At 39.2% G+C, this 72089-nt stretch overlaps 2 protein-coding genes across 2 annotated transcripts; one reads left to right on the top strand and one right to left on the bottom strand.

The window, feature by feature from the left end:
• The first annotated feature begins 15916 nt into the window (after positions 1-15916).
• On the top strand, positions 15917-39541 carry ANKRD22 (ankyrin repeat domain 22). The gene is made up of 6 exons (XM_065919999.1): positions 15917-16121; positions 27272-27463; positions 29451-29558; positions 33810-33887; positions 36630-36728; positions 36992-39541. The coding sequence occupies exons 1-6, from the start codon at positions 16101-16103 to the stop codon at positions 37067-37069; spliced, it is 576 nt and encodes a 191-aa protein (XP_065776071.1). The 5' UTR covers positions 15917-16100; the 3' UTR covers positions 37070-39541.
• A 163-nt stretch (positions 39542-39704) lies between these two features.
• Positions 39705-62241, bottom strand: LIPM (lipase family member M). The gene is made up of 9 exons (XM_065919998.1): positions 62095-62241; positions 53804-53921; positions 48450-48648; positions 47356-47465; positions 45966-46102; positions 45694-45840; positions 44062-44133; positions 42585-42656; positions 39705-40004 (listed from the first exon to the last, which is right to left on the bottom strand). The coding sequence occupies exons 1-9, from the start codon at positions 62239-62241 to the stop codon at positions 39735-39737; spliced, it is 1272 nt and encodes a 423-aa protein (XP_065776070.1). The 3' UTR covers positions 39705-39734.
• Positions 62242-72089: the final 9848 nt, after the last annotated feature.

Raw genomic sequence — 72089 nt, 5'->3', positions numbered from 1 at the left:
TGCCACTGTGCAGCTGTGTGACCTTTGGGCCAGTGAATTAACTTCTCTGAATGTTAGTTTGCTGCCGCTACTGCTGCTAAGTCGCTTCAGTCGTGTCCGACTCTGTGCGACCCCATAGACGGCAGTCCACCAGGCTCCGCTGTCCCTGGGATTCTCCAGGCAAGAACACTGGAGTGGGTGTTAGTTTACTTGTCTATAAAATGGGGATAATAATTTACTTCAAAGGGAGTTTATAACTATGCACTGAGTTGTTATAGTAACTGCTTAGCACAGTGATCAGCACCCTGTGGGCACTCAAAAACTAGTCACCATTACAGTTAGTGGTGAAAAACGAGTCCCCGGTTGGCAGGTCAGTCAGATGGGCAGAGTCAGGTGAAGAGACTTTTCTGAGCCATCCTGCAAGTTCTTTAGCCACAAAATGGGATCAAACCAGTCAATCCTAAAGGAAATCAACCCTGAATATTCATTGGAAGGACTGATGCTGAAGTGGAAGCTCCAATACTTTGGCCACCTGTTGCGAAGAGCCACCTCATTGGAAAAAGACCCTGATGCTGAGAAAAATTGAGGGCAGGAGGAGAAGGGGATGATAGAGGATGAGATGGTTGGATGGTATCATTGACTCAATGGACATGAGTTTGAGCAAACTCCAAGGAGATAGTAGGGACAGAGAAGCCTGGCGTGTGGCAGTCCATGGAGGTCACAAAGAGATATAACTAAGAAACTGAACAACAACAACAAAAGTGTGTGTGTGGGGTAGGGGGAGGGCGCAGGGGGTGCAGAGTCTGTCTATGTACTTATAGGCTATTTAGTATGCAAATAGCCAAGCTTACTTTTCTGGAAAGTGATGTGTTCTACTTGGAAGCATTTGGATACTCTTTCAGCCTTGACAAAAGTGAAAGTGAAAGTGAAATTGTTTAGTTGTGTTAGACTCTTTGTGATCCCTTGGACTGTAGCCTAGCAGGCTCCTCTGTCCACGGAATTTTCCAGGCGAGAGTACTGGAGCGGGTTGCCACTTCCTTCTCCAAGGTATCTTTCTGACCCAAGGATTGAACCCATTTCTCCCGCACTGCAGACAGATGCTTTACTGTCTGAGTCACCACGGAAGCCCTATATCAGAGCCAAAAAGATACACTTGCAATGCAGGCTAGACTAAGGAGACAAATGCATCTGTCAGCAGATACTTCAATAAGATCTGATTTAACTTGATTAAAATCGGTATTGACTTAGCCTAAGGAAGCTATAGCAATAGAAATAACTTACTCTAGCATCATGTCAGTGCCTAGAGAATGACTTGAATTCTGAGAAGCTCTTGGGTGATGGGGGATGGATTCATAAGTGATTTTAAGCTTCTTAATTTTTTGCAGTTTTTCTCATTGTATGATTTTTCTATTTTTTCAATATTTCTGCAAAGAACACCTATTACTTTTATAATAATAAAACTTTTAAAAGTTGTAGAAGAAATACATGTCTTTCACTAAACACTCCTGTATGAAAAGCCAGTTTGAAAGGGCATCTGGCCACTGTGTTCAAGATGGTTTGGAAGGACTTCCCTGGGGGTCCAGTGGTTAGGACTTGGTGATTTCACTGATGGGGCCAGGTTCAATCCCTGGTTGGGGAATTAAGATCCTGCATGCTGTGTGAAGTGGCCAAAAAAAGGCATTTAAAATTAAGTAGTAAAGGAGAAGATGACTCCTAAGGTTCTTCTCACTCTATCAGTCCATTATTCTTTAAGAGTTTTATACGATATTTAACTAACTTGAAATGTTGTTCAGTTGCTCAATCGTGTCCGACTCTGTGACCCCACAGACTGCAGCATGTCAGGCTCCCCGGTCCTTCACTGTCTCCCTGAGTTTGCTCAAATTCATGTCCCTTGAGTCGATGATGCCATCCAGTCATCTCATCTTCTATTGTCCCCTTCTCTTATCCTCAACCATTCCCAGCATTGGGATCTTTTCCAATGAGTTGGCTCTTCGCATCAAGTGGCCAAAGCATTGGAGTTTCAGCTTCAGCATCAGTCCTTCCAATGAATATACAGGGTTGGTTTCCTTTAGGATTGACTGGTTTGACCTCCTTGCTGTTCAAGGGACCCTCAAGAGTGTTCTCCACCACCACAGTTCGAAAGCAGCAAATGGTGCCCAGCCTTCTTTGTGGTTCAGCTTTCACATCCATACATGACTACTAGAAAAACCATAGCTTGAAATGTAGAGTTGGAGTTTAATCAAAGTAGCTACTCTTAGAGGGAAGAAGATGCAATATACGTAATCTACCTTAGAAAACTGTTATAAAAGTATTTTTCACTATCAAGATAACGTCAAAACTTTGAATGACATTTTTAGATAAGAAAATCAATATCAAATTGTGAACTGTTTGAGAAGTTATCCCTTAAGCATAAGTTTTTTTTTTTTTTTTTTTTTTAATTCTAAGCAATGATAGTATATGCTAATGGAGAAATAGTAAAACTAAGGCTATTATTCAACAATCAATGAACAAAAATTACATCTTGTAAGAACCATGAAACACAATCCTAGGGAGTGTTGTTGTGGAGTAAGATAACAACAAATGAAAAAATTCACCAGTGGTCCTCATGAAGCTGAATTTCTTTGTATTCTAGAGTAAGACAAAATCTCTAGGGTTCTTGAAACCTGGAGGCCAGAGATCCAACACCTTCAGAAACTGTATTATCTGGGAATTTTACCTCAGGTTCCAGGACACAGAAGAGACCTTATACCTGCTTTGGGGGATGAGTTACCCAACATCTGAGAGACTAAATGAACCAACCAAAATAAAGAACTAGAAATGGTGATACATAGGCACTTTGTCACCACTTCTTTAAGATATCAGGAAGGATTTATAGACATATCAGTGAGGATTTAATATCTCATAAAGGACTGATAGAAGAAATCAAGCAGAAAATATTGGATGGAGTTCATTAACTCTGGATGGGTCCAAGAATCAGATTTGGAGACATTCCAACCAGGGCCAGTGCTGAGAATAACGCTGCAAGACTGATCTGGTGAGTGCACCGCTGGTGCTATTGTTCAGCTGAGTCACTGCAATTAGTGCCTCCAAACTCATCAACACTAGTCACTGAACCATGTGTTAAGAGACATTCTTCATTGGTGTCTTGCATTTCTGCATATCTTGCAATCAGGGTCACTGATTGCCTTCATTTCAGTCTATTTCTCATTGACATTTGCTCAGCAGAAGCCTTAGAAGATAGAGATAGTATTTCCCTCCAGAGCAAAGAATAGACATGCTTACGGCTCATGATAAAAGATCCAGGCTTGCTCCCTGTAACACAGTCCCTGTGTGTTCAGGTATCTATCTGGTTCATCCACATTGTTCCCATGAAAATTAGGATCAAGGGCAACCAACTAGTGCATATGCTCATATTCATCCAACTTGATATGCCATGATTAATAGAGTTCTTTATCTTTGATCCAACCATTTTGTGTCTTCTCGGAGGAGCATCAATCCAACTGTGTCACGTGAACCTATTAGCTTCAAGCAGAGCAAAACCTTACACCCATCAGATTTTGCACATTGCTGCTAGAATGACTCCCACTGATACTGAAGAAAACCCAAGGCTTTCACTAGAATGGAAATGGAAGTCTCAACCTTTTTTCTCTTTTGAACTTCCAATTCTAAGTTCTAATGACAGTTGCTTCTAATTGTCAAGTACCCATGTCTAAGGTGAAAGGAGTCTGGGAAATCCAATATTTGTTTTTATATGGTTTTGAAAGTGAGAAAGACTCCAAACATAGCTTGTTTAGAAGCACAGGCAATAGTACAGACAAATATTCACTACATTCTATATTTCTCAAATTGATACATAGGAATTCTAAGGACTCCATCAAAGGTTAGATCTAAAGAAAGAGGTCTATAATATTCCTCAGGGAAAAGCCTTAATTTCCCTGGCTCCTGAAGTGAAATGAAAGTCACTCAGTCATGTCTGATTCTTTGAGATCTCATGGACTATTCAGTCCATGGGATTCGCTAGGCCAGAATACTGGAGTGGGTAGTCTTTCCCTTCTCCAGGGGATCTTCCCAACCCAGGGATTAAACCCAGGTCTCCCATATTGCAGGTGGATTCTTTACCAGCTGAACCACAAGGGTAGCTCCCATGGCTCCCAACCAACAACAGAGATGTTTATGCCATTTGGCAAAAAAAGCACCAGATGGTACTCTAAGCAGTAAATACATTTCTCTGTGTGTATGTGTGTTTGCTCAGTCATGTCTAACTCTTTGTGACCCCATGGACTGTAGCCTGCCTGGCTCCTCTGTCCATTGGATTTCCCAGGCAAGAATACTGGAGTGGGTTGCCATTTTCTACTCCCGGGGATCTTCCCAACCCAGGGATCAAATCTGAGTCTCCTGCATTGCAGGTGGATTCTTTATCCCTGTGCCACCTGGGAAGTCCTAACAATTTTTCTACTTTCTTCTAACTGCACTGGATGATTTGGAGGGGTGGTTTTGTGTTTGTTCATTTGTTTGTTTCATGGCTTGTGGATAGAAAGGCAAGTCAAAGCACACCAGAATCCTTCCAAGAGAAGAAGAGAGATAAGGCCAAATTCTAGTGTTTCTTTTCATATATCTCAAATAAGATGGTTTCCTATAGAGTCATGGATGATTCAGAGTTAGGATGAGGAAAGTTACAGGTGTCCGAAGCCTGCCAGAACTGCTATCATCACTGGGGTTAACAAGGTGAGGGGCAAGGCTGAAGATGGGATGACTCCCCAAGAGAATGGTGAGCTGGTAAGCATGGGAAAGCAGCGCCAGGGGAGAGGGTCCTAGGAAATCATGTTTGTTACGCCTGCTGGCAGTGGGCTCAGCCCATGGTGAGTGATAAATAAATGAGAGCTCTTATCTTTGATATCAAGGAATGGCTAGGTAGTCACTAAAAATGATATTAGAGACTATTTTATAACATGGAAGGATGTTACTATGTACTGTTGAAGGGCAAACATAGGATGCAAAATAATCATGCAAAAAAAAAAATCTCTTTTTTTTTCCAAATAGCTAAATAGTGTATACATATTCATAGGAAGAAGATTGAAGGGTATATACCCAAAAAACACTTTATTATAAATTGGAACACACAAAATCCCATAACAACTTGAGACTGCATTTCAGAGGCTCATAGGACCATTTCATAGGACCTCATAAGGGAGTAGACATAAATCATCTTTTTTTTTTTTTTCAAACCCTGAAAAGCACCAGGAATAAAATAAACTTGTAGGTCACAGTGTAAAGTAGGCTACAGTCTTTATCCTGGGTTAGAGTAATAAACTCACACTCTGAAGTGTATAGTTTGTCTCATACTGTGAAACTGGGTTTATAGCAAAATTGAAAGAGACATACAATTTACATCATCCAGCAGATTCTTGAGTCAGTGGAGAAATAATGGAAAATTTGCAGAAGTAGGTAGCTGTATCTTGAGAGAGCCATCAGTGTAACAAGATTTGTCAGTAATATATTTACTTCCTAAGTTTTACTTTCTGTTTTCACTGAGAAAAATAAACTCTCTTGTTTCTCGTTAAAGGGACTCTTGAGAGTCCCTTGGACTGCAAGTAGATCAAACCAGTTAGTTTGGAAATCAGCCTTGAATTGGAAGGACTGATGCTGACGCTGAAGCTCCAATATTTTGGCCACCAGATGTGAAGAGCCAACTCATTGGAAAAGACCCTGATGCTGGGAAAGATTGAAGGCAGGAGGAGAAGGGGATGACAGAGGATGAGATGGTTGGATGGCATCATTGATTCGATGGACATGAGTTTGAGCAAGCTCCGGGAGACGGTGAAGGACAGTAAACCCTGGTGTGCTGCAGTCCATGGGGTTGCAAAGAGTCAGACTTGACTGAGCGACTGAACAGCAACAAAAATAAACTTGCTTATCTCTTAATAAATTTGAAAAAATTAGGAAACAAAAATGTCACCATTGCAAAGACTATGGGGTCACAAGCATGGTATTTACTCTTGTGTTTCCATTAAAGCATGTTATAATTAATTCTGCAAATACATGGTGAAGAATGACACAGAAGTAGAATACACCATGAAATTAATCACTGCATAAGAGCTAAACCGTAAGTTATCTATTTTAAATTCCCACTTGCAATGCTCAGATTTTTAAAAAATTTTCAGGGCTGGCTGACCCCATTTCCTTCTCTATTATCATAAATTTCTCTATTTCCTGGAAAATTCAAAAGTGATTTCAAATCTGGCAAGATTTTTAAAGTCTTGGATTAAAGATCCAGTGTTAGTATAAAACAAGAAGTATAATTGCAATTTGACTTCTGAATCCTGGACTTAATTTTAAGTGAATATTACAAAATAAGAGAGAAATACAGAAAGAGATGCCAGGGCTCGAATGCATGAAAATGAGAAACACATTCTGATTAGCAAAAGTCCTTATTTGATTAGATAGCAGTTCTTAACATTAAAAGGTGCTCAAATGAAAAATAAATGTCCTTGTATTATTTAAAGAAGAAATAACTATACAACCAAGGAATTTGTACAGGTTGTAGACAAGAAAAAAAGACTGTAACAAGGTATCTAAACCCTCTCATTTCTTACGTTAAAAATTATTGATTGATATGCTAATAATTCTCAAAATCTTTATCTCTACAACAGCTTACTCCAAAGTTCTAAAACCATGTAGCAAACTTACATGAGTTACACCTGTGTCCCATATTCACAATTTTGCAAAAACTGGAGCAGATCAACTCTCCCTAACCCTTCCCTCGTCTTACTCCTAGAGTTTTGAATTGCAGTGAAAGGTACCAAAATCTACTATATTTTCTAAATGGGAAACCTGCATGTCATCCTTGACATGCTATTTCCTGTGTATCTTATATCAGACTAAGAATTCATGCTATATTTAGTGTCTAAACATCTCTAGATTATTATATTAGTCAGGGGACTCCAGTGGGACAACCACACTAGTTACTTCAAAAGAGAGATTTAATATAAGGAATCAGTTAAGTAGGTTTTGGAGGGTTGGAAAAGGAAGGAGGGAACCCTAAGCTAACTGAGAGAGTTCAGGGGCAGCCACTACCTCTTGGATTGGAGGAACAGAGGACACAGGTTGGGATAATCAGAATTCAGGAACTTTCAGGAAGGACTCTGAATTTCTTGGGACCCAGGCATGAAGAGGGGCCATTGGTTGTTGCTAGTCCTACAGGAGCTCAGCAGAGGAGCTGCGTCAAGTTGAGAGAGAGAGCTGGTTCTGGTACCACTGAAGGGTGTGATTAGGTTGGTTCAGGGAGTGTGGAAGGAAGCTGGACCAATGGCTATTCCTAGAATGAAAGGCTATCCTGGGCTTACGCTGGTAGGACCAGCAAACATGGAGGAATGAGTGAATCTCTTTCTCCCTCATTAGCCGTGGAGTCTCCCTTGAGAGTTCCCTATTGGGAGAACCCAACACGAAGTCAACAGAGAGAAAAGAAATGGTAGTTTACAGGGTTCTGATGTCAGCATCACAGGCTAAAACAGAAAGAACTGTGTTTGGTGCCAGGAGATAGTAGCCATCAAATGACAAAAATAAAACAGTTCAATATGATGTCCTTTGTTTAAGGGAAGGCAATCTGTGGATTGGAGGAGGAGAGTGGTTCAGAAGCAGTGGAGTACTCTGCCTGAGGGATGTTTGGGCAGGAGTGAGTTTTGTAGGTTGTTAGGAGCAGTGACACAGAAATAGGGCATTTCTTCATAAGGCTGACAGGTCATTTACGGAATAAGGAAAATGTTTTGACATTTGGCTTAAACTGATTACTCTGGGGTTGCCCATCTGATCTTATTTGTTTAATCATTTATTTGGCTGCACTGAGTCTTAGCTGCAACACACAGGTTCTTTTTAGTTGCGGAATGCCAACTCTTAATTGTGACATATGGGTTCTAGTTCCCTGACCAAGGATTGAACTCAGGATCCTTGCATTAGGAGCACTGAGTCTTAGCCACTGGACCACCAGAGAAGTCCCTTTGACCTTATTTAGAACAAAGATATGAAAACAGATTCTTGATATTTGAGGACTGGCTGGCTGGAAATACTGTGTTTTTGGTCAATCAGAGCATTTATAAGGACACAGAAGTTAAGTAAGTTTTGGCCAACAGATGATCATGACATTCCTTTACTCAAGTGCCCCCTATGGGAGCCCTTAGACAATGTGACGAGTCAAGATCTCAGAGGAAAACTCTGAGGTTGGGTGGGCCACACTCCCTAGGTATCTCTGCTGAACTCTCATGAGGGTCAAGTCTTTGGGTTAGACCTTGTAGGAACCTCTTTTTTCTCACAGACAGTAAGGTGCTGGGCAGCTGGAGTTGACTCTATCCACAGCCAGAGGAAAAGGGGGCAACAGAGGGTGAGGTGGTTGGATGGCATCACTGACTCAGTGGACATGTGTGTGAGCAAACTCTGGGAGATAATGAAGGACAGCAAAGTCTGGCATCCTGCAGTCCATGAGGTCACAAAGAGTTGGACACAACTGAGAGACTGAACAACAGCCATATGCAATGGACACTTTTAATTTTAAGCCTGCCAGGGTCTGACTCAAACATTATTTCTTGATAGAAGACGTTCATGTGTGAAAGTTGTTTCATAGAACTTCTTTTTTTTGTTTCTGTCATTATGGCTCAGTTTTCCAGAGCGTAAACTCTAAACAGGTTTAAAAATTATGTTTCTCATATTTCAGTGGGCTTCCGTGGTGGCTCAGCTGGTAAAGAATCCACCTGCAATGTGGGAGACCTGGGTTCGATTCCTGGGTGGGGAGATCCCCCTGAGAAGGGAAAGGCTACCCACTCTGGTATTCTGGCCTGGAGAATTCCATGGGCTGTATAGTCCATGGGGTCTCAAAGACACAACTGAGCGACTTTCACTTTAAGACCTCATTATGACAGTGTTTCACCGTGAGGGACCACAGAACATGCTCCCCCTAACTATGCTTCTTTGGCAAATGAATTATTTTATTGAACTAAAGTCCATTGAGAACCAGCAGAGGCAGGGAAAGAATTAAAGGCAAGATATAAAGTTTCTTTTTGTGAAGAAAATTTGTATCTATAAAGGAAAGGGTGGAACCGCAGCTCCCTGCCTTGGAAGCTGGCAGTCTTAAACACTGGACTGCCAGATAAGTCCCTGTTCTCTTATTAATCTATCTTTTCTTAAGGGCCCCTCGGAATTCTTTGGTGGCCCAGTGATTAAGCCTTCACTAGTGTTAGGACTTAGTGCTTTCACTGCAGAGGGCATGGATTCAATCCTTAGGGAAGCAACTAAGACTCCATAAGCTGCGAGGCACAGCCAAAGGAAAATCAGAGAAGCAGACAAACTTTGCAGTTGTTAAGAGCCCCCAGCAAGAACCTAGAAGGGTAGAAGGAAAAAAAAATTTTTTTCTCCTCAACAATGATACTCCATTCTCACACCACAACTGATCCAGTCCTCTATCTTCACCTTTAATTCTCCTGTTGGCCTAGAAGAGGGTTTCTCTACCTCAACACTATTTGGGGAGGAAAATTCTTGGCTGGGAGAGACTGTCCTATACCAGGATGCTTAGCAGCATCCCTAGAGTCTACCTTCTCGAGACAAGTCATATGCCCCACACCCCCGGTTGTGGCAACCAAAAGTGTCTCCAGATAATGCCAGATGCCTCATTTTGAGTTAAACAGCCATTTCAGTTAAATGACATGATTATTTAGTATAAGCATGTTCCATGCAACATTTTAGAAATTGATCTAAAATTTACATTTAACTGAACATCCTGTATTTTTATGTGCTAGGTCTGGCTGTCTTACCTGGGGAAGAAAATCATCCCTGATCGAGAGTCTCTGGTCCAGAGATTAATGAATCAGCTGCTTTTTTATTACTTTGCTTTTAGTGTCCGCATCACTGACTCAGTGGATATGAATTTGAGCAAACTCTGGGAGACAGAGGAGAACAGAGGAGCCTGGTGTGCTGCAGTCCGTGGGGGAGCAAAGTCGGACGCCACTTAGCCACTGAACAATACAACAACACCTACATTCAAACATTTCATCTTTCACGATTATAATAAGTATCGTGCCTTTAGAAACAGACTGTAGGGCAGGAAAAAGGATTTTCCCTCTACCCTTCTAGATTCTATGGCTGAGAATCCCCCTGTAATAAAGGCAGATTGACAAGAGAAAATTGAGCAGAAGGTTACTAGCAGGTATACCTCATGTACACCTAGGAGACAACCAGGAAAACTCTTGGAAATGGCCAAGTCACCACCTTAAAACCATCTTCAGGCAGAAGAAGATGTTGGGGGAGTGGTGGTTATGGGAGGTGATCAAGAAAGCACAGAAAACAAGGGTAAAAGTGTTAGGCAGATTTAAGTCATTCCTTTCTCAGTGGATAAATTTCTAGAGATTTAGAGTCACCCTTGTCTTTCTGGTGGGGTTTCCCAGGTAGCTCAGTGGTAAAGAATCTGCCTGTGATACAGGAGACACAGTTTGATCCCTGGGTCAGGAATAGCCCCTGGAGAAGGAAATGGCTACCCATTCCAGTATTCTTGCCTGGAGAATTCCATGGAGAGGAGCCTGGTGGGCTACAGTCCATGGGGTCGCAGAGTCAGACAGACTTAGCAACGGAGCAGGCACATGCACAGTTTCTTCCTGGTACAGTGAAGGAGACACTTCTACAAATGGAGACTTTCATTATAAATGTACATCTCCCTTGCAAAAGAGTAAATTCTACTGCTTTCAGAGATTCTCCTGTGAATGTGCAGTTTGAATAATAATCAATTGAAAATATGTCAAAAAGGCCTATTTGAGGATGACATATTCTGCTACCATTTATCAGGAAGGAAAAAAAAATTCTCTGCCTTCTAGGTTCTCCTGGCTGGCCTAAAACTTTAATGTCAACAAACAGATTAACAGGAAAAGATCAGATTTAATTTTGTACACACTGGAACCGCACATACATGAGAAGTTCAGAGAAAGAAAAGTAAATGAGGTATATATGCCATCCCGAGCTAAGGAATGGAATAGAGGCCTGGGGCTTCAAAGAACAGGAAATTCATTTGCAAGATAATAAGAGGACATGTTTGGTAATTAAATATTTGCCTTGCAGTATTAAATGGGTCACTTAGATAAAATTTATCTCCAGTAGCAAGGCTTTTTTGGGAAAAACTCCGAACTTAAGTTCTTCTGGGTGGTTAGTTCAGTTCAGTTCAGTTCAGTTGCATCCGACTCTTTGCAACCCCATGGACTGCAGCATGCCAGACTTCCCTGTCCATCACCAACTCCCAGAGTTTACTCAAGCTTATGTCCATAGAGTCGGTGATACCATCCAACCGTCTCATCCTCTGTCATCCTCTTCTCCTCCCACCTTCAATCTTTCCCAGCATCAGGGTCTTTTCAAATGAGTCAGTTCTTCACACCAGGTGGCCAAAGAATTGGAGTTTCAGCTTCAACATCAGTCCTTCCAATGAATATTCAGGACTGATTTCCTTTAGGATGGACTGATTGGATCTCTTTGCTGTCCAAGGGACTCTCAAGAGTCTTCTCCAACACCACAGTTCAAAAGCATCAATTTTTCAGCACTCAGTTTTCTTTAGAGTCCAACTCTCACATCCATACATGACTAATGGAAAAACCATAGCCTTGACTAGACGGACCTTTGTTGGGAAAGTAATGTCTCTGCTTTTTAATATGCTGTCTAGGTTGGTCATAACTTTTCTTCCAAGGAGCCAGTGTCTTTTAATTTTATGGCTGCAGTGATTTTGGAGCCCCCAAAAATAAAGTGTCTCACTGTTTTCACTGTTTCCCCATCTATTTGCCATGAAGTGATGGGACTGGATGCCATGATCTTAGTTTTCTGAAAGTTGAGTTTTAAGTCAACTTTTTCACTCTCCTCTTTCACTTTCATCTAGAGGCTCTTTAGTTCTTCTTCACTTTCTGCCATAAGGGTGGTGTCCTCTGCATATCTGAGGTTATTGATATTTCTCCCGGCAATCTTGATTCCCAACTTGTGCTGCATCCAGTTCAGCATTTCTCATGATGTACTCTGCATAGAAGTTAAATAAGCAGGGTGACAATATACAGTCTTGACATACTTCTTTCCCAATTTGGAACCAGTTTGTTGTTCCATGTCCAGTTCTGTTGCTTCTTGATCTGCATGCATATTTCTCAGGAGGCAGGTCAGGTGGTTTGGTATACCCATCTCTTGAATTTTCCACAGTTTGTTGAGATTCACACAGTCAAAGGCTTTCTAATAGTCAATAAAACAGAAGTAGATGTTTTTCTGGAACTCTCTTGCTTTTTCAATGATCCAATAGATGCTGGCAATTTGATCTTTTGTTTCTCTGCCTTTTCTAAATCCAGCTTGAACATCTGGAAGTTCACAGTTCACGTACTCTTGATGCCTGGCTTGGAGAACTTTGGGCATTACTTTGCTAGCATGTGAGATGAGTGCAATTGTGCAATAGTTTGAGCATTTTTGTCATTCCCTTTCTTTGGGATTGGAATGAAAACTGACCTTTTCCAGTTCTGTGGCCACTGCTGAGTTTTCCAAATTTGCTGGCATATTGAGTGCAGCACTTTCAGAGCATCATATTTGAGGAGTTGAAATAACTCAAGTGGAATTCCATTACCACCTCTAGCTTTATTCATAGTGATGCTTCCTAAGGCCCACTTGACTTCGCATTCCAGGATGTCTGGCTCTAGATGAGTGATCACACCATCATATTCTTTCCACCTCCTCTTAACATCTTCTGCTTTTGTTAGGTCCATACCATTTCTGTCCTTTATTGTGCCCATCTTTGCATGAAAAATTCCCTTGGTATCTCTAGTTTTCTTGAAGAGATCTCTAGTCTTTCCCATTCTGTTGTTTTCCTCTGTTTCTTTGCATTGATCACTAAGAAAGGCTTTCTTATCTCTCCTTGCTGTTCTTTGGAACTCTGCATTCAGATGGGAATATCTTTGCTTTTCTCCTCTGTCTTTTGCTTCTCTTCTTTTCATAGCTATTTGTAGGGTCTCCTCAGATAATCATTTTGCCTTTTTGCATTTCTTTTTCTTGGGGATGGTCTTGATCCCTGTCTCCTGTACAATGTCATGAACCTCTGTCCATAGTTCTTCAGACACTCTGTTATCAGATCTAATCTCTTGAATTCATTTGTCACTTCCACTGTATAATCATAAGGGATTTGATTTAGGTCATACCTGAATGGTCTAGTGATTTTCCTACTTTCTTCAATTTAAGTCTGAATTTGGCAATAAGGAGATCATGATCTGAGCCACAGTCAGCTCTGGGTCTTGTTTTTGCTGACTGTATGGAGCTCCTCCATCTTTGGCTGCAAAGAATAAAATCAATCTGGGTAGTTAAGGGAGGGGCAATGGATTCTCTTGAACCCACTGGGTCTCTATTGCGTTTAGTTCAAAGTAATCTTCATATCAACATGGCACATTTGGGGAAGCTTGTTTCAAACTCCTACACTTTCAAGATGCAGTCAAGAGAGAGAAAGATTCCAGTTAGAGGAGTTGTGGTCCTGTTAGGAAATTAAAGAAGGTTTTTCAGTTCAGTTAGGGTGCAAAGAGCTTGGAGAAACCAGCAGCAACCTTAGCATAGAGGTAGTGAAAGTGAAGAGTTCTGGTAAATAAATTAGAAGAGATTACAAAGGAAGCTAAAAAGGGTTACAGAAGATTTACACAAGAGAGTGAAGTACTCCCTGGAAATAGCATTAATGTTTAGGTCAATGGGAAAGACCCTGAATGTGTTAAGAATAAAGAAATGCAAAATCAAACTAAGCCAAAGAGGAAGTCAGTTGCAATCTTGCTGGGTATTGCAGACTTCCGTCTTCAAGTCTCCAACAGAAGTATTAGCTAATTCTTAAAATTACTGGGGGGTTGGCTCCAAAGCCAAGGCATAGTAGTGTATAATTCTCATTATAATAACAATAAGACTCCACTGCATCCATCAGTGGAGTAGAAAGAATTTCCCTGGGGAGGAAAAGAAATAAAACAGCTCAGGTCTTGAATCCTAGCTCCTTAATCTTGACCAGAAAGAACCTCAACTGATCAGAGTCCCATCCGTTTGCTTGGGATGACTGAACTCTTTTCTCATGAGTGTGTGTTTTAATTCTGGGAACATTTAGCACTTTGCTGTGATTGTGTTAAGTTCAGAAAAAATGTGTGAATATTTTGTATTATATTTGGTACCAAATATAACAATTTCCCTGGTGGCTCAGCTGGGAAAGAATCCACCTGCAATGCGGGAGACCTGTGTTTGATCCCTGGATTGGGAAGATTCCCTGGAGAAGGGAACTGCTACCCACTCCAATATTTTTGCCTGGAGAATTCCATGGACAGAGGAGGCTCTGAACTGGCAGGCTACAGTTCATGGGGTCACAAAGAGTTGGACATGACTGAGCAACTTGCACTTTCACTTGATATATAAAATGTCTGGGCTTCCTAGGCGCTAGTGGTAAAGAATCCACCTGCCAATGCAGGAGAAGTAAGAGAACTCCATGGGTTTGATCTCTGGGCCGGGAAGATCCCCTGGAGCAGGAAATGGTAACCTGCCCCAGTATTCTTGCCTGGAAAATTCCACTGATGGAGGAGCCTGGCAAACTCCAGTCCATGGGTCTGCAGAGAGTCAGCCGTGACTGAGTAACTGACTGTTCACACACACACACACACACACACACACACACACACACACACACACAATGTCAAAAGTGCTTAAGAGATTTGGCATGTTAGCCTATTGGACCATGTGGCCTGGTGATTCCATGCAAAATGTATTGTTGGTGTTCAGTCACTCAGTTGTGTCTGACTGTTTGCGACTCCATGGACTGCAGCACACCAGGTTTCCCTGTTTTTCATTGACTCCCAGAGTTTGCTCAAACTCATGCCCATTGAGTCTGTGATGCTGACCAACCATCTCATCCTCTATCGTCCCCTTTTCCCCCTGCCTTTCCCAGCATCAGGGTCTTTTCCAATGAATTGGCCCTTGGCATCAGATGGCCAAAGTTTTGGAAGTTCAACTTTAACATCAGTCCTTGCAATAAATATTCAAGATTGATTTACTTTAGGACTGATTGATTTGATGTCTTTGCAGTCCAAGGGAGTTTCAAGAGTCTTCCCCAACACCACAGCTCAAAAGTATCAAATGTATAATAGAGATTTTGGACTTATGATTTTTAAATGGAATATTATAAATTAATTTGACTAAATTTGAAAAAAGAATATTTAAGACAATTTAATATTTGTTTTATTAGAGTAAGTTTAGTTTATTCAATTCACGAGATTGTTTAGCTGTGAAAGTATTACTTGTTATGCTCAGAATTACAGTGCTTATAAAGGAAAATCAAATATGGTAATACTATAAGTATAATTTAAACCTTTCAAGGTAATTGAATTGACTAGAATGTAAATGGGATTAATTTTTCCAAAATTTAGTTTCTTTTTGAGTTGCTCAAACTTTACTCAGAGATGCCCTTGAAAGTCATTATGAGTATATTTATGTATTTAAAATAGTTCGCAAGTTGACTTTATTATTTTAATTAGTTTATATCGAAACATCAAGAATATTAAACAAACTTATCTGTGAATAAAGATAGTAATAATCCATTAATTTTAAAGTGGATTTTTCACAAAGGTCAAGTCCTGTGCCAACATATATGGTTCTAACAAGTGAGTTTGTTTGCACTTAGCCTTTCTCAATAACCACTGAAAACCAGATTTCAATAGGAAATGTCCCAAACATAGTACCCTGTTTTGAGCCCTGAGTCCTTCCTGACCCTGTGAGAACTTTTCTTCCCCCTTCAACTCTGCTTCCTTCTTTTCACATGTCACCATTGGCAGAGTAGATATGACTCAGAAACCGGTTCCTCGGGGTTGTAACATTAGATGACGCAGGACTTGGGTCATTCATTACACGGTAAACTAATACCCTTGTTTCACTGGGTTGGGCTCAGGAAGGTGTGTTGCTGTGGGCTTCTAGAAGAATACTCACCGGCGTCAGAAGAAATGACTTGCCGCTGACCGCCCTGGGCTTCTAGAGACCTTTCTCTGGACTGGGAAGGATTTGGATATTAACTGGAAATACCTCAAGAAGATTCAAGAAGCTGTAGAGGTGAAGTAAATCTGTGAAGGACCAGTATGGGAATCCTATACTCTGAGGTATGTAAGTTCTCTGGAAATAAGATTCCCAGAGTGTTAAAACTGGCTCCTGCTTTTCAAATGGAACTTGCTATCCCTGTTACTATGTCTCCTTTTCTTCTGTCTAACTTTCTGTAAGAGCATTAAGTCAAAACAAGGTCCTGTGTGCTAGTCTTTTTGATATGTTTAATATTTTTAAGGCAATATTATTTTGCAGCTCTAAAACTTTAACTAGACAGAGCCATAGTGTGTACAAGTCATGATGTCCAGATGTTTATGGGGGTAATTTGGATCCATAAAATGAAGTTTATGAAGATGGAGTTAATGGAGTTGTGTTTTCTGATGTCAAATATCCAGGGGATAAGGAAAAATTGTCCTCAGTTGAATTTTCTAAACAGACAACAGATAGCCAGGTTCTTTTATGGAACCATTTGTATAATACAGAGTAACACCTTTCTTCTTGGTATTTGAAAGGAAATTCACCTCTAGCAATTACTAATAAAGCCTGCCCCTATATAGAAGACAGATGAAAACAGAATGCATTTTGATATTTTTCTTTTCACATCTGATGGATACAGAAATACTTTCTCCTATATTGAGAGTAACCAGTTAGAATCAAATAGATTTTTACTAATGTTTTAAAGGAGAACAGGAGAGTGATGTTTAAACAAGAGTCCAAGAGAGGAAATGATGTTATTGTTCATGATTTGCTCCCTCTCCTCTCTGATACAAATAGCCTGTCTGTCTGCATTTCATTGCAGACGCTTGAAACCTCTTTCAGCAGTGGAACCTCTTCGGGTGGTTCGTCTATTACTAAAGGCATTTTCTCAGTGTTGGCAGTTTTGTCTAATGCCAGGTGTGGGTTTGTGTTTCAGTAGTCAGCTTGTTCTTTAATTAGTTTATATTTCTGGGTATGTCTTGCCCAGCGACTTTAGGCTTGTGAAAAACCCACATAGATGAAAGTGTCAACATGTATAATATTCTAAAATGCTACTCTGGCTTTTCTTAAACCCTAGATTGCCTAAGTGCTGGGGAGAGGAACTTGTTGAAAATGCAGTTTCAAGGGCCCCCACCCCAGAGATTCTGCTTCACTCGGTTTGGGGTAGGGTCCAGAAACCTGCTTTGTAGAGGAGCCTGTCAAGTGATCCTGATGTAGGTGATCAGCTTACCACCTCTTGGGAGAGAAACACTGGTTTAGGCTAGTGCTTTTCAAACTTTAATGTGCATACAGGTCACTCAAACATCCTTTTCAAATATAGATTATTATTCTGTAGGTCTGGCTGGGCCTAAGATAATGCTGCTGGGCCAGGACCACAGCTGTGAGAAGCCAGGCTATAGCTTTAGCTGTTCCCTTCTCCAAGGGATCTTCCCAACCCAGGGATCGAACTCAGATCTCCTGCATTGCATGCGGATTCTTTACTAACTGAACCAACAGGGAAGACCAGACTGTAGTTTAGGCCCCAGGAATACTTACTTACAGAAATCTCTGTGTGAGCAGCGTAATTGTTAATGGCCTGCTCATGTGGTTGAGTCAAGGCAAGGCAAGACATAATGAGTTACTTAGCAGTTTCAAAGAGAATATCCTCAGAAGCAGAATGAATGGTTCACTTTTAACAGGAATTTACTGTGATATTTGAAAGCAAATACAACAAACACATGCACACACACACATCACATGTTTACACATATCCGTAAAAGACTTTAACTTACCCAGAAACTCATAGGTAATTATTTAAAGCTCATAATTAATATTGAATCATGGATAGTATTGACTGAAAAACACATGCACAACCTTAAAGTTGAGAGTTATGTTTTATTCAGCAGATACTCTGAGGATCTCAAGCCCAGAAGGCAACATCTCAAGTAACCCTGAGAAAACTGCTCCGAGGAGGTGAAGGGGAAGTCAGAATATATAGGAGCTTTGCAAGCAAAGGCAGGTAGTAGGAACAGATGATTACTGTTAACAAAAGAAAACTAGATATCTCAAGTTAAAGAATTTAGTGCTTTTCCATGTATGGAAAGATGCCAGAGTCTGGGCTCACTGAAATCATTTCTTTGATATGCATCTCAGCTATCTCGGGCCTATATCCTGGTTTTCACATCCTGAGTGTTCTCAGGGCTCACTGTAGGGAGTGGTTGCAATCTGCTGGCTTCTAGATGGCAGGTTATTTGTTTTCTTACTGAGTTCCCTCAGGGCTCATCAGATCACCTTTGATGGTCAGAGGTGGCTGCAGTCTTTGATGACTCTGACATCCTTTGTTTACTGATATGTCAGGCAATAAGGTAGTGATGGGATAAAAGGTATTTCCATGCAACTCAGTATCCAATGATACTACTCGGAGTAACTCAAAGAGGTACTTACAACTTGGGCTCACATAGCATCTTAACAAAAGAACAACGAGTTTGTAGATCAGTGGCAAGATGGAAGGAAAAGAACTTTGAGTTCCTAAGGCAGAAAATTGAGGGAAGGCAAATACATAAGAGAGCTAATGGAAGATGAGATCTAGTTTCTGTAGATTGCTTTGTTGCCTTCTCTGGGCTGACAAAGGTAATTTTGTGTTTCCTGGTAGAGAAGGAAGGGAGACACCTTCACAAATTTATATCCTGCTTTTAGTTAAAAGGAGGGCAGAGAATAATCTTTGTATCTACTTTTTCTCAATTGCTTTTTCCTCAAAATAACTGTTCCATTAAGAGGTGAAAATTGGGGTGCATATTCTGCTATTCTTTAGAGTCTTGCATTGCTAATAGTTATGCTATTTTATATTAATAGCTATTTATATTAATATCTATTTATATTAATACCTAGCATATATATATTTATTGAGATATAACTGACATTACATTAGTTTCAGGTGTATAAAGTTATGATTCAATATTTGTATATATTGCAAAATGATCACCGCACTAAGTCCAGTTAACATCCATCACCATAGTCACCAGGCTTACATTGCATCCCAATGACTTACTCATTTTATAACTAGAAATTTGCACCTTTTGACTTCCTTTACCCATTTCCCCCACCTTTCACCTCCTTCCCTCTGTCTCAGGCAACCACCAATATATTTTCAATATTCATGTGTGATTTTTGTGTGTATGTGCTTGATTTGTTGTTTTTCATTGTTGTTATTTAAATTCTGCGAAGAGTTAGACATGACTGAGCAACTAATCACAGCAAAAATTTAGAGCACCTGGTATTTATCTTTTTCTGTGTGACATACTTCACTTAGTATAATACCCTGAAGGTCCATCTTTGTTATGAGCCCTGCTAAGGTGCTTCAGTCATGTCTGACTCTTTGTAACCCCATGGACTGTAGCCTGCCAGACACCTCTGTCCATGGGATTCTCCAGGCAAGAATACTGGAGTGGGTTGCCATTTCCTCCTCCATCTACGTTGTTACAAATGGTAAAAGAAATTTGTTCCTATTTAAGGCAATGGCACCCACTCCAGTACTCTTGCCTGGAAAACCCCATGGACGGAGGAGCCTGGTAGGCTGCAAATGGCAACCCACTCCAGTGTTCTTGCCTGGTGAATTCCAGGGACGGGGGAGCCTGGTGGGCTGTGGTCCATGGGGTCGCACAGAGTTGGACACGACTGAGCGACTTAGTAGTAGAAGTATGGTTGAATAATATTCCACTGTAGATACAGATGTACCACATTTTCTTTATCCGTGTATTCCCTGTTGGACATTTAAATTATTTCAAATATATTTTTAAGAAAGAAGGAGAAACTAACACAACATCGTGACTCAATTATACGCCAATAAAATTTTTTTAAAAATAGAAGGAGAGAATGAGTGGGCATTCCAGAGTCATTCCTAATGCCTACAGTAGGGGATATGCTCAGAGCTCAGTGAGAGAACCTAGCTTGGAGTGATCACCCCCAGTTACACAAGCCAGACTTTTAAACAGGGCTGATTCGTTTAAACTCTTATCACACATATCTGTTCATACTGTTTACAATAATAACAAACATGTACTTTGGACTTATTGTGTGCCTGGTTGTGCCTGCCAATGCAGGACACATAAGAGATTCAAGTTCCTCCACTGGGTTGGGAAGATCCCCTGGAGGAGGGCATGGCAACCCATTCTAGTATTCTTGCCTGGAGAATCCCATGGACAGAGGAGCCTGGTAGGCTATAGTCCACACGGTCGCACAGAGTCGGGCATGACTAAAGCGACTTAGCACGCATGCACACATGAGGTAAAGACAGTTTCAGGAACCTGCTCAGAGTTAATGAAACTAGAGAGTACTTACTGGCTAGAGACCTGTGTACATTCAGGGAAATTCTGCTTACCTGCTGGTGAACCTGCTAAACTCTTTCTCTAAAGCTCTCTAAACAGGCATGTCACCCTCCATAAAGAAGCTGGTCTTAACCACTCTGCTCCCCATGAAGACACACTGTGGCCCTTTCCCTTAGAAGAATAGGGTACTAAATCCAGGTTCCAGTGAGGTACAGCTTACTCTCAGCTGTAGAGAAGTGTTGCACTGGAAAGTATTGTTGCAAAACAAAAATTAGAAAGCAGGAATATGTATAAACACTTAAAGAGCTCAAGAATTTGTGCTTAGAAGACCTATAGAATCTTCTCTAAGCTCTTATACTTGTCAGCTGGGGAATCAGGCCCTAAGAGGAATATCTAGAGAATCATACCATAAATGATGTAGCCCTTTAAACTTTCGGAAAGTTTAATGTTAAAATTACCTATGAACAGAGGTGCTTACACACACACACACACACACACACACACACACTTAGTATTAATGTTTTAGAAATGAATCTATTTTTCAGATAGGAAGATGATGCCATAGAAAAAGAACATATAGTTTAAAGAAAAGCGGGATCATGTTGAAATGAACAGTGTCCAGATAAAGCAATTTCAGCTGAGCAGGGCTTTTTGGGAGAGCTGGTACCCCTGAGGAGGAGAGCTCAGTAGGGAGAGAAAGAGAGATGTAATGAGTGGAAAGGCCATTGGGATGGAAATCCTGAAGACCTTGAATTTAGTATCCATTGTGCCAGAAACTCTTGGCCCTTACAGGGAATCATTTAACCTCTCCAAGTCACAGTTTTGATATACATAAAACAAGAGGGCTGGGTGAGATCCAGTTCAGCATGAAACACTGTGTCATTCCAGATGACGGAAAAGGAGAAGCAAAGGCAGTTGAAAAAAAAAAAAAATCCCTCCTCATAATTTTACAAGCTGTATCTTCTTTGTTTGCATATTGTCCCTTTGCAAAATTTTGGTGCTTCTTTAACTTTCTGGCGGTGAAGACAACATCACATTCTCAAGAGGATGTTTGTTGGAGAAAGAATAGAAAATAGATAAATGTGTGCCTTGCTTTGATTTCCCCTTCACTGTTACTACTCCTTATAACCCAACCACCGCTGAGACTATCCTTCACATAACATAAAGGCTAGCAGACCTAAAGACGAAAGACAAACAAACAGCAACAACAACAAAAAAATCACCTTGTGCCTTTTAAAAATTTGTCTGAAAGAAAGAATTTACTAAGAAATTTAAGTCACAGTATGTGAAGAAAGGAGTCATCAGAAGGAAAGGCTTGAGATTTATTGTACAAGTAAAATTAAACCTTCATTATTGTTCCCTAAGACTTCTTGAATTGAAGAGGAAGAAAATGCTTTCTCGACTTTTCTGGGAAGACATTTCGTTAATATACAAGGCTCTTTACCTGAACCATGTTGCATCAAAAGCCACTTATCCTTCTCAGAAGTTGTTAGGGAACATTTTAATTCCCCCTCACACTCCTTTTTTGCCATGCCGTGTAGCATGCAGGATCTTAGTTCCCCAGCCAGGGATCAAACCTGTGCTCCCTGCATTGGGAGCGCAGAGTCTTAACCGCTGGACCACCAGGGAAGTCCCAGGGAACGTTTTAAATGAGTGGATCTTCAGCATGGAGAGTGTTAATAAGCAGCTTATCAAGGCAGAGCTCCACATCGTCTTTCTTTAGACTGACAGTTAAGGAAGATCCTCTACACTTAGAGGGAAGCAATAATGAGGATGGGCGTGGTGGGAGAAACTTTGCTTTTAGAGAATCTATAATGGTGCCGGCAGCTCAGGTTCTTCCATGTTACTAAAAATGCAAACTCGTGGACTGTAACCCACCAGGTTCCTCTGTCCATGGAATTCTCCAGGCAAGGATACTGGAATGGGTTTGCCATTCCTCTCTCCAGGGGATCTTCCCAACCCAGGGATTGAATCTGGGTCTCTTGTATTGGCAGGTGGATTCTTTATCCTCTAAGCCACCAGGGAAACCTGAAAAGGTGGGATTCAAAGTGGGACAGAGGTGGGCTTCTAGCACCCAGCTCTCGACTATTTTTAAGGCCAGACATGGACACTTCCTCTTCTTCAGGCTGATCTGCGAATTAGATGGGCATGAGGAAGATAAGCAGGAGAAAATCAATCAAAAGTTTGATAACATGTTTACATGGGAGAGACCCAGGAAAACTGAGTAGCTCGCCAAAATGGCTGAAATCTTCACGTTAAATACCATCTTCAGCTAAATTTGCAGAGGATGTCGGGGTAGTGATTTGAGACTTCAAAGGGGAGGAAGGGAATTCATGTAAAGATGAAAAAGCAGAGAACTTCCCTGGTGGGCAGGTGGCTAAAACTCCATGCTCCCAAAGCAGTGGGCTCAGATTTGATCCCTAGTCAGGGAATTAGATCCACATGCCACAACTAAGACCCGGTGCAACCAAAAAAAAAAAAAAAAAAACAAAACCAAAAATAAATGTTTTTCTTTAAGAAGATGAAAAAGCAAGCATTCAGTAGATGGATGTTTGCTGGGCCTGCAGAAACCGTGGGACACAAAGTATTCTCTGATCTTTAGGCTTTGCTGAATTTTCCCCATATTCCTTGCAGAGAGCTCTGGTGATAGCTCTATTCTGGAATGGGCCTTTTTTAAAAAAAAAATTATAGTTGATTTACAATGTTGTGCCAGTCTCTGCTGTATAGCAAAGTGATTCAGCTTTACATATACATGCATTCTTATTTTTAAATATTTTTTCTATTGCAGCTTATCCCAGGAAACTGGGTATAGTTTCCTCTGCTGTACAGTAGGACCTTGTTGTTTATCCATTCTAAATGTAATGGTTTATTTATATCCACCAACCCCAAACTACCAGTCCACTTCTCTCCCTCCCCTCAGCCCCTTGGCAAGCACAAGTCTGATCTCAACCAAGAGTCTATGAGTCTCTTTCTATTTCATAGATAGGTTCATTTGTGCCATATTTTAGAATCTACATGTAAGTGATATCACATGGTATTTGTCTTTCTCTTTCTGACTTACTTCATTTAGTATAATAATCTCTAGTCGCATTAATACTGCTGCAAATGGCATGAGATTCTGTTTCCATACAGGTCATTAATGGGCATTGAGTAGAGCTCCTTGTGCTATACGGTGGGTTCTCTATCCCATCATTACTCTTTCAGTAATTATTTATCTGATAACCATCTCTGCTCACCTTCACTGGCTTCTATGTTTTTAAGAAATAATTATAAGGATACAAACATGCAGAGCCAGGTGTGTTTGATATTAAATATTGTTATGATCTAGCCCACACTTTTGACTTTATGTTTATCCACATAGTTTTATTGCCAAGTTATCTGAATATTGGAATGTACTTACATTTCTCAGTAATGTTAATTTTTATAAAAACTTGAATTACACATATGACCAATGTCCTCCAGAAACTGAACTATAATTAAACAAAATTCTTGGGTACTTGCTGTCCCTTTTAACTATGCTTAAGTATTGTAATTTTAGTTTTAACAGAAAAGTATGTATACCATAATAAAACTATATTTTTGGACCATAAAAAAATAAATAAAAAATAATTTTAAGGGTATAGTTTATGTTAATTGAGGGTTTATTATGAGTCAGATCTGAGCTATGCGCTTTATCTACACAGTCACACTTAATCCTTTTTGTAACCTAATAAAGAAGACATGATTATTAAATGAAGAAACAAACTGAACAGAAATTGTTTAAGTTGTCCAAATAGCACAGTTGTTAAATGGCAAGGCTGAGATTGGAACCTAGAAACTTTGCTTCCAGTGCCTGTATTTATAACCACTTGAAACTACCACCTTGTCTATAAGGGGGGTAGAACTTTGGCTGGACCCTGATACTCTCCTCTGGGTACCCACTGGCTCCCTCTTAGCTTTCACTACCAAACTTACAACCCAGTCCAGTATTCTTTTCTGGGAAATTCCGCAGATAGAGAAGCCTGATGGGCTGCAGTACACGGGGTCGCAAAGAGTCAGACATGACTGGGTGACTGAGTACACACACCAAACTTGCCACAGGTTCCTCTCTGATCACACTCTTCAATTCTTCTTAATCCAAGTACTCAGGCCCATATAATCTGCCTTCTGCCCAAGCCTGTGTGAAATTGATCTCTGAATGGTCATTAATGATCAGATCCCACCATCTTTTCTTGAACTTGACTTTCTTAATTCTATCTTCCTTCTTGAAACTTTTAAACTTTTTCTTTTTTTTAGCAGATATTGCTAAACACAGAAACTGTGTGTTTAGGATATAGGGAGCCTAGGAATGATGGAAAGATAAGGTCAGGCTAATATTGTAAGTAATGTTGCTCAAATGGGATTGAGAAAACACGCCAAGGCACTGGGCAACTCTTGCAGGAAAACTGTCCACTTTTCCTTTCCTCCTCATATTTAGTTCTCAATGAAGATTTTGAGCAGCCCAAGCAGAGGGAACTTTGTGTGGTGTCCTGTGTGAACTGTGGGCTCTTAAAATGTTTGAGTATTTTAAGAGAATCTCGAAAGCCCGATTACGACATAAAAAACTCCACCTTTTTAAATATTGTCAATAAAAATTTTTGAAAAAGAAAAATTAACAATTCGGATAGGATGTCTAACCAAGCCAGGAAGACACTTTACTTTTTAACAGAAAAATTAACTCTAGAACCACCTCTTTTTAAGTTTTGGAAACCATCACTTCCCAAACACTAGTCCGTCAGTAGTAGTGATAAGAGGCAAAGTTTCACAGGTCTACGGTTAAATTTTTTAAAAATGAAATGGGTTTTTCCAAACAGCTAAATCTAGCTAATATGACAGTTTTTTCCTTCTGAGAGACTGGCATCTGTTGTCAGTGCTTTTATGACTCCGAGCTGCTCCCTAGTGGAGATAGCATGTAGAACAGCATAGAATTTTCTCATCTGCTTGTACAAGTCATCCAACAAATCACTTCTGTGTGATGTCTAAAAAAAAGTTGAGAGTGAAAGTGTAGTCATTCAGTTGTGTCCAACTCTTTGAGATCCTGTTGACTGTATGTAGCCGCCAGGCTCCTCCGTCCACGGGATTCTCCAGGCAAGAATACTGGAGTGGGTTGCCGTTTCCTTCTCCAGGGGATCTTCTAGACTCAGGGATGCAACTCACACTTCCTGCATTGCGGGCAGGCTCTTTACCGTCAGTTAGACATAACAATTTAATTTTATAATTAAAAAAAACTTTGCCTCCTTTGCATTTGGGCCATATCTTTTTCTGTCTTCTCTTGCAACCACTCTGATCACTATTTCTTTACCTGTTGGCAGATGCTGCTAGTTAATTTAATTAATACTTGTTTCAGTCACTAAATTATGACCAACTCTCTGCAATTCCATGGACTGCTGTCCACCAGGCTGCTCTGTCTGTGGGATTCTCCAGGTAATAATACTGGAGTGGGTTGCCATTTCCTCCTCCAGGGGACCTTCTTGACCCAGGGATCGAACCTGTGTCTCTTATGTCTCCTGCATTGACAGGTGGATTCTTTACCACTAATGCCACCTGGAAAACTCATAAGCAATAATGATAACTTCCATAAACTAAGTATGGTTCATGTGCTAGGTATTTTAAGTGCTTTTTAATACTGTCTAATTAAAATCAATCTGAAAATATTTAATGTTTCTCTACTCTGTTCCCAGTGCTGCCCAACACTGCATGAAACTGATCTCTGAATGGTCATTAATGATCAAATTCAGCAATCTTTTCTGGGGCTGCGGTGGTGAATGAAATTAAGTAATCTCTATTCATGTGGAATTTCTAGCCTGAGCTTCAGTGCTTCCCCTCACTCACTGTGGCCTCAACGCCTCCTGATTCACACTGGTGTGAAACACACAATTATAAATAAGAAAAGAGGTATAATTATGTCAGTTGCTGTAAAGGAATGCTGAAGCCAGGAAAGACTTAGATAATAGAAAAATAAGTTATGACATGAAGGATAAGCTAGAAGTTAGCCAGGTGAGGAGAGAGGTGAAAAGTGTTTTGACTTGTTTAGCTTGTTTGTTTTCTAGAGGGGGTAGTAAGGGCAGAGGCCCTGATGGGGGAATTAAACATCGGCTTCCCTGGTGACCCAATGATAAAGAATCCACCTGCCAATGTAGGAGACATGGGTTTGATCCCTGGGAAAATCCTCTGGTGAAGGAAATAGCAATCCACTCCAGTATTCTTGCCTGGGAAATCTCATGGACAGAGGAGCCTGGCAGGTTACAGTCCCTGGGGTTGCAAAAGAGTCTGACATGAGTTAGCGACTAAGCAACAACAAACTGAAAAAAAGAGAGAAGTCCAGAGGGAGAGCAGAGGGGGGAAATTAGGCAAGATTAGGTAGGCTCAGAAACTCCCATCATGCGTTGCCAACTTCCTTATAATTCTTTATAAAATAAAAAGCATCTAGTTACAAGTAATTACATAATTCAATATTTGTATATTATTTGTCTGAAATAGGTCTTTCCCACTGTGCAGAGTTCCTTGATGGGGTGTGCGGGAAGGGGGCAGATGGTCATATGTATTTGACCCATTACTTGGCTGCCCTGAACTCCTCCCATAGGCAGATTTCATTTTAAGTAAAATCCTGCTTTCCTGACAGACATTAATCCATGAACCCAACATATGATTTTCTTAGCGAGTTGGTAATATTGTATTCATCCTTTCACTCACTGGTCTTGGATGAACATGCCTGTGTGCCAAGCAATTTAGGAAATCATGAGGTTCTAGTCCTTAAGACTAGACATAATGGAGACCCAAGATCTCATCTACAAAGCAGAGGACTACTGTTCCAAAACACAGAATTTCAAGGTATCAGGTGATTTTTTTTTTCCTGCTGTAGTTTAATTATTCCTATATTTCAAAACCTGCTTTTGTTTTCCTCTCCTTAGCCCATCTGCCAGGCGGCCTATCAGAATGACCTGGGTCAAGTGTGGCGGTGGGTGAAGGAAGATGGCAATTATATCAATGTCCAAGACGGCTTTAATGGAGACACCCCCTTGATCTGTGCTTGCAGGCGGGGGCACATGAGAATTGTTTCCTTTCTTCTGAGAAGAAATGCTGATGTGAACCTCAAAAACCAGGTGAGGCTGTGACCACGGTGATGCCTTTCCCCTTGGCCCGGTGGAAGGAGTGGATGTCATTTGCTTGTTGTTTGCAGTTCTTAATATCAACAAAAAATTTTTTTGGCCTTACTTTAGAGAGACTGACACTTACTGAGGCCATGTTATCAGGCTAAAAAGCAAAATAAAGCATAGTTCCATGAGCAGGTATAGTTCCATGAGCAGGCATATTTTGTGGGTTTTGTGGCAATTATGTCCTTGCATTTATGAAAAAACAAAACAAAACAGGAATGTTTCACTCATTTGTCTGCAAAGAGCATCTTCCTTTCTTTTCCTCCTTCTCCTCCTCCCCAGGCTTCTCTTTGCCCTTCTTCTTTCCCTGCTCGTCTTCCTCACTATTACAAAAGTTAATTGGCAAAAGTCCCTGGAAAATAAGTATTGACCTGGTACTGCTATTTCATTAGTTAGACTTTTGTCTACTATGTCAATGTTCTGATCTCCAGAAGATTCTATAATTTGCTTATGGAATAAAAGAATTTCAGTAAGAAATTTGCAAAGAACAAATACAAGGCTACTTGAAACCAGACAGGAGATGCTGTGAACATCCTTTCAGAACCCCACAGGAACGTCCAGTATTGGCATCACAGTAAAACCAACATTTAAAGGATACTGAGTAAATATAAAAAGTCACTTTTTGTAATAATTGTGAATCCCCAGAACCCACTCAAGTACATTCAATGACAGAAAATAGCCCATAAGGCCCCACTTGCCCCATCCAAGTCACTTCAAAATCCACATTTGGAGTAATAATATATTATCAGAAAATGGGTCACTGCTGGACTTTCTTGTTTGTGCTTCCCATTTTTTGTGTTGTTGGGTTTAAAAGCAAGTCATGGCTGGGCTGCATATAACAGATAGGCAGTTTAATGGAGTGTGACATGATTGCCTCAGCACCCAGCTGAGGAACCAGGTGGGTGGCCTTGTGGTGAGAGGGGGTGGCCAAGACAGATGTTTCTGGGTTCATGCCCTCTCAGGAGACTTGGTGGTTAGGAGGTTGAGAGATATTTGTCAACACTGGGAGGAGGCAGGTTAGCTCTGTTTGGCAGAAAACCTGAGCCAGCCTGCTCATGGAGATCATGGAAAGGACTTCAGTGGATACTTAAGTAGAGATTTTATGAGAAATGGTATTTGGTTTGCAATTTAAAAAATATTTTTAATGTTTCTTTAAAGGTTTAATCAGTTACATTTTCCCCCATTATTAATTCTTACACATTAATAATTTGAACTGGTGCTTTGTCATTTCTTAGGTCTGTGAACTGCCTTCAGGAAGTTCCCCTAACCTAGGAGTTAGGAGTAAGGCTCCTAACTGGAGTCCTTAAAAACAAACAAACAGAAAGCTCTGGTGTACCACTGATGATTAAGGAGGGGTGGTGGTGGTAGCTTAGTTGCTAAGTCGTATCTGACTCTTGTGATCCCATGGACTGTGTTCTTCCAGGCTTCTCTGTCCTTGGGAACTGTCCAGACAAGAATGCTAGGGTGGGTTGCCATGCCCTCCTCCAGGGGATCTTCCCAACTCAGGGATCAAACCCAAGTCTCAAACCTGCACCTCCCGCATTGCAGTTGATTCTTTATTGCTGAGCCACCAGCGAAGCCCAGATTAAGGAGTAACTATAGATTTTCATATTAAATTCAGTCCTTTGTTTATATCTCAATGTATTTCCTCCCCAAACTAAAATGAGTGTAATAACCCATTTTTCGATAATTTGTAAAACGTGCATTTTATTTACTGTCTTCTTCTGTGGCCCAACTTTTCCTTTAGACTGTACTGTGTTCAATATTCTGGTCAATGGAAAATGGGGTTTATTTGTTAGATGTACTCTTCAGAAAAGGGTGCCATGGGTACCACAAAAATAAAAATCACAGACTAAAGTTTTTGATATTATAATTTAAAAACCTGAATTTTGAAAAAGTGTTTTATTAATAAAGAGTCCTTTTATGAATTTTTTAGAAACAGAGAACCTGCTTGCATTACGCTGTGAAGAAAAGATTTACCTTCTTTGATTATCTACTCATTATCCTCTTAATGCCTGTCCTGCTTATTGGGTATTTCCTCATGGTGAGTACAACACTCATGAGATAAGTGAGTAAGAGATCGTCAGCATGAGTCATTAAGTTTTGCTACACTGGTGAGATGTAAATAAATGGTAACAAAAATAAGCTCTTGGTTTGTATTCTATAAATGGCATTACCAGCATATATGCAATGCTATGATTGAAGTAAAGAAAGAAGAAAGGAAGTCAGGTTAATCAATCAATGATTAAATAATCTATGCAATGTTTATTTGGAAAAATAAATTAATTTTGATTACAAATCTTCTGAAGGAAAAGCAAAAATTCTAAATATTAAAAAAAATCCCCTCCCTACTGTTCATTTTCTCTCTCTCTCTTTTTTTTTGTAAGGAGAGTATAAGTCTGTACATATCTTTCTCAGTTTCTAACTTTTACGACCCACCCTGGTGTGAATTAAAAAACAGATCCCAGGAGATTTGCACCAGAAGCTGACAAACATAGGGGATCTTTACAGAGAATTTGAAGCCCACCTTTCCCCTTGGTTGATTTATTCATGCTTGAAGGAATCTTTGGAGTGCAGTAAGCTGCTTACATAAAGAAAGATGCAGTTGGTATATGAATACAGTCATATTAAGAGTAGAAAATGAAGCTTGAGATTTTTTTCCCAAATAGAGTGACCAATTTGCACTGACTCATTCACTTTTTCCCATCTGGTTCTTCTTCTGGCAAGTTCCATGTTTGAGAGATGACTCAACATATATGCAATTTATTAAGTGACCAACTCCCTTCCCTTCTTGCTAATAGACTATGGGTGTCAGTTATAATTGTCAACATAAGCTCCAGAACAAACTCTGCCAGTAGGCAATGTGATTATCTCTTTGAGTAATTAAATGTTATAAATTTGAAGAACTATAATTAAATATGGTAACATTGATTTTGATGCTTGGGTTTATGAGAGGAAAAACTATAATTCACTGACAAACATATAATCTGTTTATACACTCAAAAAGTTCTTTAAAATGTATATTTAGTCCACAGCATTTGAGTATTTGTAGTTTTGTTGTGTGTGTGGGGGGGCAGAATCTGCCATTCACTTCCAAGCCTTTTTAGAGATTATGAAGAAAAAGTCTCAACTATGATTGGTCAGACTGTTTTAGAATTTGGTGACACACAAACTTGCTCTTTAAAACAGTACAATGTTTTTTTTTTTTTTTTTCCATTTATTTTTATTAGTTGGAGGCTAAATACTTTACAATATTGTAGTGGCTTTTGCCATACATTGACATGAATCAGCCATGGATTTACATGTGTTCCCCATCTCGATCCCCCCTCCCACCTCCCTCTCCATCCCATCCCTCTGGGTCTTCCCAGTGCACTAGCCCTGAGCACTTGTCTCACGCATCTAACCTGGGCTGGTGATCTGTTTCACCCTTGATAGTATACTTGTTTCAGTGCTATTCTCTCAGAACATCCCACCCTTGCCTTCTCCCACAGAGTCCAAAAGTCTGTTCTGTACATTTGTGTCTCTTTTTCTGTTTTGCATATAGGGTTATCATTACCATCTTTTTAAATTCCATATATATGCATTAGTATATTCTATTGGTCTTTATCTTTCTGGTTTACTTCACTCTGTATAATGGACTCCAGTTTCATCCATCTCAAAAGAACTGATACAAATGAATTCTTTTTAATGGCTGAGTAATATTCCATAGTGTATATGTACCACAGCTTCCTTATCCATTTGTCTGCTGATAGGCATTTAGGTTGCTTCCATGTCCTGGCTATTATAAACAGTGCTGCAATGAACATTGGGGTACACGTGTCTCTTTCAGATCTGGTTTCCTCGGTGTGTATGCCCAGGAGTGGGATTGCTGGGTCATATGGCAGTTCTATTTCCAGTTTTTTAAGGAATCTCCACACTGTTCTCCATAGTGGCTGTACTAGTTTGCATTCCCACCAACAGTGTAAGAGGGTTCCCTTTTCTCCACACTCTCTCCAGCATTTATTGCTTGTAGACTTTTGGATAGCAGCCGTTCTGACTGGCGTGTAATGGTACCTCATTGTGGTTTTGATTTGCATTTCTCTGATAATGAGTGATGTTAAGCATCTTTTCATGTGTTTGTTAGCCATCTGTATGTCTTCTTTGGAGAAATGTCTGTTTAGTTCTTTGGCCCATTTTTTGATTGGGTCATTTATTTTTTTGGAATTGAGCTGCAAGAGTTGCTTATATATTTTTGAGATTAATCCTTTGTTGCTTCGTTTGTTATTATTTTCTCCCATTCTGAAGGCTGTCTTTTCACCCTGTGTATAGTTTCCTTTGTTGTGCAAAAGCTTTTAAGTTTCATTAGGTCCCATTTGTTTATTTTTGCTTTTATTTCCAATATTCTGGGAGGTGGGTCATAGAGGATCCTGCTGTGATTCATGTCAGAGAGTGTTTTGCCTATGTTCTCCTCTAGGAGTTTTATAGTTTCTGGTCTTACATTTAGATCTTTAATCCATTTTGAGTTTATTTTTGTGTATGGTGTTAGAAAGTGTTCTAGTTTCATTCTTTTACAAGTGGCTGACCAGTTTTCCCAGCACCGCTTGTTAAAGAGGTTGTCTTTTTTCCATTGTATATCCTTGCCTCCTTTGTCGAAGATAAGGTGTCCATAGGTTCGTGGATTTATCTCTGGGCTTTCTATTCTGTTCCATTGATCTATATTTCTGTCTTTGTGCCAATACCATACTGTCTTGATGCCTGTGGCTTTGTAGTAGAGCCTGAAGTCAGGCAGGTTGATTCCTCCAGTTCCATTCTTCTTTCTCAAGATTGCTTTGGCTATTCGATGTTTTTTGTATTTCCATACAAATTGTGAAATTATTTGTTCTAGTTCTGTGAAAAATACTGTTGGTAGCTTTATAGGGATTGCATTGAATCTATACATTGCTTTGGGTAGTATAGTCATTTTCACAACATTGATTCTTCCAATCCATGAACACGGTACATTTTCCCATCTATTTGTGTTCTCTTTGATTTCTTTCATCAGTTAAAACAGTACAACGTTTAAAGTTGGAGCCTGGGCAAAAAAGATGAATTACAGTGAATAAGTCAGCTCTGATTGCACATGTATTATATTAATTCATGGGGCCTGAAGTTGTAAATTTGTGATGCATAAAGAATAAATGACATGAGAGGAAATAATCTGGGAAGTGATCAGAAAGGATTGTGCTACATCAGAGGACAGGAGGAGAAAGGCAGATATTGAGGCGGGAGGGAACTGCAAAGAGAAGACAGCTGGATGGAGCTTCCTAAATGATAAAGGGGCTTAACTCCAGGACATGCCCATTTGAATAGGGACAGCCATTCTCCCTACACAGTGGAATGGTGTGGGATGCTCAAAGTGTCCTGTGATCAGAATCTCAGAAAACTAGGCAGAAAAAGTAGATTTCTGAGGAGCCTAGTTAATTTCATTCATGTTTTCAACCATTCACCACATACTTATTATAAACCTTCTATGTGCCAGACAGTGTGCTGGTATTAGGAATACGATGATGCACCAAACAGGTTTGGTCCTTGTCCTCATGAGAGTTAGATGGTAGTGAAGAATGAGTCATTAAATCAAACAGTGAAAGAAACTTATGAAATTCTCATGAGGTAGTTGGTACACAGAAGTAGTCAATGGAGAGGGATTTTGCCTGGACAGGTAGGTCAGAGAAACCCTGTTGGAGGAAGAGGGTGATAGGGTGAGATATTTTCCAGGCAAAGAAGAAAGAGAGGAGGCTTCAAGGCAGAAGAAACATTCAGTGCAACTCTTCTATGGCACAGGGGAGCCTGTGGGGATGAAAGAATAACAGAGGCCAATGTGGCTGGAGCAAGGTGAGCCAGGGGGTGTGGTTGAGATGGCTGAGGCCCTAAGTGGAGAGCAGAATATATGGGGATTGCCACAGGCTGACGATTTTGCTTTTGTCCCCAGAGCAATGGGATGTTATAGAACGGTTTTGAGTGAGGAAAGGAAAGACAGGTCACTGGACTCCAACCTCAGTAGGATTTGGCAGGTCTGGGATGGCACCCTCGAGTTTGCATTTCTAGGTCCCCAGATGCTGATGCTGCTACTCCAGAACCACACTCTGACAACCATGGCTTTCCCTAGTTGTTACTGGAGGGCAGGGGGAAGGTGGGGAGAATTTAAGAATGATGCATAGATGCAGGGGGATGTTGGGATTAAAATAAAGCCTACTGATGGGAATATTCCAGATATAAGATGGAGACAACATTTGTAAATAACCCTCTCTTGTTTTTCTTGTGCTTGCTGTTGTAACAGGTGTCAAAGACGAAGCAGAATGAGGCTCTTGTACGAATGCTGCTTAATGCTGGTGTCGAAGTTAATGCCATAGACTGTGTAAGCTTGCATTTGTAGTCACTTTGAAATAACATTCAAAATGGTATTTATGGGTAATATACTTGTCTCAAAAGAGTCAGACATGACTTAGCGACTAAACAACAACAATACTTGTCATCTGTAAAGTTGCTTGTTTTTTATTTTGTGAAACACTTGAACATTTAGCTGCTCCTTCCTCCTTTCTTGCCTTTCTTCTTCCCTCCTTCCTCCTTTGCCTCCCTCCCTCCTGCCCTCCTTTCTCTTCTTCCTTTTTACTGTGTCAGGCAACTTTGAGATTGCCACTGAACTCATGGGATTAATACTTTTATTGAATATAGTACATTTTTTAAGAGAACTGCTCCACCAGTAATGGAAAGTTAGTAAAATTGGAGGCTCTGATGACAAAATTCCATTCTCAGTAGTTAAGCTGCAATCCAAATGCCTGTGTGTAAACCTTAGCAGTTTTTATGTATGCAAGTTGTGGCAAGTTTTAAACTTACCTGACTCTTGGGTTTCCTCATCTGTAAGATGGGGACATCACTAGTTCTTACAAGGCTCATCACGTGATGCACAGAGCAGAGTGACTGGCACACAGTAAGTGCTCAATGAATCCTAACAGCTGTTGCAGTCAAAACCCCAACCCACTGGTGAGAAGGTCCCCAACTGCAAACTAAGGAAAAATAAGGGCAAAGGTCAAAGAGAAATCCAAATGACAATAAAAACAGTGATAACAGAAGCAGTGTAAGCTACCTTCTTCCTGTTTAAATATAAGATTTTGTTTTCACCTTTTGCTCCATACCCTTGCACTCATCTTCTCTTGCATGATAATAAAGGGATCAGAAGTTTACTTGCATGAAATTTTGCTTATATTAGCAAAATGAAATTTTGATTCCCAGTTCTTTATTGAAAGGGCAGGCAAGTTGAAATTTGATCCTAAGAAAACCAATATTCTTAGGTTTTCTTTATGATCCATGCTGTGTACATCCATGCTGTGTACTTTATGCTGTGTACATCTGTGTGTGTGCATGTTTATTACCATTTTCTGTGATAGAGAAAATGTCCCCATCCCTGTTTGCATTATTGTAATTTTAATTTTGGTTATATTGATATTGTTTAAATGGAAGTAGCACACTCTGTCTCTGTGTGTGTCTGTGTGTGTGTGAGAGAGAGAGAAAGAGAGAGAGAGATACAGGAGGAGAATGCCCAAGAGAATACACTTATGAAATGAATGTTTTCCCTTTTATTTAAGTTAGAATTTTTGATTAATTTGGATAGACTGTACATCATCAATTTTTTAGATAATTTTGAAATATATTAAGTAAGATTGTTTAAGAAACCTAAAAGATTTGTTGCAGGTATTGCTTGGTCTTCTTATTTAAATTCAAAAGGTGTATTTCTTTTTTTCAAATAGTTTTTGCTTTTAAGTATTGTTTAACAATTTGTGGTTAGAGACTGTATTGGATGACTTCTGATGTCTTGTCTAATTCAAGATTCTGCTTATTTAGTGTTATTTGTATAACTAAAAATATGTAAAACACATGTAATGTGTTGAAAGATCTTTTCATCCAGAGCTTCTTAGTTTCTAACTTAGTAGTTGATGATTTTAAACTTGCTACACCAAGGATGTATATAAATGAGTCAACAGAGAATGTATCTATTTTTTTTTAAAATGTGTTCATAATATAATTTCAAACTTAATTCCCCTTAAAAAAGGTTTAAACTTTGCCTATGACTGAAATTTCCCTAGGATATTTTTCTCATTATCTATGTCTCTCTCTATTTCTAGATAGAAAAATCACATTTTTGCATACACACAAGCACATACATGCAGACACACTCTTTCCCCACTATTTTTCGAAAACCATCTGAATATTAAGGTCCATTTCCCAAATCTAAGTAATGCAGTATAGTGAATTTTTAGGTAATTAAGTCCTATTTATTCCATATGGAAAAATTCAGATCCAGATCTTCATTTAACATATTACCATTTAATAAAAAATAAGTGGTTGCAGCATTATTTCCTATGATCTTAGAAGAATTTCTGGGGAATAAGATCCAGAGTCAATTTTGTTAGTCTTGACAGTCAAGCATAATATTTCTTCACTTCTTGAATATTATCATTCAAAATCATAGTTATTTGGCTGCTTTTTAAAAGACAAAATTTTGGGCATGAATATCTCAGCTATAAATTTCCTCTGACTGTCAGTTGTGTTTTAAATTAGACTCCCCTAGTAGACCTGCTGTTGTATAATACATAATATAAGCTACTACAAAGCAAGGATGGGCAATGACTATGTGGACCAACATTGATCTTGTGGGTGTGCTATAGCATCTGAGCACCAGCAACCTTCTTCAGACTGGAGGGATTTTGATTATCAACCATAAAGGATGATATTTGTAAAAACTTGGAAACTCTTTAAGAGAAAAGATGGTAACATAATCAAGGTGGTGATTGCCCAGAATTGTGGAAAGAAACCTTGGGATAGTTCAGCATTAGCCTTTTATAAGCGGAATTTGTTTAGTCTGGAACAGAAAACAAGAAGAGAAGATATGGATGACTTACAGGATGTTGATAATATACACACTGAGGCACAACAGACTTTTTGAGCTTAAGAAATGTAATTGCATGTGGATGGTTTGCAGACTGTTGATTTGGCTGAGTTGTACAAGACAAAATATGAAAAGTACTTGCTAAAGAAGCCACGTGTAACGTGTGTAAGGGTTCCGATGGATCCCTTGCATTGTTGGTCTTTTGTGTTTCAGTATGGCTGCACCGCACTACACTATGCCTGTGAAATGAAAAACCAGACTCTCATTCCTCTGCTCCTTGAGGCCCATGCAAACCCCATGATAAAGAACAAGGTAAGGATCTGGGGACCACGGTCTGAGGTCCTTCTATCAGCATCACCTTCTAACGTTGGCCTTGTGTTGACGTAAATAAATCGCCCCTGAAGTTGTTAATAGCAAATTATTAAGGAATCAAGTTATCCTATTAAAGTTAGAACGCAGTGACATTCAAAGCCCTTGCCAAGCCTGTGAGTCAGTCACACTAAACTGTTTACTAGATCCTTTGCAATGACATTCGACCTTCTTGGTGATAATTATAGTTTCTTTTTTCCTCTCAGCATGGTGAGACTTCCCTGGATATTGCACAGAGATTAAAATTTTCCCAGATTGAATTAATGCTAAGGAAAGCATCATGATCTTTGCAATCTCACATGAAGAAGTAGTAAAAGGCCTGGATTGTGTCTCAATCTTGGACTGTGGGTCTGCAGACCACTCAACTTGGAGACCCCCATGGTACGGGGATAAGGTTGGTTGCCATGGGTAACATTTTCGAAGCGCTTTGTATTTCTAATGCTTTTTGCTCAGTGGAGTTCATTATGGTCACAATCCTTCTGGGGGAGACGCTAAAGATGTTGGACTGTCCACATCAGTCAAAACAAGGTGATGTTTCAAAGTCAATCTCTTCTGAAGGAAAGGATCAGTGTTCTTCTCTCTTTTCAGTTGCGCTGCTCTTATAAAGAGGCTGTCCCATCCATATCCTGCCCCAAGAGACAAACTGTTCCTCTGAGGCTCCTTTGAGTAATAAGACCAAGAATCAAGCATATATATTCGTACAGAATGGTATATGTATGTGTGTAGGTTTAGAGATTTATATGTAAATATTCAGACTTCAACAAAATCATGTATCAGTTATCAACAACAGATATTGGCAAATGCTTCAAGTCAGAGCTTTTTTTCCCCTTACAAAGAGCCAGTGTACCAGCACATCTCTAGATGTTTTGCTATCAGCTTACAAATTAGAGCCATCTTGATTTCAAACATGATTATGTGACTATCAAGTTGTTTGTTCAAAAATATTTTTATGATTCTCTTGTGAATGCAGGACAGTTATTAACCTTGTTAGTGTATTTTTTATTGATAAAATAAAAATATTGTAAATTATTTGAATAAAAGAATTCTTGACAAGAAAGAACTATGTGATTAGGTGGTATCTGAATTAAACTTCTAGAGGAGAGATAGTGAACATTGAAATATCTGTCTCAAGTTCTTTGTCAGTGAGAAAACAGAAATGAGCACATTTAAAAATGACTGAATTTTGCAAAGCAAGGCTGCATCATGAGTATTTTTAGCCATGGACCACACAGTGTGTAGTAACAAATGCAGTCTAAGAATGAAAGATTTACCATCTCCAAACAGAACAAAGGTCTAATAAAAAAAATAAAATCCAGGAAAATTTACTGAACTCTGCACAGTACCTTAAGCACATACTTTTTGAGGGAAGTAGTTGTGTGTAGATATAGAGTCTGAAGACCTTAAATGTTTCTTACTACATTATCTAAGATCCATTCACATTGAACTTAGTTATAAGGTGACTCTGAAGATTAAAAAAAAAAAAAAAAAAAGTGAAACTTCCAACAAATTGCCAGAATGCCTTCAGTTTGGTGTCAGAGTTCTGCAAAATCACCATACCATGTAATTCATAACTGTTGTCTTTGAAACTTTGTGAAAATTGAACAATTTTCTAAAGAAATAAATCCAGGTTTATAAATGAGTTACTTTGCCAACAAAGGTCCATCTAGTCAAGGCTATGGTTTTTCCTGTAGTCATGTATGGATGTGAGAGTTGGCTTATAAAGAAAGCTGAGCACCAAAGAATTGATGGTTTTGAACTGTGGTGTTGGAGAAGACTCTTGAGAGTCCCTTGAACTGCACGGAGATCCCACCAGTTCATCCTAAAGGAAATCAGTCCTAAATATTCATTGGAAGGACTGGTGCTGAAGCTGAAACTCCAATACTTTGGCCACCTAATGTGAAGAACTGACTCATTAGAAAAGACCCTGATGCTGGGAAAGATTGAGGGCAAGAGGAGAAGGAGATGACAGAGGATGAGATGGTTGGATGGCATCATTGACTCAATGGACATGAATTTGAGTAAACTCCAGGAACTGGCAATGGACAGGGAGGCCTACATGTCCATGTGGTCTACAGTCCATGTGGTCGCAAGGAGTCGGACACGACTGGAGCGACTGAACTTAGCTGAACTGGGTATGATTGCCTAATAACAGTACCTCTGTTAAGATCAAAGCATAATGTTGTATTATGTTCATGATATTTTAAAACTTTCTTCCTGGTGTTTAATTTTTGAAGGCAGAAAACTTGGCTGGACATTTGTAGCCAGTAGGTCTCCTAGCAACAATCTGTAAATTATCAAAGAAGCTTGAGCTAGAACGTAGGTACTGAAATACACACGCATGCTTTATTGGAAAAACTCATAAATATCCTAGAAGATAATCTTCTTTGACTCTCAGTTATGAAACTTGGCCTTTTCATCTATACTGTACATTGATTTTTCTTTTTTGGTTAAAGCAACTTGGCTTCCTGAGGTAGTGTTATTATGTCTCTGTAGCAACAAGGTAAAAACATCTAGCTTATTTTTTCAAATTCAGCAACCATCTGGAGCTTCAAGACCTCTGACTCCAATTCATCATTTTACTTTATTGCTCCAAAAATATGGCTCGTAGACAACAATAAATGTTTTAAGGAAGTTTATTTGAATGATGTAAACAATGACTAGATAATTTCTAGCTGTCAGCTAAAACCTACCTTTTAAGATGGCAGAATACACAATAGTACATGAAAACTGTGTTCACCCAATGAGTAGTTCAATTAATTGAAAAAATTAAATGTCAGTTTTAGCCTCAAATGCAAAAAGTCTAAAGGAATGAATACAATCTTAACTCTAATCTCGGCCCTCCCTTTTCCTAATATGGTGGGTTTCCAGGGCTGAAAATCTTTAATATCTTTCACTCATGGCCCCATCATTCATGAGGCTTTTTCCTAAGACTAGTCAGTATCAGATGCTTCACAAGCTTACATTGATAGTTCCCCGGGAAAGGCCGGTATCTTCCTGTTTCATCAGATGTATGATTTCATTGTACATACGGTGAGGCGCATCCAGACCCCAGATGAAATCCACGTGGGCCCATTCAGGAATGTTCTTATGATAGATGAGGGTGGTCACCTCAGAGAGCAGTGTTCTCACATCATCCGGATTTGAAAGCCAGTCCTGACCCCCAGTCCACATTGCTGTAGGGACTGTCATATCTCTAACTTTGTACCTTATAGGAGTTGGCTAGAGAAAAGAAATAGTTTTTAACTGTAAAACATTTGGACTTCCAAACTCATCATTTACTTTTCTAATAAACACAGTCAATGTGCTCTGTGTTGTGATGAAAGGGGTATGGGCACTGGACCCATACAAAACTGCATTAAGAGTTTCTACTCCAGCCTCTGCTTAACCTCATTTAACCTCGGTTTCTTCATCTGCAAAATGTGGATGATGCCTGAAATAACTTACCAAGTTAAATGGGAAAACATCTCAATTGCCTAGCACTGTTGGCATTGCATGTTCAATTCTTTCCCTTTCTATTAGTAAATATTTAGTATATAAATTGCCTTTAAAAGATAATACTCCTGTCTTTTTCAAAGATAATTTCATGTTTCATGAGGTCAGATTGAAGAGATTCTACAGAGAAAGGCAAGAGGATGGAACCTACTGAGAAGGACTTGGGTGTTCACAGGGGTTTTCTGTCCTCTGTCTCCAGAAATGTGGGGAAGCCAATGGCACTGAAACTTAGGGAGTTTGAACCTACAAGTGGTAAGAATTAGATCCCTGCTCTAGTCACCCATCACCCAGAGAAAGGATATCTAGGATTCCTAGTTCTTGAGATCTTCTCTTATTCAAACAGAAATACCAGATCAGTTTGGTTGGCTGAGAGCCCTTGATGTTAATAAACACCAAGAACTTTCAACAGAAATGTCCAGGCCCACTTCTCACTCAGAAAATCCACCCTGGATCCAGGACTCTAATCCTGGGAGTCTTCATTTCTCTTTGTGAATTTGAGAATTTGGCTTTTAAGAATTTGAAAGTATAGCATCTGATACTGTGAGTTATAATAAGACATATGTGTATGGTCTTCATTCACGTTTGTGGTCAGATCCACTTTTATACAGTAACTAGATGTGAAAGGTTGGAATAGTCTATGGAACCTATAATATGTTTGTCTCATCTAACAGGTGAAACGATTGAACTGAGTATCAGGACTGGCTCTAAGGCTATGTGCTTCTAAGGTATCTTTTTGTCATAATACCTTTTGGTATGTGTGTTTTTCTGTCACCTATTTTGCATGCTTCACTTTCTAACTCATGACCTTAAATATTGATTAATTAAATCTATCTTGGAACTGGTATGCTTTCTCTAAAGATATACTTTAGGAAACAAGAAGGATCTAAAAATATATAGCTGAAACTCGTGATTGAGAGTTTGCTCATTGGGGACATTGCAACGGTCTCTCCAGTTTCCTAGACTTTTACATTTAGACTGTTGTAGAAAAGTGGATGCTAAGTATGATGTGAGACTCTCAAAGATTCACCTATGTGTGTATTCTGCTCCCTCCAGCTTTATGTTTGTGTGGTCAATATCTGTTTACATTCATATACAAGCTAACCAATAAACTTCAGAGAAGATCTTATGCTCAGAAAAGTTTAATGCCCATGACTTTTACTTTAAATTTTAGTCCATAGCATCGATTAAACACACACATTTTCTTGGGTAATATTTTTTCATATTTTTCACTTGCAGATTACAGATTCATTACAAGTGTAACCAGGCAGAACTCTTAAAAGTTACCTCATCCAATAATTTTTATTTTAAAAAGAAACAGATTGAGGCCTGAAGAATCAAAGCCGTCTAGCCATCATTACACAACTTTGTAGGGCAGAGGCACAACTAATGCAGTAATTCTCATTTGTTATTAATACTCTTTTTACTGTACCATGAACCAGCCTCACTCCTGCCATCTTCATTTTTTTTTTTTTTTTCCTGTGGTCATTGTTGTTTTTAAATCTTGAAAGATCCTTCTAGCAGCCACCAGACCACACCCTTCCCTTCACTGTCTACCCAATCTTGCTCCTAAGAGGCCCAGTGTCTTGTTCACAGAGGCAGCATCATCAGAAAAGTTCTCCTACTGCATTGTAACAGTTATTTTTTAACCTCTGAAAGTCTCTTGTCAAAGCTTTGAACTTTCTCATTCTTAAATGAAGTTGAACCAGAACTAATTACTTTCTATTTGAATTTTTTTTTTAAGAATTTATTTTATGCCATGCACATAATTGATTGACAATGTTGTGTTCATTTCTGCTGTACCACAAAATGATTCAGATGTATATTCTTTTTCATTTTCTTTTCCATTATATTCACAGGATATTGAATAGAGTTCTCTGTGCTATACAGTAGGACACTGTTGTTTATCTATCCTATATATAATAGTTTGCATTTGCTAATCCCAAACTTCGAGTCAATGCCTCTCCTAACCCCTCTGCCCTGGCAACCACAAGTCTGTTGTTCTCTTTATCTGTAAGTCTGCTTCGTAGGTAAGTTCATTTGTGTCATATTTTAGATGCCACATATAAGGGATAACATATGGTATTTTCCTTTCTTTTTCTGACATACTTCACTTAGTATGATAATCTCTGGGTCCATCCATATTGTTGCAAATGGCATTATTTCATTCTTTTTTATGGCTGAGTAGTATTCTATTCTACTTGATTTCTTGTACTTTATTCCCATTTCTAGAATAAACTGCCAGTATCACTTCTCTCTCTTGCATTTCAAAAGGATATATTTTCAGCAGTTGGTATTTGATTTTCTTACCTGATTGCCTTTTTCCAGATTTTTGGTCTCACTGCCCCAGTCAAATGCCCGGAGTTCCCCAGAGTTCATAGCCTAAAAGGAAGCAAAAATTTAGATGGCATTCAAATGTGTTAAGGGATAAAGGTGGGAGGAGGGGTGAAAACATCCTGCCAAGTCTGCAGTTATGAGGGAAGCAGAGAACAAAGCCTGAGGGTACTTTCCATTCAACTTCAGGATAGTTTTCAGGAGAGTGTAAAGACAAGAATAAGGTCCTTCAGGAAGAAAAATGAGCTATAGAAATACTTGCCCACCATATTATACAACCCCAGAAAGTGTATCCCCATTGTAGTCTATGTAGGCGGGTATCCTGCACAAGCCTACAGTGGGAGAGTAGCCCCTACAGTTGTGCAATGTAGTGATTCTGGAAGATGACGACCAGCATTTAATCCAGGTTAGAATTCTTCTTTGATTTTGATGATAAAATGCCTCCCCCTACTCTTCTCTCTCTCTATCTCTTTCTCTCTTGCTCTTACACATATCTACTAAAATATAACAATGACCTTTGAAGAACAATTTGACTAGGTTCTAAATTAGAAAAGTGGACAGGACCAATGTTTATGATTTATTAATGTCATCATCACTATTACAGCTTTTTGTTGAGTTAGAAGTCACCCATTTTTAAAAACAAAGTAGTATTTTTAGTATATATGTATATACATTAGTCGCTCAGTCATGTCTGACTCTTTTGCAGCCCCATGGACTTTAGAGCCCACGAGGCTCCTCTTCCATGGAATTCTCCAGGCAAGAATACTGGAGTGGGTGGTCATTCCCTTCTCCAAGGGTATTTTTAATAGGTGAGAGTCTAAGGTTAGTGAGGTTCTAACTCTCTGGCCTACGTGCATTTTTATTCCCACAGCCGATTGGGGTCACTCTATAGTATCATCTATAATGAGCAATATTAGTTTTGTTGCCTCTTCACATGTGAAAGGATAATTAGCAGTCACATTGTTCCTTGAACCAATGCCGAACAAACTCACCACTGTGCCCAGAGATAGTTCCTGTGGTTGTTAATCAGGACATTCCTTCCTCGCCTGCAGGTGAAATCTGCAGCACAAAGGACTTCTCTGGAAACCTCTTTGGGGAATTAGACCTGCGTTTGCATTTTTATTTCTACTTGACTATGTTGTCCTGCTGGAAAAGCCTATCTGCAGTCTCATCTTTGAGGTGTCTAGAGACTGAAAATGTCTCACCTGAACCATCTGAATTCACACTTGCAGAAGTCTACTAAAGATGTCCTAGGGCCAATCCGTTCCTCCCACATCCTGAAAAGTTTCAGTGTTCTAGATCAAACTCACATTTGAAATAGTGTTGACAGAATCACATGTCATCTTGTAATAAAGGCGAAACAACTCCTGGGCTCTCCGAAGAGCATTCTTTGACTTTTCCAAATAAACTGCACAAACACGTTAAACAAAGACTACAAATTCAGCATCCTTACCTGACTCCAGTGCAGGATATTTTGCACAGATGTTCCTGAAGGAGTATGAGCGACATAGACATTTGCTCGGCTCTGTAACAAAGCATGAGTAGTTTGAGGGACATACATGGAAAAACTCACAAGATTTGTACCTTGTTAAGATCAAATCTTCAGGGTGTCAAACTCAGAAATGATAACATCATTAAAGTCTCAGCATTTATCCATGAAATAGGAAACTACACATGCACATAATTTTAAAAATGACCCTAAACATATCACAAGCACCTATATTTTTCATCTGAGAAAAGTTTCTCATCAGACATCTGACTTTATCTTTTAAAGAGCTTTCCTAAAATAATTAAGGATAAAGACTCAAGAACTGAGACTGCATTCCAATCCCACTTCTGCTGTTTAATTTTTAGGAGAAATTGAGAGCATAGCTTAATCCATTAAATGTCAGGTTATTAATCTGAAAAGTGGGAATATTGATAATACCCATCTCATAAGGTTGTTATAGGGAATAATAGCCTGGCATACAATAAAATGCTTATCAAATGATAGCTCTTCATTATATCTTTGATTAAAAAAAATGCAAAAAATCTTCAGGAATTAAAAACATGTTCCTCCTGCTGTTGACAGATAGCCCTCCGCTGTCTGGTGTCCTTGGGGGACTGTCCCTTCTTCAGAGAGCTGCACTGCCCAATACCTCCCCATGACTGGTGCTGTCTGCATTAAATGATTATTTGATGTGGGGGTTATAAAGACCCAGCCCTCTCGTGCTAACTTGGGACAATTCTGAAGGGTCATCCCATCTTCACAGATCCCTAGAGGGTCAACTGAGGTTCCCACTGAGGCTACATCTCAGCTGGACTTTTTTGATCTACCAAACCCTGTTGCCTTTCCTTTTCTAGGTGTTATTCCAAGGCCATAACCCAAATCATTTGCACACGAATCTCCATCTCAGAGTAAGCTTCCTGGGGAACCCACTGTCATACTCACCAAATGGTAGCTATGCCTTGTGTATGCTAAGTTGCTTCAGTTGTGTCTGACTCTTTGCAATCCTATGGACCATAAACTGCCAGGCTCCTCTGTTTATGGGATTCTCCAAGCATGAATACTGGAGTAGGTTGCCATGCCCTCCTCCAGGGGATCTCCCAAACCCTTGGACCAAACCTGTGTCTCTTACATCTCCTACACTGGCAGGCAAGTTCTTTACCACTAACACCACCTGGGAAGCCCTGGGAAGCTATATCTTAGCCAAACTGAAACTCCCAGGCAGCCTATCACAGAACTTAAACTACAAACCAGAAAGCTCTGAGTAAAAAGAAGAAGTGGGTGATGCACAGCAGTTTTCTCTTTTGACTTATGGGTTCTAATCACATATTTTTGCAGATTTAATTCACTATAATAAAGCTGCTTTCAGACCTCTTCAATCTTGAATCTATGGAGTTAATGTGTAGTCATGTTGTTATGTTAAACTTGACTTAGCCCATGTTAAAGTATTTACTGCATAGTATTATGATTTGAAGAAAACTGACTTTCTTGGAGCATCACTTCTCTGTCTTCCCTGGCATTAGCTCACCCTCAAGGAGAGGGAATAACAACTGTTTGCTTTGTTCTGGGACACTGAGAATTGACTAGGCTGCCACTTACCATGTTCATATTGTTTGCATTAAATCCTCCCAGGAGTAACATGAAGTTGCTACAAATCTGATCCAAAATCACCTGGCCACAAAGGTAAATAACAAACTGTCTGAGAAATCGGGTCTGGTAGAGAAATTCTCTTTTGCCAAACAATCCCTGTAAAAACATGAAATGGTCATTATAGTCGAAAAGAAGTGTCTCTAATGTAAAAGTGTATCTCCTATCCAATGGGCTGGAAAATTCTTGTGCATAGACAAGGAATTTTCTGAAGAGTCACATACCTTGATCATCATATCTGGCAGCAGCAAAAATTTGGTCCCAGGGCTTTTTGCATATTTAATAGTAGCTATGGGTGCTAAAGCAAAATACATTTTTATTTTCTGAGCCAGCTCTGGCATGGTGGAAAATGCAATAAAGCCTGCAAAAAAAAAATAAATAAATGTCAACATGGATATTGAATATTCTAGAGCAAATAAAATGCTTATTTTACTTCTACCAAGATGTTTCATTAATCTTTTGTTGTTTAGTAGCTAAGTAATTATGTGTGTTCTAACTCTCTTGAGAAATTATAAGGTCCTCGACAGGCAAAAACAACAGCAGCAACCACATCTCTGAGCTTCCTTTGACGTTTTGGATACTTGCTGCCCATTACTAGGTTCTCAGTGAATTATTAAATTATTGAATCCAATAATATGGATTTTGTGAAAATACATGCATTGAGAGGTAACTATATGTTAGACACTTTGCAGGAGACTTTCATGGATCTTACTTAATTTTCAGATGTTTGTGAGGTATTTTTTCATAAATCTTTATAGTGAGAGACATTAAGGATGAAAGATATTTTCTTGTTTATTGATCCATGTTCTCTAACATAACGGGTATTGAGATAACAGAGTTTTGCTGGTTTTCTTGGATCTCTAACTTTTCTGGAACACAAATTGGAACACAGTAGCTCAGTTGGGGAAGAATCCACCTGCAATGCAGGAGACCCTAGTTTGATTCCTGGGTCAGGAAGATCTGCTGGAGAAGGGATAGGTTACCCACTCCAGTATTCTTGAGCTTCCCTGGTGGCTTGGCTGCTAAAGAATCTGCCTGCAATGGGGGAGACCTGGGTTCAATCCCTGGGTTGGGAAGATCTCCTGGAGAAGGGAACAGCTACCCACGCCAATATTCTGGCCTGGAGAATTCCATGGATTGTATAGTCCATGGGGTTGCAAAGAGTCTGACATGACTGAGCAACTTTCACACACACTAGTAGAGAAATTGTCCAGTGAACTGGATTCCGTTCTTATTTGTGCCCACAGACGAGGAATGGGATACTGGTAAAGTCAGTCTGTGCCTCAGTTTCCATACTTATAAAATAGAGACTAACACCCCAGATTGCAAAGAGACAATCTTTCTCGGGCCTTTGGGAGGAAAATACTATCATAGACAGCCAGGGTGTGGCCATTATATTTGAAATACTATGTTTCTATTTCAAAAGCGCCTGCATACTCTCTGTCTAAGCTGATATTTGCATGTTGTGGGGCAGGAGGGTGGGCAGGGAGAAATCAGAATCTCATGGCCCTGAAGAAGCCAGATCTGAGAGAAGTCTGTGATGCCTGGCCTGGCTGTGCTCATATACAGTCACATTTCTCCTGAATATACAAACCTGGTTTTTTTGGAACTTACCCATGGTGGTGCCCTGTGAATAGCCAACATAATAAATCTTTTTTTGGTCTGTTTTCTGCAAAATAAAGTTTATGACTGCAGGAAGGTCAAACCTAGCCATCTCATCATAGCTACAAGGGAAAAAGACAAAGTTATATGAAAAATTATAACCAGAAACAAACAAAAGCAGCCCCCCTAGGGTTTACAAACACCCTTGAGTTGTCAGTCCCATCCATCAGTTTGTTACTGTGCTGCTCACAATACTCAGGATGGACTTGTTTCAAACCCATGATGCATGGGTGCCTCTGGGATCATGGGCTGTTAGCAAACTGTTGTTTTCTCTAGATATTATCATAGAGAAATAACTGTCTTAATCAACATTTAGTGAGCAAAAGCTCCACCTCCTGGGCTAGGTGTCCTAGTTATTCGCCTAGCAGAATAGCATAGGGCCAACCAGATTGTTTGTTTTTTTGGTCATGCCAGGCGACCTGCAGGATCTTCCCCACCAGGGATTAAACCCATACTGCCTGCAGTGGAAGCATGAAGTCTGAACAACTGGACTGCCAGGGAATTCCCATGCAGATTCTTTATATGAAATGTATTAAAGATGCTGCAGGGTCCCTTCTCTGGTGAAATGGATAAAGAGCAAGTTGAATATCAATAGATCATTCAAATAAAAACATTAAAAAAAAACTTTTGTAAGAGTGTGAGAGATCTATTAACCAAGTTGATGGCCCCTACAGCTTATTCATTCCCCTTGTATCTTTAACACTCCTGTCCTCATCTTCTTCGGGGGCCGGAGTCATCACTTAGGGAAGAGTCAGTCCCAGGATATCCATCTACAAGGAAATGGACCTACATTTCTCCCATTCCAGTCTCCATCATCTGACACTAACCATCATTTTTACCCCACTGGCCACAACAACCTTCTACTTGGGGGACTCAATTTACTGCCCCCAGAGAATCACTAGTCAACTATGACAATTGGGGGACATAATGTTGGGATATTGATGGGCCAACCAAAGTAAATTATCCTAATACCAGGAGCTCTAATTCTTTACTCAGTTCTCCCAAAGACATCCATGTCCACCTTCACTCTCAAGATTTACATATACCTGAAAGCCCAGAACTCATCTTGGTCTATGGAGAGGGTCTTATGCTTCCGAGACCAAGTGTTTCCTCTGCTGTTCCCCAGCCACACGTCAAAACCAGCATCTGCCAGAATGAAGCCCAGGCTGTTGTTGGGCAGGTTGGAAATCCAGTTGCTAGCATCTCCCAGCAGGCCATGCTGCAGGAACACCACAGGTCTGGGACCTGCCGAGAAGTGAATTTCAACAGTGTGTAATGTTCTGCACCAGTCTTATCCCTAATGTGCTTAAAGGCTTAAAGTTAGACAGACCTGTGTTCAAACCTCGATACAGCTGCTTGCTAACTTGATTACCTTGGCCAGTTACTTAACCTTTCTGTGCCTTGATCTCCTCATGAAAAAAATAGTATTTTTGTTATGATTAAGTAAAATAGTGCACAAGAAGCAGATGGCAGAATGTCTGACACAGAGAAAGAATCAATAACGTTTGCCTTCTATTGTTGCTTTTGTGTAGTTACCATTATCATTAGACTTGTCTGGGGTCAGAGGATATTGGAAGTGCCCCAGGAAGAATGTATTGTATAATGATTAATTTAATTATATATAACTATAACTATCACATATAAATAATAAAATAATGTTATAATATTTAAGTGTGCTATATTATAAAATTATATATAAATATATGTGTATATTAATATTTTAATATCAATAATGTACACTATGGGCTGTAAAGAGCCAGACACGACTTAGTGACTGAGCAATAAAGTTAATATGCAATTTAAAATTAGGATTATACAGTATATATAATTATTGACATACTATTAATATACACACATATATGAATATATACACAAATATATTTAATATATTATATATTTACTATATTAATAATATATAAACATACACGTGTGTAATTATAAATATATAATATTTATACACACACACACATATATATGTACACACACATACCATACACTTAATGGCTTAATTGTTATAGGTCTTTCATATCAAGAGGACTGGCAAGTCAACTTGAAGGAATTTCAACCGTTAAACATGTGAAAGTTTTAACATCAAAATAAATAATGATATAAATTATATCCCATTGAATAAATTAAAAATGTATGAGTTAACATTGACACCAACAAAAAAATAAACAAGTAATTATGGGAGGAAAAAACTCTTAGTAACAGCATGTGTGTGAAAGTGTCATTCATTTATGTCTGACCTTTGTGACTCTATGGACTGTAGGCTGTCAGGCTCATCTGTCCATGGAATACTCCAGGCAAGAATACTGGAGAGGGTCGCCATTCCTTTCTCCAGGGGATCTTCCTGATCCAGGGATCGAACCCAGGTTTCCTGCATTGCAGGCAGATTCTTTACCGTGCGAGCCACCAGGGGATATGGAAACTTGGAAATTCATCCATGGATACTAAAATTAATGGGTAAAAGTTTGAAGAGATATAGGATATTTACATATCCTGAAAATATCTCCTCACAAATTATTTATGAATTCCAGAGTGAAGAATATGAACTTTATGGTGGAAAAACAGCAAACACCACCTTAGCAAAGTGATCGTTGCTAAATATTCCCAAAATGGAAATGCCTGACCTCTTAAAAGATAGTAGCTCCTGTCATTCAGTAAACTGAGTCCATATCAGTGAACTGAGTCGATACTCAGTCCATACTCAGAGCCTCCATATAAGACAAAGGCCTTTCTATAGCAAACTCATTCAGCATCTGGGCAATCTTCATGAATGCCATTTGGCTCAATTTATCCTTCTGGAGAGAGAACTCAAGGGCTGCTACTGCAAGGCCAGGATTAAGGAACTCAGTTATTTTAGGTTTGCATTTATGGGTGGTCCTTGAGTTCATCCTCTTAACCCTCAAGGAGGTGACCTCAACATGAGGCGATCAAATCAAGGAGAATCAGAGCTCCTCTTTGGAACCCTAGGGACGTTTCCCAAGGTTGGGGCCAGCTTGGTCCTCCTTAGCAGGACGCTTTGTACTTATGCTTCACCTAGTGAATGAATTGGCTTACAAATGATTTATTTCATTTCAAATATCCCCTTGAGTCAAGGGCTTTCATTTAAATTATAGCTAGCAGGTGAGTGTGTAAGGGCTGCTCAAAGATCTACTGTTTCTGAAGATGGCCCAGCCTATTTTACCTCTTGATGTAAATATTTGAAGCTAACAACGATTACTTGAGAAAATAAAATTTTAAAAAGGCTTTTGTCACAAACTTTTAGACATCTTTCAGTTGTTTGCAGTGTGAATTTTATCGGCCCTCTTTTTGAAGAGATGGTGAGAAATCCTTTTCCATCATTGCTGGGAGATACCTTCCTTGAAGAGGCCAAAGGGAGCTGCAGGAACAACACCAGCCACTAGAGGGGAGTATTCTGCACCCGGTGGCTCAGTTGGTAAAGAATCCGCCTGCAACGCGGGAGACCTGGATTCGATCTCTGGGTTGGGAAGATCCCCTGGAGAAAGAAACGGCCGCCCACTCCAGTATTCTGGCCTGAGGAATTCCATGAACTGTGTAGTCCATGGAGTCGCAAAGAGCCAGACATGACTGAGCGACTTTCACTTTTATCTTGAACTCCAATTGCCTGGGCAATGAGGGGACAGTCTAAATAAACAGTATTTAAGAAAACAAGCTTCATGCATTAATAGGTGCTGCAGATAACCCTCTAAGCTTATGAAAGGCCACAGTCTCCTGCTTGCTTGGAAGAACTGTGGCTTGCTTTCCCTTTAGGATTCGTGGGGCTTAGTGAAAAAGTTCTTTCTATCTCCAGGCTGTTCATTTATTTACAAAAAATTCATTCATTCATTCCACATATATTTGGCACCTGCCATGTGCTTGGCACTATTTTAGGCACTGGTTACACCCTTGAACAAAGCTGATAAAGTTTCTTGCTGAGTTTACATCCTGGTTGGGAGAGACAGTTAATAAACAAACGAGAAAGTATCTATCATATCAATGGTATTAAGGGCTATAAGGAAAAGTAATCAGGATAAAGGGCCATATCTCCATAGTTGGCAAGGGTTTGTTATTTTGATCAGACTGGTTAGGGAAGAACATGGCAGAAGACCTGAAAGAGAGGCCAGAGCAAACTGCATGGATATCTGATGAAACAGTGGTCCAGAGAGAGAACTGTAAGTTCAAAAGCACTGACATAAGGGCATGCTGGACATATATAAAGCACAGCTATTTAGCTGGTGTGAAAAAAAGTTGCACATTCCCACCAACAGCGCAAGAGAGTTCCCTTTTCTCCACACCCTCTCCAGTAGAAAACCATAATTAAAAAGACATGTGTGCCCCAAAGTTCACTGAAGTACTGTTTACAATAGCCAGGATGTGGAAGCAACCTAAATGTCCATCAAGAGAGGAATGGATAGTGATGAGGTGGTATATATGCACAATAGAATATTAGTCATAAAAAGAAACAAAATTGGGTCATTTGTTGAAATATGGACAGACCTAAAGTCTGTCATGCAGAGTGAAGTAAGTCGGAGAAAATCAAATATCATATATTAATGTATATATGTGGGCTTCCCTTGTGGCTCAGCTTGTAAAGAATCTGCCTGCAATATGGGAGACCTGGGTTCAATCTCCACGTTGGAAAGATCCCCTGGAGAAGGGAAAGGGTACCCAGTCCAGTATTCTGGCCTAGAGAATTAATTCCATGGACTGTATAGTCCATGGGGTCACAAAGAGTCAGACATGACTGAGAGACTTTCACTTCACAATGTATATATGTGGAATCTAGAAAAATGGTACAGGTGTATCTATTTGCAGGTCAAGAATAGAGACACAGACCTAGAGAAGTGACAGGTGGACATGGGGGAGGTGGAGGGAGGGGGTGGGATGAATTTTGAGATTGGGCTTGATATATATTCACTGTGCTGGGTGTTGTGTTTAGTTGCTCAGTCGTGTTTGACTCTTTGCAACCCCACGGACTTAGCTCGCCAGGCCCCCACCATGTGTAAAGCAGATAGCTAGTGGGAACCTGCTCTACTGTGCTCAGCTTGCTACTCCTTGATGACCTAGGAGGGTTGGGATGGGGGTAGGGAGGAAGGGAAGTCCAAGAGGGTGGGGAGTATGTATACATCTAGCTGATTCACTTCCTTGTACAGCAGAAAGTAACAACATTGTAAAACAATGGTACTCCAAAAAAAAAAAAAAAATGAAGATATATTATTTTAAAAAGCTGTACAAATGCAAATTAGAATAAAATAGAACCCTGAACCTTCTTTATACCAAAGTCAAATAGCATTCCTTCAGCATTTTCTGGTCCTAGTTAAGAGAGGAATCTTAATTTGAGTGCAGGTTTTGCAACATACTAGCAAGTACTAGCAGAGATTCTCTGGGTAATTTAACCTCTGTGAGTGTCGGTTTCTTCAGATTATTGTGAAAGCTAAATGGGATTAATGTAAATGAATTTAGCATTGTGCCTGGTATATAGAAAGAAGACAGTAAGAAATTACATTATCTGTACTCCTGATGGATAATGTAGCTGCTGCTGTAAACACAGATCTAGCCTTTTTAAAAGGAATAGAGCCAAATGTAGCTGAAGGATGGATATACTTTAATTAGTAATGAAGGTGAATTTCTTAAACGCCAACAGTGGCTGAAAATCATTATTAAAAAAAGGGATTGTAAGAGCTATGGAAACATGTACCAACATCTTAAAATATACATATAGTCCTCAATTCTTTAAAAGATTTTAGTGAAAATCTGAACATCTTAAATATTTACAGGATATTTATAAGACTATCTGGATGGGGAATATAATGTGCAGGGGTGGATATCAGATGCTATGTGGGAGTTTATATTCTTTGTGAGCAAGGTTTGCAGTGATCTATTTAAGAGATTATCAGTGGATATTCTAGAATATCTACATAGGAGGGATTGGGGGGAATGAATTAACTACTAGAAGGGATCAAAAAATAAACTTTTCTTGAAGGTGTTTTTTGAAAAGCAAATGCTGGGTTTAGAGACCTCCTTGGTGGACCAGTGGTTAAGAATTCCCCTTCCAATGCAGTGGATGTGGTTTCAATTCCTGGTCAGGGAACTAAGATCCCACATGCTGAGGGGCAACTAAACCTGTGTGCTGCAAGTAGAGAAAGCTTGTGTGCTCAGCACAGCCCCCAAAACAAAAACAAAAAACAAAAAAAACCATACCCCACTGTTTATTCGAGATAATTGGGAGTGGGGCAGTGGTGATGAGAATTAAGAAGGAGTTGAAGCGACATTTTGGCTGGAATAATGGGCCCAGTCTCTACCAAAAACCCAGGTTTCTTTCTACATACACAAATCACAAGGAATTCTTTACTGTAGGGAAGACTGCCATGTTGGGATAATATAGGGGAAATCATACTTGTCTTCTTAAGTTGCACGAGGCCTTGAGGAATCCTGTTAACAGAAAGGATATATCCATCTTCTGTTAAGACTTCATACTCCTCACAAGGATAACCTTTATGTTGGATGATTTCACTCTATGGAAAAAGCAAAAAAATTTTTTAAGTTCAGTTCTGTATGATTATGTTCTCAATGATTATAAAGTAAAAAGTAGATTTCTTGAGCATGGGAGAGATATTGCTTCTCACTAGCTAATTAGATTATTGTTGTGTTGTTTTTTTTTAAAATAAACCCTCTCCAGTTCTCATTTTCTTTATCTTTAATGTGGAGATTGAACTGGAAGGATAGTTTTTAAAATGTAGCCCTGAGTCTAGAGCATAGCATTGTTTGGACACTTGATAGAAACACAAAATGATCAAATTCCACTCACACCTATTGAATTGGAAACTCTGAGGATAGGGTCCAGCAATTTGGGTCTTAACAAGTCTCTTAGGAAATTCTGATGCACTCTAACATTTGAAAACCACTGGACAAGAACACTTATTCCAAAACCTGAGCATACGTCAGAAACATTCAGGGCACTTAAATATTCCTGACCTGTCAGGAAGCATTTAACAGGAGGTTTGCAGTGTGCTGTTTTGGATCTGTCAGGAAACCTTTGGCCCTTATTAATTCCTGAATATTCAGGAATTAAGAGGAGAGGCACGCCTTTCCCAGGGCTGAGGAATCCAGGCATTTCCTTTGTTAGTTTCTCATTATGGTGATAAGTACCCTCTTCTCTCTTTAATAGGGATCGCCTTGTGTTTTGTAAGTCTGGAATTTTAATCTTTATCTTTGCTGAGAATAACTACCTTGTAAGACAGTATGTATGCCCACACCATGTTGATTAAAACACCTTTGCTCCATCAGAGCTTTGGTCCCCGTGTCTTTCTTTCTTTCTTTCTTTCTCTCTCTTTCTATTTCTGGCTGATTCCCTGGAGCGTGAAAAACGGCTACATAACCCAGGGAATATTAGCCTCTTTCCTTCTTTCACTTTCTCATCCTCGACTCTGGACCACCAGGTTCTAGTCCATTAAAGGACAAACAAGTGGCGCCCAGAAACAGGGACTCTGGTACACGTGGATTTGGATGGAGTGACCCCAGAGGGCCTAGTGAGCCCAGTAAGTACTAAGACATGGGTCAATCAGCTGGAAAGCCCCCTCACTTTTCTACTTTACTTTATCACTTATTTAAAGTTCAGGGATTTTTGGTTTTACGCCAGCAAATAGAGGCGTGCCTTCAGACAGTGGTTGCATGTAACCCTTGGTTCCCTGATGAAGGTAGTTTTGATTTAAAAATCTGGCATCAGGTCAAAGAGAATGTTGAATGAGCCATCAGACAAGGAAAAACTATTCTGATAGGTTTCTGGCCCTTATGGGCTCTCACTGAAGCTGTGATTCTGCCATTCCAAGGTAATTCTAGCCCGCCTGATATTTGGCAACAGGCAGAACACTTATTGCATGAATATGAACTAGACGATGAAGCCTTACAAAAGGCCCAATTAGAACAACATAAGATATTTCAGAATTTTCCTATTAATCTTGCCCCAGTTGCTCCAAGTGCTCCTCCCCTGCCAGCGGGCACAAATCCCAAAGTCTCTAGAAACTGCTATTTCCCATACTGTATTTGAAAAAAGAAAGAAAGAAAGAAAGAAAAAAGCTAAAAGACAACTAAAAAATCACTTGCTTATGAAAATGCAAATCAAGTATGTCAAAGGCTATAGTTCCAATTCATGAGACAGTGACAATTTTTGATTATCTGAAGCCTTGTCACCATGTAAGATCAGAAACTCAAAAGATGTAAATGCTAGCTGAAACAATGGTTGCTGCCTTAAGAAAAAAAAATGAAGGATGCTTTATATGTGGAGATAAAAACCATTTAAAAAGGGACTGTCCTAAGAAAGCTAATAAAAAAAAACCTCCAAAAATCTGCCCTCACTGCTGTAGAGAAATGCATTGGGCCAAAGAGTGTAAATCAAATTTGATATTGAAGGGAAACCCATTCTAGAAAACTCCAAGCAGGAGACCCCCCAGGTCCCCTTCAACAAAAACCAGGGGCAAATTCCATCTTTTCCCTCAAACCCTCAGCATCCAGCAGTGCTGACGTCGATATACCAGCCCTAAATGACTTTCTCCTTTACCCTCAAGCAGTCCCCTCTAGAATACCTACTGGACTTTTTGGGCCCCTGCCCCCACAAACCTTCGGTCTTTTACGCGGCCGATCTAGTTTGATTTAACAGGCAGGAGGCCAGAGGTCTCCAAATGGAGAAAATAGGCTGCAAGTGTCACACATTTTTATCTCTTAAGCGGCAGGAGGAAACAAACTAGCGATATTTCTTCTTTTTTTCCTTCTCTATACAAATTTAAAAGGAGGTTTCTCTTAAAATACTGTGTTGCCGTAATGACACCTGGTTTCACCTGAAGTGAACTACTCTCAAACCCTGAGTTAAGCAGGGCATTTTTCTTATGGAAATGTTTGTCTTAAGCTATGTTAATGAATTATGTATTTACCCTAGATTCTTTCTTCAAGTCGGTTCTGCCTAAGACTCAGAACCGACTTGACAAACCAGTATGTTTTACTCATGCAAATTTTCTCTTAAGCTATGTTAATGAAACTGTAATTGCTTGGAAACCTGCCTTTCTTCAAGATTCATGTCAATCATTCTGTACCCCGGGACAACTCACCTGGTGCCAAGGTTATCTCAAAATGCATGTTGTGGGCGAGGGGCCTGGTGCTATTTTCTTCAGTGTTGAGACATTTCCTTTCTCTAATTAGCAGACTGCTGATAGTTATATGACATCTGGCTAAAGACTAGCAGGGGGCACTCTTTCTGTCCCTTTCTGATGCCTATGTCAGAAGCTTTCTCTATCTCCTTTATACTTTAATAAAACTTTATTACATATAAATCTCAATTTGAGAACACATTACAAACTTCTATGGATTTCTAGTTAGCTTTTCTAAAATATTTTGGAGAAATATAATTTCATTATCCTTCTGGTAAACTGTGTAATTTCTTCAAAAACACTGAATTTATTATTTCTCGCATTTCTTTTATATAGATGGGACTAAAAACGCCAAAGCTTCATTCTGGTCTCTTAAAAAATATAAAGTCTTTTACACTAAATTCCATTCTGCTCAACAAAATGAATTATATGCTCTTATTCAAGTTATTTGCCTACATCCTTACCCCATTAATATAGTCTCTGATTCTATATATTCAGTTTTTGTATTAAAAAATACAGAAACCTCCACCATAAACTCCTAGTTCTATTAAAACAGTCAATGGCCCTGCCTATATTTCTAGACACTTTAAACAGTTTTTACAATCTTTTTCTATTAAACATATTACAGGTATTTCTTATAATCCACAGACACAAGACATAGTCGAATGAACACATCACACACTAAAGTTACAAATAAAAAATTAAAGAAGGGGGAATACACAGGTACACTACTGTCTTCCTTATCTAAAGCAGACTTTACTAGATTCCAACATAAGATATTTTCTAAAACTATAATTATTGTTAATACAGCTTTATTTGTTTTAAAGTTTTAAAACCTACCACAGGGAAATATTTTAACAAGAGCAGAAAGACATTTTGAGGAATTGAAGGACACTTCTCTTCCTCTGCCCATTTGGTACCAAGATGGGTTCAATAATCAATAGAAATCTGGGAAATTAACCTTAGGGGGAAAGGGATATGCTTGTATTTCCCCAGATGGATCCAACAAACTTCCTCGGAAAATTCGACCCAAGGGGGCCCCCGACATTCAAAATGGAGGCGAAACAACAAGAACCTTGGGAGGAAGAAATTCTGGTACAGGCCATGGCAACTCTAAAGATCTCCAGAAAGCGCCTCCCTTGGCAACATCAACCCTATGATCTCCCCACTTGGGGACAAATAAAAACCCTTATTAATCAAGTTAAGAATCTTATTTCTCAACAGGGAATGCCTCAGAGTCCTGAAAACCTTCTTATTGCTATGCTTTGTTGGCCTGCGTGACCCTCGCTGGAGCCAGATTAACTAATTTACTCACCCACCCCCCCTTTATTACAGGTCATAAAATGGATGGAGAAAAGACCGATTGTATCAACCAATGACTCCACCCATATGCCCCCTCCCTGGAACCCTCACACACTGGGGAAGAGAGAAAACTAATTAACATTTCTTTAGACCTTCCATTGTGCCTGGGCCCAGGAAAATTATGCATAAACGTTGGCCGACAAACTTGGGCTTTCGTCTTGCCTCCAAAAGAAGACTTTCAGACATTGCTGCCCTCTTTCTGTCTGTGAACCATGTTTACTACTGAAACTTTAGGGAAAGAGTTAGGGAAAGAACAAAAAACATTATGTAAAAGGTTAGTAACACTATGTTGAAACAGTACCATGACAAAGGACTTCTTGGCTGGCTTGACGGTGGAATGGCATCCCCCCTCTCCTCCTCGAATTGTCCTTGATAAACAAATTGGGCCTAAACAATGGGACATCGGGAAACTTGCTGCCAGCACCAAAGAACTTGAAACTTGGACTAGACATTTCACAGAGACCAGCCGTGGTCGTAGTAAATATTTCTTTCGCTATAATCAGTCATATTTTATACAGGCCTGTGTCCCACTTCCTTTTGTTATGGCCATAGGAAATTTACAATTTAATAAGACTTTACATTCTGTAACTTGTATTAATTGCCAATTTTGTGTTACTCTTGTTCAATTCAATCATAGTACCTACAACTGGGAATAAATCAAATTTCATTTACATTATAATGCCTCTCTGAATATACAGTTACTACAAAACAAAATCTTTGAAATTTTTTCTAAATGTCTGCCCTCTTCCACTAATTTGGAAACTTTAGCTGAAAAAATTATCCGGGCTAGACCCACGAGGATGGTTTCAAAGTATTACCCACAGAATCGGGTCTGGAACTGTAACTTTGGTGATTGTCTTGATAATTGTATTTTTTGTTTATCATCGCCTTTCTATAAGGTTGATTAATACTAACCAAACTCATTTGGTCAGGACCTTTTTTTTTTTTTTTTTAACAAATATAATAAAATAGGAGGAATTGTCAGGAAGCATTTAACAGGAGGCTTGCTGTGTGCTGTTTTGGATCTGTCAGGAAACCTTTGGCCCTTATATTCAGGAATTAAGAGGAGAGGCACGCCTTTCCCAGGGCTGAGGAATCCAGGCATTTCTTTTGTTAGTTTCTCATTATGGTGATAAGTACCCTCTTCTCTCTTTAATAGGGATTGCCTTGTGTTTTGTAAGTTTGGAATTTTAATCTTTATCTTTGCTGAAAATAACTACCTTGTAAAACAGTATGTATGCCCACACCATGTTGATTAAAACACCTTTGCTCCATTAGAGCTTTGGTCCCCATATCTGTCTGTCTGTCTGTCTTTCTTTCTCTCTCTGTCTATTTCTGGCTGATTCCCTGGAGTGTAAAAGCTGGCTACATAACCCAGGGAATATTAGCCTCTTTCCTTCTTTCACTTTCTCATCGTTGACTCCGGACCACAAGGTTCTGGTCCATTAAAGGACCAACACTGACCCACTTCAGGTTAGGAATCAGGTAATTCCAACGCATTTGTAGAATATAAAGCTGCCAAGTCTCCTAAGTATCCTGCTTCTGCCCATTGTCATTACTTAGAGAAGGAGGGATTTATTCCTAATAGCTGCTGGTTTTAAAGGAACAGGAGAGGAGAAAGCCAGGTGCAAAGTGGCCAGTGTAGTATTAAGGATAAAAGGGCATAGTAGTTAAGAGAAAGGCTGTGGGGTCCCACTGCTTGAGTTTTAAAATCCTGACACTTGCACTAATACATAAACTGTGTGATCTTAGGAAATCTAGTTAACCTGTCCCTATTGCTCAGTTTATTTGTTCATAAATTAGGTACACCAATAGTTTATTCAGGCTTCCCAGGTGCCTCAGTGGTAAAGAATCTGCCTGCAATGCAGGAGACGCGGGAGATGCAGATTTGATCCGAGTCAGGAAGATATCCCATGGTGAAGGAAATGGCAACCCACTCCATTTTCTTGCTGGGACAATCCCATGGACAGAGGAGCCTGGAAGGCTACAGTCTGTCGGATCTCAAAGAGTCAAACACAACTGAGCACCCACACATGCACGTGCAATAGTTTGCATTCTCTGGGATTATTGCAAAGAATGTAAAAAGATAATTCACATATGGCACCAACAAGATTGACTGGTACATAGTAGGGACTTAATGAGCATTAGCTACTACTGCAATTAAAAATGACCTCTACCCTTTCAAGTAACTCCTAGTCATCTTTCAGAATTCAGGTTAAGAAATCTTTCTTCAGAAAAAGTTCTTAAATTCTCTATTTTATATTTTATTTTTTTATTTCATTGCTATTGTGGTTAGTAACTGAGTGTCTGTCTTCTCTGCTGGATTGTTAACTCCATGAACTCAGGGCTTTGATATGCTTAGATCTCTCTGTAACTTTGGTGCTTAGCCCAGTATTGCAGCCTAACAGGTGCTCAATTAACACTAGCTGGAAGAATACTTGAGTGAGGTAAGTTGTATACCAAAATATAGGATAAATTATATCCATATGAATTAGGTGTGTGTATATGCTCAGACACTTAGTCATGTCCAATTATTTACAACCCCAAGAACTGTAGCCTGCCAGGCTCCTCTGTCCATGACAGCTTCCAGGCAAGAACTCTGGAGTGGGTAGCCATTTCCTTCTCCAGGGGATCTTTCCAATACAGGAATTGAACCCATGTTACTGGGTCTCCTGCAGCAGGCATATTCTTTACCACTGAGCCAGATCCTTAGGAGACATCCTTCTGGCCCTTAGAAGTTCCCATACAGATTCTTCTGGGTTGTTGAGTGAAGAGAATCTCTTTAGTTGTAGATATAGCCAATCTCTCTGGGCCTCACCCACTGGGTGTGCCCAGCACCTACACAAGGCTCGGGCTTCAGGAGCCCTAAGACTAAAATCCACTAAATTGGACTCTGTGTGGAGAATTGTACATGGAGAGGCAAGGTAAGATAGAAAATTCTTATAATCTCCCATATAAATTAAGTGAAGTAGAATAGAAGTGCTTCCAAGTACTAATTTATATGGCTTCCCTGATGGCTCAGTGGTAAAGAATCCACCTGCAATGTAGGAAAGGAGAATTTGATCCCTCGGTGGGGAAGATCCCCTGGAGAAGGAAATGGCAACCCATTCCCAGTATTTGCATGTGTGTAGATTCAGAATATTTTGATAGCCTATTTAGAGTTTTAGAATTCATTCAGGGAAGTTTCTGTAAAAAGCATCTTAAATCTGTATAAAGATATATTAAGTCTATGATAAAGCTATGGAGCATGAACATTACTGCTCCATAAGAGAATCACCTTACTCAGTGGGAGGGAGCCTCTTCTTCCCTGGGAGGATTTGTTGCAGAGTGGTTGCAATTACGAGTTGAGTTGTGTGTTCAGGCAGGCCTGGATTTGAATTCTAGTTCTACCACCTACCAGGGATGTGGCCTGATTTGAGTTGCTTAACTTCTTTCATCTCAGTTCTTGGATTGGAAAAATGAGAATGGTCATATCTATAGCATAGGACAGTGAAGATGAAATAATATCTTTTCAGCTTTCATCACAATATCTGCTGTGGGATAAGCATTACTATACCATGAATGTTATTAAAATTCAGCTAAGAATGTGAGCAGAAGCCAAAAAAATATTCTGTGGGATGCCTAGAGAGGTCACATCATTCATGAATTTTACTGACAGGAAGACCTCTTTAGCATTCATAAGGGTCCTTTTACTGCCAGTTAAAGAGTTACCAGTTCAAACTAGAATTAAATAGATTCGAATGGCACAAAATGTTACTAAAAAGGGCTGTCCTGAGAGTGAGAAAGGAGGTCTAACATCTTTCTAATATTGGAAAAAGAAGAGGAATATAATTAGCACAGATGATATGGAAGTAATCATAGCTCTGAGCTTGACCCAAGACACTGCAATGATTTAACTGTTCATAGGATGAACCTAAGAATTCAAGAAAAAGTTAAATTGCGCTTGAAGCTCAAAGGGATTTAATTATTTGCTTGAATTTACTGAGACTGTTTGAGGTGAACCCATATCCACTCACACCCAGCTTAGTGTTCTTTTCAGGACAATATGTTAATTTACAATGATGCTCTACTAGCAAAAATCTCCACCACATATAAATATGATATATAATGCAGATAATACACAGTTGCAAGCAATAAGCACGTAAGGTCCTTCCTTTGCCCCCAAATATGGAAAATCCCAACTTACAATATTCATGAATGCTTCTGGGTCCACAGTGATAGTTGGCATATGTCCTGAATTCACATTCCTCTGGAACAAATGTGCCACCAGGATCAGAAGCCACATCTCGTTTCTGTATGAAACAATCCATTTTTTGGACAAGATCTTTGGCATGGTCCAACATCTGCATTTATCTCTTCCTGGTAATATAACAAATGATGCTAAAATCAGAAGAACCTCTAGGTTTAAAAACTCTTTCACATGTTTGCCAGCTATAATTTCTTCTCCAAATTCCAAAGCATATAAATAAGTTTGGTTGATAGGAACGAAAGACCATGAAGTAGAATGGAAACATCATCCAGAATGTCCCAATACCATCTGGCTCCTCCCATTCCATCACATGAATTGGTGTGTAGAAAGAACTTTCTCTGATGCAACCTGCAACTAAGTGCATTTGATGCAACTCATAAAAATCTCTGTTCACCATCAGGTAATATGAACCTTGTTGTGCTTAGCCACTCAGTCCTGTCTGACTCTTTTTGACCCCATGGACTGTAGCCCACCAAGCTCCTCTCTCCATGGAGATTCTCCAGGCAAGAATACTGGAGTGGGCTGTCATGCCCTCCTCCCAGGGATCTTCCCAAACCAGGGATCGAACCCAGGTCTCCTGCACTGCAGTCAGATTCTTTACCACTGAGCCATCAGGGAAGCCCAAAATGAACATAAGAAGGAAGCATCATTTTCTTTTTACCTAGTTCTTTAAAAAAATTTTTTTATTGGAATAAAGCTGATTTATAGTGTTGTGTTAGCTTCAGATGTACAGCAAAGTGGATCTGTTATACATATACATATATCCCATCTTTTTTTAGATTTTTCCCTCCATATTGGTCATTACAGAGTATTGAGTAGAATTCCATGTGTTATACAGTAGGCCCTTATTAGTTATCTATTTTATATTTATGTATAGTAATGTGTACATGTTAATACCAACATTCCAATTTCTCTCCCTTTACCCCTTTGTAACCATAATTTTATTTTCTGCATCTGTCTTTCTATTTCATAGATAAGACAAATATATGATATCACTTATATGTGGAAACTGAAAAAAAAGTACAAATGAACTTTTTCTTATTTATCTTACTTTTCTTTTCTTAAGTAGAAAAATATGAAGTCTGCAGAAAACTTTATAACCCTAATTTAGAGTCACATTCTAGAACTTTAGTGATCACTGTCCTTTGGTTGAAGGTCAATGTAGTGATAAGCATTTTTACTTAAAATGTGGAAAAATTTTTAGGATATTTTCTATTTTCAGTGATGGGTAAAAACATTGATTGAAAGACTGAATCCTCCACGTTTAGATCATTTCTAGCTAGCTCAACTAAATAGATGGCAAGTTTTATTTGGGGTTGTAATCACTCGTTAATAGCTGAGAGATTAATTTGATGGATACCTGTTAGTTAAATCATCTGCAATAACTAAAGTGAGTTGCAGCCTAGTTATTTTCATGAACTGAATGTCTCAGTTTAATCAACTGTTTGAGCAATGCCTTGGCCGACTAATATTTAAGCAAATCAGAATAGTCTTACTGTCATTGTAAGTAAAGAATGTGTTAGAATTTAAGAAAACATACTGTTTAAAGTAAAATATTTCTCTGCTTTTACATCAGATCTTCAGAACTGAGGTACCAGCAGCCACACTAAATGAGAGACTTTTGGAATGTGGTTGGTGAAGCAACTAAAGCTGAAACAGGAATGGTGAGTCTGTGAGTAAATACCCATCCATACTTTCAACCTCACCCACTCTGGGCTGCGTGGCATAGACATGAAAAAGTGAGCTTGCAGCTCTTATCTGTACCAATCTCAACATCTCCACCACAAAAGATCTGATGTGTGCTAAGAGTATGCTTTGACCTAATTTAAGAGAGCCAATAGATTGTAAAACTGGAAACAGTGAGAGACTTCATTTTTTTGGGCTCCAAAATCACTGCAGATGGTGACTGCAGCTATGAAATTAAATTTTCAGCCACTAAATTTCCTTGAAAGGAAAGTTATGACAAACCTAGATAGCACATTAAAAAGCAGAGGCACTACTTTGCCAACAAAGGTCCATCTAGTCAAAGCTATGGTTTTTCCAGTAGTGATGTATGGATGTGAGAGTTGGACTATAAACAAAGCTGAGCACTGAAGAACTGATGCTTTTGAACTGTGGTGTTGGAGAAGACTCTCGAGAGTCTCTTGGACTGCAAGGAGATCCAACCAGTCCATTCTAAAGATCAGTCCTGGGTGTTCATTGGAAGGACTGACACTGAAGCTGAAACGCCAATACTTTGGCCACCTGATATGAAGAGCTGACTCATTTGAAAAAACCCTGATGCTGGGAAAGATTGAAGGCAGGAGGAGAAGGGGATGACAGAGGATGAGATGCTTGGATTGTATCACTGACTCAATGGACATGAGTTTGAGTAAACTCTGGGAGTTGGCGATGGACAGGGAGGCCTGGCGTGCTGTGGTCTGTGGGGTTGCAGAGTCAGATGCAACTGAACGACTGAACTGAACTGAAGCGAGCAGAGAGTAGGTGCCCAGTGCCGCAGAGCCCGAGTCCTCAGTGTCCACTGAGCTCACACTATAAGTTATGAAAAATAAAATTTTGGAAAAGAACTTGGATTCCCACTGTTGACACTTTAGGATTTTAAAATGTCATTCAGCCAGATATATACACACTGTGTGCATGCTAAGTCGCTTCAGTTGTGTCTGACTCTTTGTGACCCTATGGACTGCAGCCCACCAGGCTCCTCTGTCCATGATATTCTCCAGGCAAATATCCTGGAGTGGGTAACCATGCCCTCCTCTGGGGATCTCCCCATCCCAAGGATTGAACTCCTGTCTCCTGCACTGCAAGTGGACTTTTTCTATTTACCACTGAGCCACTGGGGAAGCCCCATATACCCACTACTATATATAAAATAGGTAAACAAAAAGGACCTACTGTATAGCACAGAATGCTACCTTCACTATCTTGTAATTATCTATAATGGAAAAGAATCTGGAAAAGAATTGAAAAATCTGAATCCACTTCGTTGAATGTCCATTTGAACAGTCCACTTTGCTGTACACTTGAAAATAACACAACACTGTAAATTAATTTTCAAAAAGTAATACAGTCAGAAGGAAAGAGACTCTTATTCAGCCCTGTCATTTTCATTTGGGAAAATATGTTAAAAAAGTCTTGCCCAACATTACCTAGTTAGAATTAGTTGTAGTTAACTTTAAAAAAAATTTAGAGGGACTTCCCTGTTGGCCTAATGGCTGACTCTTCACTACAAATGCAGGGAGGCTGGGTTTGATCCCTGGTTAGGGAACTAGATCTTGCATGCTATAACTGAAGATTCCTCATGCCTCAAAGAAGACAGAAGATTCTGAGGGCTGCAACTAAGACCTGGCACATCCAAATAAATAAACATCTAAATTTTTTTTTTAATTTTGGGGAAAATATTTTAAACATTATTTAAGCAGCAGAATGTATTTAGGTTTATACTTATGCACAAGGAAAATTAGAAGGTTTAAAAATAACCATGGTACAATATTGAGGTTGTTGGTATTATAGAAGGTATAATCTGTTTAGGTGAGTTCATAAATATTCATACCCTAAACTTATCAACTGATGAAGTTCTAGAGAATTTGAGAATCTACAGTACTAGTCCATTAACATCATGTTTCTTGGAACTTATCCCTTTCTTCTAGGTTATCCAATTTGTTGACATGTAATTGTTCATATTGGTTTCATTGGATCCTTTGTATTTCTGTGGTACCAGCTATAGTGTTGCCTTTTAAAATTTCTAGATGAATTTATTGAGTTATCTCTCCATTTTTTTTAGTCTAGTAAAAGTTGGTCAATTTTGATTTTCTACTCAAAAATTAATTCATTGATTTATCAATCTTTTCTATTGTTTTCTTGTTACAGTTTTGTTACAATGTGTTTTGGAGAAGGTTATTTGGAATAAAAATTTTGAGTTGACCTATTAACTTCATGAACTTGGATGCCTCCAAATTTGTCCCCAGGTTTGGAAATTTCTCTTTGTTTTCCAGGACTCCAGTGATGTGTACACTGTTTCTGTTTCAGCTCCAAAATTTCTGTTTGCTTTTCTTATGTTGTCTATCTCCTTGTTGAAGTTCTCATTTTATTCTTGTTTTCTCTCTTTCTTTATTCTGTTTTTTGCCTGTTCTGAGTCTTCACTGCAGTGCATGGGCTTCTCTAGCTCTGATGTGGGTTCAGTTGCCTCACAGCATGTGGAATATTAGTTCCTTGGTGAGGGATCAAATCTGAGTCCCCAGCATTGGAAGGTAGATTCTTAACCACTGGAGCCCCTGGGAGATCCCATATTGTTTTCTCAATACCATCCAGTTATTTATTTGTGTTCTCCTTTGGCTGAGTATCCTTAGAACAATTATTTATAATTGTTGTTGGGGAATTCCTGGGTCTTCATTTCTTTGGGGGAGTTACTGGAGGTTTACTGTATTCCTCATTCTTCATGATCCCTACAGTCTTGCATTGGTGTCTGTATTTGGAGACAGTCATCTCTTCCAGACTTCATGATCTGATTTTGGTAAAGGAAGACTTTTACGTGTGAGTGGGGACATGCTGAGGGGTGCCACGACCTCAGAGCTAGTTGTGTAGGGCACCAAGGGCAGGCGTGTGCGGCGACTCTGGGTCCAGTGAGGAAAGATGTCTCTTGGGCTCAGGTTGCTAGGATCCATACCATGGACAACTGTGTGATCCTGGGTGAGTGCTGCGGTGTTGCACTCTGCTGTGACTGCATGGCCTTTCAGGGCCCTCAAAAAGTGCCTGGAGTGCCTGCAGGTTCAGCAGTTATGGACTGAGACAGGCAACAGTGGTGTCTGGAGGTGAGGCTGAGCACACAGCTGGCTGCGGGGGCCAGCTCCTGGTGCCTGTGTAGAGGCTGGGACTGATCGCAGACGTCCAGGTGGTGGTGGGGGCTAGGGAGGCAGCAAGAGCCGGCCCAATTAGCTGCGCACAGTGGTTCTCCTGTGGAGTTGTGGCCCTCTCTGCTCTGATTTGATATTTGTAAGGTAAACCAGAATTTCTTCATCAACTAGTGAAACTATGAGATATCTGATAAAGAAAGCAGCAATTGTATTCCCCACAGACTGGTCCAAGTGTAAATCCCAACTCCCTTTGGTCCTGGCTCTGTGATATTTTTTATTTTTTTTGGCCACACCATTCATCCGTTTGTCATGTGGGATTTAGTTCCCTGAACAGGGATTGAACTTTCACCTCCTTCAGTGAAGGCTTGGGATCTTAACCAGTGGACCACCAGGGAAATCACATGGCCCTGTGATATTTGTTAAACCTCTCAACCTCTCAGAGTCTCAGTAAAAAATGAGAAGCTAGCAGGATAAACAGGGAAATGTATGCAAATGGAATAAGCATGGAGTATCTGCTTAGGGAACTGTCTTTCCTTTCTCGTTTTCTTTTCCTTGAAGGATTCTGTGATATGGACTCAAGCTTAGTGGCTTGTTTTCAAATTTATTTCTAAATCATAATTAAGGCATAGGTTGTTAGAGCCAAAATTGCACATTTCTCAAATCATTTCATTCAATCTTATCACTTTAATTTAAAAATTATATAGTATGCACAATACATATTTGAGGTGAAACTTAAAACACTATGAAACACATAGGATGAGATGTACATCCTGCTTTTCTTCCTGGAATTAATTCCTACTGATCGTTTGATGTGTATATTTTAAGACACTTTTTATAAGTTTACATATATGCATAGTTATGTTGATAATTATACATACACATAACATTATTTACATGAAAAAATAAATTTATTTACATACATGTGTATATTTACATATTTATGTACAGCTCTGGGAGTCTCTGTCATATAAAAGGTTTTTTCACTTCAATATTTTAAATTATCTCATCAATGTAAATATTGCATAAAGCTACCTTTTATGGCTGGATGGCATTGCCAACTAGATGGACATGAATTTGAGCAAGCTCTGGGAATTGGTGATGAATAGGGAAGCCTGGCATATTGCAGTCCATGGGGTCGCAAAGAGTTGGACATGACTGAGCAACTGAACTGACTGACATTGTATGTATCAAGATAGAGTGTTGTGCCAAATATTCCTTGTTGATGACTTACAGCTTGTTTGTAATGTTTTGTTATTATAAATAATACCATGCAATTACCCTTGTATGTATATACATATATATATATATCTATAGCGAGCACATATGAGAGTATTTTTATAGAAAAGATTTATAGATGTAAATACTGGGTCAAAGTACAGTATCTACATTTCCATAGCTACTGCTTAGTTGCCTTCAAGAGACCAAATTAACGTAAGTTCTCCTAACAGGGCATGAACATGATTGTTTCTCCACATCTTCCTTCATCCATTCTACACCTCGTATATCTTTTTAATTTTGCTGGTATGAAGGGATCAATACATCTAATTGTAATTTTAGTTTGCATTTTTTTTTTCTTTCTTTTTCTTTTTTGGCAGTTTATGGGATCTTGGTTCCCTGACCAGGGATCGAGCCCAGACCCTTGGCACTGAGTCCTAATCACTGGGCCACCACCAGGGAATTCCTCCATTGGCTTAAGTTATAATGAAACTGAGGCTTTTTTTCCTATTATCACGATAGATTTAATGCATCTATAACTAAGGAGAGAAAATTTAGTATGGATACAAAATTTTTGAACACAATTAGCATACTTGTTCTTTTTTGGGTGAAAATAATAAATGCCATCTTTTTTGTCCATAATACAGTATCATGCATATAAATGAAAAAATCTTTTTATTGGCGTATAGTTGACTTATAGTGTTGTGTTAGTTTCAGGTGTACAACAACATGAATCAGTTACACATATACAAATAGCCATTCTTTTTTTAATATATTCTTTTCCCATATAGGCCATTACAGCATATTGAATAGAGTTCTCTGTGCTATTACTAGTTATCTATTTTATATATAGTAGTATGTGTATATATATATATATATCAATTCCATGAAAATGAGACTTTTAAAATCTTTTGGCTATTTGATTTTTTTTATGAATTGCTTTTGTGAATTATTAGCTTGTTTTCTCTGTGTTTTTCAATTTGGGCTTTTAATTTTCTATGAATATTGGTCATCAGTTTGTTATATATATTACACATATTTTCTCTTTTAAAATTTTCAATTGCAGTACCTTTCTTTAGTTATTAATTCATCATGTGGAAGATATTGTGAGTTAAGTCTCTTGAGGTCTTCACTTTGGGTTTCTGGATTTTCTGAATTTTAACACATTTCATATTCTTCTCAATATTTTCAAAACATTTTTTTCTTAGAACTCTGGACCATTTGAAATTTATTTTTCAGTATGAGTAGATATATTTAATGTGTATTTTTTTTCTAAATAGTTATTTAATTTACCCAGTATCAATTATCATATAGTCTTTTCTGATTCCACTACTATAAAAGCCACTCTTAATTTCACCTTATATCACAAAATCCTGAAGCTTCTAAGCTTAGCATGATTTTCCTAGAGCAATTCTTCTCAGAGGGGAGAGATTTCATCTTACAAGGAAGCTTTGGCAGTGTCTAGAGACATTTTTGGATGTCACCACTGTAGGATTCTTACTCTAGTGGTAGAGGCCAGGGATGCTGCTAAGCATCTGACAGTGAACAGGGTGATCCCCAAAGAATATCCCAACCCCAACTGTCAATAATGCTGAGGTTGAGAAATCTTGGCCTAGAGTCATCACAATGTCATTCAGTTGCTAAGTCACGTCAGACTTAGCAACTTCATGGACTATAGCCTATCAGGCTCCTCTTTCCATTGGATTTCCCAGATAAGAATGCTGTGGGTTGCCATATCCTTTTCCAGGGGGGCATCTTCTTGATTCAGAGATCAAATCTGCATCGTCTGCATTGGCAGGCAGATTCTTTACCATTGAGTCACTTGGGAGGCCCACAGAGTCATCGCAGTATATGAATATAAGCCTGAAAAGAGTCCTACTTAGAAAAGGTGTGTGAACATATTTTTAAAATCAGCGTTTAAAACTATTGTTGTTTTGTATCTGTTGACAAATCCTCTGAGAGTTGTTTTGCAAATGAGCTTGTCACCACGATTTAGTGCCTGTTTTGCAGGCAAGAAAAACAAAAGACCTTTCTTCATTGTCATTTCTATGCAATGTTCCCTATTCTCATAACTAAAATATTTTATGCTCACCAACTGTAGAACACCATGTTTTATCCTCTGGATGACAAATACACATATTAACTGTGTGTTCATTTCAAAGCACTGGCTTTTACTGGATCAGGTGGGGAACACGTTTTCAAACCTAATGTCACCTCTCATATGCAAGAAAATCAGACTGAGAATCATTTGATTGATGAGGCTGGTTTCAGTTCCCACCCTAAACCAATTGAAGCAGGTTATCTGGGCTTGGGCTCCAGGCATCATTATTTTTATCATATGAACCAGTTTGTCTGAGGAAGACCGGGGTTTGGGGGTCGCTGTCTTGCAGCACTCACAGACATCCTGCCTGCAGGAGGAGAAACTCTAATCTCTGTGCAGCAAATTGTTCCAGCCTTGTTCCTTCCCCAGAGATGAATTTGGTTCCAGATAGTGAAATAAGACTGGGGGCTTCCAGGGCTAAAGATTTTCCTTGTACTCACCAGCATAAAAAATGTAGTAAATGATGATTCATAATGACTCACAATTTCTTTGAGTTTTTAAAATGTGTAAGGAGAAATCATAGGGTTGAAGAAACAAAAATGACAGCTAATGATAGTTTATTAGCTTCCTTTCATCTCAAGGTTGATTTAAACATTAATTATCATAAAACTGGACTGCATTTAAAAATTATAGTAAAGCCTAGGGAACAAGAGCATGAGGATTTGGTCTGAATGATGTTAGGTAGAAAACACTGTGGATCACCTAAGTACACCCATTGGGACATCTTGCAAATAGTCTGATCAACTAAACTTTCCATGGTTTATTGAGATGTTTAGCATTTATGGTCACCCAGTCCCAGAGATAAAACAGCTCTGAAAACAGCAATGATAGGGCTGAATTTCAAAAATTGCTTCAACAATAGTGAAAGAATTTTCTTAAGTACATTTAACAATTAGGGGAAATTTATCTTGAATTCTTTAAATCTTGGCATTCCCAATTTTTCAGCTTTTAATAGATTCATTATATTAATTATCAAAATGATTTTTTGAAGAACATGTCAAAAAACAGAAAATTTGCAATAAATTGACAAAAAAATTCTGGTATATCTTTCCAACAGGGAATATACAGCCTATTCTTAATCACATTAATACAGAACAAATGAAATATATCAAAACAAACAATAACAAATCCAGAAACTTCATGTAAACAATTTTAAAACAATGCCCTTAAAGACATAGAAGAAAAACAATTTTTTTCTGCTCTTTCAAATCTATACTATACCTAATGAAGGATGGTATAATTGAGGATCATAAAAGACTCTAGCTGTGATTGAGTTGATTTAAACATTTTTTTTCCAGGGCCATTGAAGGGGTAAGTGTGAGAATGTGTAGGTTTGGTTATGAAGCCTAGAAACACCAACTGAAGCCTCAGGTCACAGGGGCACCTTGCAGAGAGTCCCACCTGGAAGGGCCAGTCAATGGTAGTGGAATCCAACAGACCTGTGTTTAAATCCCAACTCTGCCTCTCTCCAGCTGTGGACCCCTGGACAATTTTCTGATTTTCTTTCTTCTTACCTATAAATTGACAGCAATAATAACACCTTTTGCATCATTATTATAAAGTTTAAGCAAAATATGTGTGTGAGGTGTACAGCATGACGCCTGGTACTCAGAGGCTAATAATAAGTTGTTATTTATTGTTCTTAACCTTATTTCTAGGATTATGTTCAATTTGCCAGGCTTGAGGTGGGGAAGACTGGAAATAAGGCTGATTATTTGGAAATTCTCTACCTCATATTTTAATATATACATAGAACCTGGAAT

This window comes from Muntiacus reevesi, chromosome 2 (assembly GCF_963930625.1).
Source record: "Muntiacus reevesi chromosome 2, mMunRee1.1, whole genome shotgun sequence".
Classification (NCBI taxonomy): domain Eukaryota; kingdom Metazoa; phylum Chordata; class Mammalia; order Artiodactyla; family Cervidae; genus Muntiacus; species Muntiacus reevesi.
This window is presented reverse-complemented; position numbering and strand designations above follow the sequence as displayed.

Coding starts and splice junctions, on each gene's coding strand:
- ANKRD22 (XM_065919999.1), top strand. CDS start 16,101: ATGGGAATCCTATACTCTGAG. Junction 16,122..27,271: donor TGGGAATCCTATACTCTGAG/GTATGTAAGTTC, acceptor TCCTCTCCTTAG/CCCATCTGCCAGGCGGCCTA. Junction 33,888..36,629: donor AAGTTAATGCCATAGACTGT/GTAAGCTTGCAT, acceptor TTTGTGTTTCAG/TATGGCTGCACCGCACTACA.
- LIPM (XM_065919998.1), bottom strand. CDS start 62,241: ATGCCAAAGATCTTGTCCAAAAAATGGATTGTTTCATACAGAAACGAG. Junction 48,649..53,803: donor CGTGCAACTTAAGAAGACAA/GTATGATTTCCC, acceptor ACTTCTCGGCAG/GTCCCAGACCTGTGGTGTTC. Junction 45,841..45,965: donor TGCCAGATATGATGATCAAG/GTATGTGACTCT, acceptor ATGTTTTTACAG/GGATTGTTTGGCAAAAGAGA.